The 69790-nt window shown below is 38.9% G+C and overlaps 3 protein-coding genes across 5 annotated transcripts; all 3 read left to right on the forward strand.

Moving 5' to 3' along the window:
* Window positions 1-6350: 6350 nt before the first annotated feature.
* Window positions 6351-19783, forward strand: tmem72 (transmembrane protein 72). The gene is made up of 5 exons (XM_047352150.1): window positions 6351-6606; window positions 14305-14371; window positions 14804-14875; window positions 16410-16549; window positions 19096-19783. The coding sequence occupies exons 1-5, from the start codon at window positions 6531-6533 to the stop codon at window positions 19509-19511; spliced, it is 771 nt and encodes a 256-aa protein (XP_047208106.1). The 5' UTR covers window positions 6351-6530; the 3' UTR covers window positions 19512-19783.
* A 2551-nt stretch (window positions 19784-22334) lies between these two features.
* rassf4a (Ras association domain family member 4a) lies at window positions 22335-57479 on the forward strand. 3 transcript variants are annotated; one of them, XM_047352395.1, is made up of 11 exons: window positions 22335-22455; window positions 34801-34858; window positions 34995-35070; window positions 49465-49571; window positions 51165-51244; window positions 53155-53324; window positions 53733-53834; window positions 53908-53959; window positions 54044-54165; window positions 55305-55402; window positions 57062-57479. In XM_047352395.1, the coding sequence occupies exons 2-11, from the start codon at window positions 34806-34808 to the stop codon at window positions 57129-57131; spliced, it is 930 nt and encodes a 309-aa protein (XP_047208351.1). In that variant the 5' UTR covers window positions 22335-22455; window positions 34801-34805; the 3' UTR covers window positions 57132-57479. The 3 variants fall into 3 exon arrangements, with proteins under 3 accessions (XP_047208351.1, XP_047208350.1, XP_047208349.1); XM_047352394.1 differs by lacking the exon at window positions 34801-34858 and having other exon boundaries at window positions 22347-22455; XM_047352393.1 differs by lacking the exon at window positions 22335-22455 and having other exon boundaries at window positions 34743-34858.
* A 3012-nt stretch (window positions 57480-60491) lies between these two features.
* On the forward strand, window positions 60492-68664 carry LOC124859082 (peroxisomal N(1)-acetyl-spermine/spermidine oxidase-like). Its single transcript, XM_047351582.1, has 10 exons — window positions 60492-60860; window positions 61785-61961; window positions 62064-62194; window positions 62290-62477; window positions 63926-64107; window positions 64427-64596; window positions 64802-64887; window positions 65007-65119; window positions 67565-67716; window positions 67837-68664. The coding sequence occupies exons 1-10, from the start codon at window positions 60707-60709 to the stop codon at window positions 67951-67953; spliced, it is 1470 nt and encodes a 489-aa protein (XP_047207538.1). The 5' UTR covers window positions 60492-60706; the 3' UTR covers window positions 67954-68664.
* Window positions 68665-69790: the final 1126 nt, after the last annotated feature.

The raw sequence follows: 69790 nt of genomic DNA on the forward strand, positions 1-69790 counted from the left end.
ACTTTGCAGCAATCCCTCATACTGAGCATGCATGTAGCGACAGTGGAGAGGAAAAACTCCCTTTTAACAGGAAGAAACCTCCAGCAGAACCAGGCTCAGTGTGAGCGGCCATCTGCCACGACCGACTGGGGGTTTGAGAGAACAGAGCAGAGACACACAAAGAACAAATAAGCACTGATCCAGGAGTACTTTCTATGGGAAGGAAAAGTAAATGTTAATGGATGTAGCTCCTTTAGTCGTTTCATCTAGAAAGAAAGAACAAATAAACTTGGAGCCAGTTTTCAAGGATAGAGTCTGAAAGAGAGCACATATAATTAGTGACAGTAAAAGCTCAGTCAATTACCATGTCTAGGAGAGAGAAAGGGTTAAACACTGAAAGACAGGGCCATGTGGATCATCTGTAGAAGGTGAGCATTAAGTTGTTGCCAGCAGAAGCTTGGACAATTCCCCTCTCCAGAAAGGTGTCACAGGTAGACACAGAGTCAGGCCAGGTGTAGCTTCTAGGAAGAGAAAAGAGAGAGAACATTAAATTAAAAACTGAAATAACTGCAAATAATGCGAAATTGGAGAGTAGTGTGAGAATGTAGCGAAGAGGGTGAAAGTGGTCATTATGTCCTCCGGCAGCCTAAGCCTATAGTAGCATAACAACAGAGATAGTTTCAGTTTCAGTTTATGTATTTATATAGCGCTTATTTACAACAATGTCGTCTCAAGGCACCACACAAAGGGTACGGAACGGAGGGTACTACAAACTGAAAACTTGAAGTCACATTGGACCTCATCACATAGGAGCTATTGGTACATCTCCAGCTATATACACAAAGGAATAATTCATATAAAATAAGCTTATATCTTATAACTTCTCTTCTAGAACATGATCATAAAATGCAAAATAAAACAGATATTCCGTAAATAATGTTTTTCCCAATAAAAAGGCTTCCTGTTAAAGATAAATGATTTCGCTTTGATTAGGAAAGGAACTCTTCATATAATCTCCAGATCTGCATCATTCACCAAAGTCATCTAAACTGGTAAATAAATTAATCAATTAATTAAATAAGCAGGTTAGATTTGATAACAAGAATACAACTTTTTTGATTGTAGCCTTCTCTTTACTGTCTCACAATTAATCAAATTTAATTGAAGAAGTCTGATTAAAGATGAGCTCAACCTTTCCAAATTCATTCAGATTTACTGAATATTTTTACCATACATTATTTCATGTTTCTGATAATGTCTGGTTATTACCACCAAGAATGATTTAAATAGCTCTTTTGAATCTTTAAAATTTGGAAATAAAAGCCTCTAAAAGACATTGACAGAGATCTATTATGTCTGCACTGGCAGCCTTATCTGGAAAGCTGTGGGAGGTTTGATTTCAAGAGCTGTGTGACTAAAACTAGAAGAGCTTTTAACAAACTCTCAATTCTGTAGTAATTGTGTTGCAGCAAATAAAGCAATAAAGTATGTCAGTTTTTCATTCTCACAAAGCCTGCAAAGACAGCAGGCAGCAGTCCAAGATGGTGGATAAGTCTATTAGTTTGACAAAAGACTCCATGGGGAGACTGCTGAGTGGCAACAAGAACCACCACGATGGATCAAAACAGTCCTCAGGTAAAAACTACACTCGGTTTCCCCTAAACAGACATTAATGATGCAAAGAAATTATAGTTCATTTTAAATTGAGAGATTTAATACTTAAATCTTGATTAAAAGAGTAAAAAGAAAACGAAATGTGATCAAACGACCCAAATGTTACTCATACAGTTCTGTGCAGACACTTTGTTTTATTCTGTAAACTGTGAGGAACTCAACCAACATATTCTACCACATGATAATGATTAATATAGTTGGAGATTACAATAAGATGCTCAGGAGAAGGACATGAAATATTGTTTCTGTCTTTACAAAAACCTTGTTCATGATTTGTTTCTATTTCACAACCACATGTTTCCTGCTCCCCCCCCCCAAATCTGCTCTTCATCCCTCTGCAGTTGCCCTTTGTTGCTGTTATTAGAAGCATCTGAGAAATGAGGAAAGAAAACATTTCCTCCTGTTCATTTTTTGTATTTATAGCTGGTCAGTGACCATCATGACAATTTCGGTGTTACAATGTACCAGTACCTCTCAACCACTAGGTGACTCCCTGCATTGGTGTTTCTAGAACAGTTGCTTTATTGCAGCAGGAATCTTGAAAAGAACATAACAAAAATTAAGAACATCATATGAAAGCCATTGTGTCTTTCTAACATGTTACATTATATGGATATTTGATTTTAATTTTAAAAATACAAGAAACACAAGTAACACAAGAAATGTAAAAGATAAAGAAGATGCATTTAATATTTCCTGTATAATGTCATTTTTAAATGAGCCATTAAGTTAGGGCAGCCCCATTTAACCATTTTAATTTTTTGCAGCACTAGTTACCTTTATTTTTCTCAATGTTTTCAAAAATAAGCTGACATAAAATGGGGTGGAGAGAAGGGGAAAGACATTTTGAAGGAGATTTGCCCTATTTAAACCTCAGACATTTAATTTGGTGTGCTCCTGACTGTTGAAGAGACAATTAACACCATGGTAAGATGGTAAGAGCTGCCTGAGGCCTTTAGAAAGAAGAATGTAAGTGGCAAAATATGCCCATATGCCCAAGACTTGTTTTCCAAACAGATTTAACCTGAAAGCAGAAGTCCACAAGATCCTAAAAAAGTCACCAAAAAACCAACCCTCAAATTCCTTTACAGAACCTGTGGCAGGCACCCCTTACTGTTGAAATGAAAGTGCACATCTGTACAATCAGAAGGAAACTGTAAATTTAAAGTTTATAGGTGATGTGCGAGGAAACTTGTTGGAAAACATCAAAGCCAGACTAAAGTTTGCTAGAGATTGTGTAGACAAAGACCAGGCTGTCTGGAATAATGTTCTTTAGACAGATTAATCTAAAACTGAATTATTTAGACATCAGAACAGAAGACATGTGTGGCCCAAACCAAAGACAGCATTCCAGGAAATGACTTCAAGCATAAAGGTGGAAGTGTCATGGTAAATTAAAAAAAAAACATCCTTGTGGCCAATATGCTATTTTGCTGATGAGATGTTTAAAGGTTGATTGTTCCCAATGTGAGATTAATTAGATTAATGTGAGAGGCTTTTACCTCTCCTTTACCAGAGATGTGAAAAGTGTGGAGGGGCTGCAATCTGTTGTGATCATCTTGTGTCTAGAAAACTTGTTTATTGATTTATGAGATCAGGGAACAGGATAATAAAGCTGCTTGCGTAATTAAGATTAGAGCTGTTTTTACTCGCTTCTGACACATACCAGACACCCACGCTGTGCTGAAAGTGACTGAACAGGGGAAAACAAGACAGAGGGCTTGGAGAGCAAAGCCTGGTTAATCTCATGTCTAGTACCCATAGGCACAGTGGAAAAAAAGACAGAATGTAAGACAGAGATGATGAAAAACCTGAGGATGCATAATGCGGAGGTGATTACAGGGTGATGAGGGGTGTGAAGACCAAAGAAGAGGCAGAGATGGCAGGTGGTCGGTGATGCTGAGATTCGAGGGCAGATGTGTCCACATTACTGCAATGCCAAAATGGAAACATAGCATACTTAAGATGTAACATTAGGTTACAATCTCAAAAAATACAGCACACATCTCAAAATGAATTCAACAGCATACCTCAACAATTGCTTAATAAACTCACAATTAAGGCAACAGATTAGTTTCAGGAAGGGAGTATTGGAGACGCCAGGGTTTAAATCTGTCACATTCAGAGTGACAGACAAGGAATGCTTATTCTTACAACGTATAAAAAAATCTATGAATGTTCCCTGCATAATACACAGTGATTGTTTTACACAAAACACAACAAGCTGGCCTCCAAACCCGCAGACACTACGATATGGCTCGGACAATATGCATTCCTGACTTGTCTTTGTTTATTTCATAGGCGTGCAATACTCAACAGTCTAAACATCGATTTGATTTATTCAAGATGTTCTCCTCAGAATTTGACTCTTTTATTCTATGACATCCTGCAGAATCTGTGGTCAAACCATTTATACAGGCAGAAAGTTTGTGGTTCGGTCTCCTGTTCACAGACCAGATATCCTTTAACAGTGACACTAAACCATAGCTGCTCCAAAGATTACATTTTTTACGTTTGCCGCCATCTGCTCACAGTGGCTTGCAAAACTGTTCACACACCTTGAAACTTTTCACTTTTTGTTTGATTCTAACCACAAACTTTCAAACCTTTTGGAATTTATTTGATTCACCAACACAAAGTAATGCATAATTATGAAGTGGAAGGAAGAGAATAGATGGTATTGAACATTTTTTATAAAGAAAATCTCAAAAGTCTGGCGTGCATTTGTATTTAGCCCCCTTAAATCTGATTCCCTTAAATAAGATCCAGTGCAGCCAACTGCCTTCAGAAGGCACCTACTGTATTTAGTAAATGAAGCCCATATTTTTATTCCTTGTACATACATTTTATTTGTCAACATTTTAATAAATATGTTGGTCTATAACAGGGATCTGCAACATGCATCTCCGCAGGCTCTATCGGCCCTCTGCATTAGCCCTAACATTCGCCAAAAATAATACAGAGCTGTTTTTATTTATAAAGACCATGAAAAGGCAAATTTTAGCATTTTTTCCTAGGTACGTTTTCCACAATATATGCATTGCATTTTCACAACAGAAAGACAATGATGTTGTAAGGAATCTTTTTGTTCAGTGTTTTCTTTTTCATTAGACTGCAAACCTAATTTTTTATTAAACTGCCTAAACACTGCATGAGATTTCAGTAGAAAACATTAAAACCTGTGGATATAATCTAGTGCAAAAATTACTAAATCTTGGCTCGGTGATTGCAAATGATGGTGGCCTTCAAGAACCATGCAGGTAGCTGCATCCTTTAATAGATGCAGCTCAGGGTGCAGAAATAAACAGTTAAGCTCTAAAAATATAGCAACTTTGCAACAATTAATATTGCTGTTTACACTTTTGAAAGGTATACCACTTTTTATTGCATTTGAGTTATGCTTTTGTAGACATAAACACTTTAAGGTATACATGGATATACATCAAAAAGCTTCTTGTGTACCTCAAAGAAAACCCAGATAGCAAAATATGTCAGATAAGACCAGTAAATGTTGAAAGACTAGAGTGAAAAACTCATATTTTAGTTTCATGATCCAACCTGTGAATTACTTCAAACTATTTTCTTTTCTTTGCTGCGACTGTCTAAGGAAACTTAGTCAGTCGCAACTTAGCAACTTTTCAAGCCGCTTCGGATTGTGTTGCTTACTGTGATTATTGCTTCACTGCAATAAGGCCAAAAGGTCCACCACCAAGTGTTACCTGAAAATCCAACTCTACAATCATGCAAGATTGCACATTTTGTATCAATAACTGTGAAGAAATTTTATAAGGACCTTAAAGGAACAGCTGACAGGCAGAGGTATAGTATTTAGTATGACATACTGTATTATATTTACATTTCATATTTCTGTTTGCAGTTTTGGCCACACACCTACTCTCAGTGGAAAACCACAAATAACCTGAATCCTAAGCTAGAAACAAGCAGAACTGGTACAAAAACACAAAAGTGTCTTTGTTGGAGATTTGGAAAGATTTAAATAGATTACTTTGGCCTGTTCCAGGAGTCCGTGTGTGTATGCGTTTGTGAACTTTGTGACTGTGTTTTCTTGTTTTTTGTAGACGTCAGCTGTGTCTGAACAAGCTCACACCTCAGTCAAGCCTTACGCCTGCCAGTTTTTTGTTCTTACATTCATGCATAAATATGTCAGAGGCAGTCTGTTTGTCTCTGTGCTGTTTTATTCTTCATCCACTGCACTTCTCCTAATGTGCACGGTGCATTAAAGTGGATTTTGTTTACAAGATCTGCAAAACTGTAGAAATAGCTTTTTGTGTGCTGACGCAAGTTAAGTTTGCATACCGTCAGGGCACACTCTTACTGAAACTGAGCTGCAATCAGTGAACTTGCAGGCACTGATGGATGTGCTTAAGATGGGCTGATTGTACGGGGTGGAAAAGGTTTTGAAACAACAAGAAAGGGGATCGAGGGGTTTTGGTCATTTATTCCTTTGATTATTCAAAGCTTTACTTATGTTATTCGTAATACTGTATATGTGCATATAAGGCAGTTTAATATTAATTCTTCTGAGGTAATTTGTAACCAGCCTAAATGCCAAATGTGAATGGCTGATCAAATGACCCTGAGCTGAACAATTTCACCTTGGGGCAGCCTGAGTAAAACTTGTGGTGTGTGTGCTTGTGTGTGAGTGATTAGCAGTTACTGGAGCAACAGGAGCACTGAGCCACACATTTTCTTGAGGTGAACGTGTCCTCTTCTAAAGGGCTCTGCATCAAGGCACTGATGGATTGCACGACTTTCGTTGTTACTATTCACCCAACTATCAGTCAACTCTCCATGTAGAATGCTTCTTTAGAAATACTGTGAACACCACTAGAGGCTGAATAAAACAGGAAAATAATATGGGGAACTCAGGGAGCATATGGTGGATTGTAGTGGAATGCACTTGCAGGATCCTTGGTGTTTCTACAGCAGCAGGTAAGACTTCTGGGCCTCATTGAAAAGCGTAACAAAAAAGAAATGTCTAAAGAGGTAGTTAGTTAAAATTTAAGAGATGTCTTTACGAAGAAAAGGCTACTAAAAATTCAAAACATGCAGTACAGCAGTGCTTTGTTGAGATCAACCTGTTCTAACTGCTGCTATGATGCTCTTTCACAAAGTGGATCTTATGGACTTTACAAAAGTTTTCATAACCTTAGTTTTTTACATTTTCCTTTGCTACAACCACAAACTTTTATATATTTTACTGGTATTGTATGTGAAAGACTAACAAAAAGTAGTTTCTAATTGTTAAGTGGAAAGAAATGTTAGGACTTGTGCATCGTAGGACCCCGGAATACAGACAAGTAGGCAGCATGACGGTAAGTGAAAAGGTTTAATGAACAAAAAACAAAAACTCACTCACAAGGTAAGGCAGGGACCAAAACAATAAACAGGCAGGCAAGATAAGCAGGCAAGGCATGATCCAAAAAACAAGACATGAGCATAATAGAGACAACAAGACATGACCATGATCCAGAAAACGTTTCCGTGCGGAATAAACAGAATGGAGGTGTATATATGGAGCGTGAACCAGTTGAAGCGAGGAGACAGATTTGCTTAGTGCAGGTGAACCGAATAAAGTTGATTAACAGACAGGAGAGAACAAAACGTGACTGGAGCAAAATAGAGACTCTTGAATACAAGCTAATAGAAACTAGAAAAACATGAAACTAAAGCATAACCAGATCCAAAAATCAAACTTGACAAAACATGAACTAGAAGACAAAAACTAAAGCATGACCAGGAAAATAATAAACAGAAGCATGATTCAAAAACTGTGAGAAACATATAAGAAAAACCAGAAACCAAACAACCCCAAATCATAACAAGAAAAGTTTGGATGGTTTTAAAAAACGTTCGGAAAAAATCTAAAAACTGGGGTCTGCATTTGTATTCAGCCCCTACAACCAACTGCTTCCATAGTTCACACAATTAGCAAATACAGTCCACCTGTGTCTCATTTAATCTCAGTATAAATCAGGCTGTTATGTTAAGATCTTAGATGTTTGTTAGAGAGCATGATTGATCAAACAGCTTTATGAAATAGAACACAGGTCTGGGATAAAGTTGTGGGGAAGTTTAACACAGAGTTAGGTTATAAAGAATTATCCCAATCTTTAAACGTCACACAGAGCAGCGTGTAATCCATAATCTAAAAATGGAAAGAGTATGGCACAATTGCACACCTGCTCTAAACATGGTTGCTCATCTCAACTTCAGAGAGAAGGGCCAAGAGGTCCACAGTAACTATCTGGCAAGAACAAAGTCAATAATCAATCAAAAGTCCAGTTAAAGTTTGCCACAAGCCAGCAGATTTAGCAAGTATGTAGCTGAAGATGCTTTGTTAAGATGAAGCCTTCCTATTTACATGCAAAACCGTATCTGTGGAGGAAAACCAGTACTGCATTTCTCTTCTGAGCACATCTTCCCTATGGTGTCACATGATGGTGGTGGAACCAACATGCTGTGAGGATGATTTTCTTAAGCAGGTCAGGCTGAATTGGAAGAAATACAGGACAATCCTGGAAGAAACCCTATTTGTGGCTGCAAAACATTCAATGTTAGAATGGCCCAGTGAAAGTCCAGACATAAATCCAATTGAGCATCTATTGTGTGACCTGAAAACAGCTGTTCTCAGAGGCTACTTCCAACGTGAGCTATTGAGCTGAAAATTGTTTTGGGCAAAATAGCTTAAGCTCAGTCAGTTTGGAAGGAGTTGTATGTACATATATGTACACTCACCGGCAACTTTATTAGGTACACCTTGCTAATACCAAGGTGGACCCCTTTTGCCTTCAGAACTGCCTTAATCCTTTGTGGCATAGATTCAGCAAGGTACTGGAAACATTCCTCAGAGAGTTTGGTCCGTATTGATATGATAGCATCACACAGATGCTGCAGATTTGTCGGCTGTACATCCATGATGCGAATCTCCAGTTCCACCACATCCCAAAGGTGCTCTATTGGATTGAGATCTGGTGACTGGAGGCCATTTGAGTACAGTGAACTCATTGTCTTGTTCAAGAAACCAGTCTGAGATGATTTGTGCTTTATGACATGGCGCGTTATCCTACTGGAAGTAACCATCAGAAGATGGGTACACTGTGGTCATAAAGGGATGGACATGGTCAGCAACAATACTCAGGTAGGCTGTGGCGTTGACATGATGCTCATTTGGTACTAAGGGGCTCACAGCGTGTTAAGAAAATATCCCCCACACCATTACACCACCAGCCTGAACCGTTGATACAAGGCAGGATGGATCCATGCTTTCATGTTGTTGACGTCAAATTCAAACCCTACCATCTGAATGTCGCAGTAGAAATCTAGACTCATCAGACCAGGCAACGTTTTTTCAATCTTCTATTGTCCAATTTTGGTGAGCCTGTGCGAATTATAGCCTCAGTCTCCTGTTCTTAGCTGACAGGAGTGGCACCTGGTGCGGTCTTCTGCTGCTGTAGCACATCCACCTCAAGGTTCTACATGTTGTGCGTTCAGAAATGCTCTTCTGCATGCCTTGGTTGTAACGAGTGGTTATTTGAGTTACTGTTGCCTTTCTATCAACTCGATCCAGTCTGGCCATTCTCCTCTGACCTCTGGCATCAACAAGGCATTTGCGCCCACAGAACTGCCACTCACTGGATATTCTCTCTTTTTCTGACCATTCTCTGTAAACCCTAGAGATGGTAGCGCGTGAAAATTCAGTAGATCAGCAGTTTCTGACATGCTCAGACCAGGCCGTCTGGCACCAACAACTAGGCCACGTTCAAAGTCACTTAAATCACCTTTCTTCCCCATTCTGATGCTCGGTTTGAACTGCAGCAGATCATCTTGACCATGTCTACATGCCTAAATGCATTGAGTTGCTGCCATGTGATTGGCTGATTAGAAATTTGCGTTAACGAGCAGTTGTACAGGTGTACCTAATAATGTGGGCGGTGAGTGTATATATATATACAATTTTTTGGAGAGCTACTTTTTTACTCTTACTTAGGTAAAAGGTTTTGGCAACTACCCACCTCTGACCGTGTCATCTTCGTTCTGCTTCACAATTGTGCGTAACTTTATGTTCTATAGGAATTTTATCACATAAAATGTATTACATGTGAAAAGTTCAACATGTTAAGCCTAACTTTGCAACACACTGTACTAAAGTAAAAGATTAGATTTCCACAAAGGTCAACTGTATTACTGACCTCAAAAAAACCCAAACCATCTCTTTGCTGATCTATGGCACACACATAAAAGCATATTTGATGGTAAGCTATCATTGTTCCTCCACCTGTGGTTTCCTCAGACACAGATTACCCACAGTACATTAAATCTACATGGAAGGAACAGCTCTCAGGTTCCTGCCTGCTCAAAAATATGGGACCCCTATTCTTAAATTCAGGCAGCTGCAGACACTGAACATTAACTTGGAGACATGCGCCTCACATCATACCAGCTCTAAGTCTCATATCCAGCTGGGTTATTGGGCTCAACTGAACGAGCTGTTGTGCATTGAGGCTTACAACAGGGTTGTGTGCATTGTTTTTTATGTGTATATTTATGTATCTTTATGGTATGTGTGCATATGCCTCTGTCTGAGCGGCTGCCTGTTCACGCGTCTGCACGTCTGGGTCACCCCGTTGGCCTCTGTGTGTGTTCGCCACCGACATTATTGCAGGGAACGCATGCATATTAATATCCAGCTGAGGTATATGCAGCTATAATTCCATTCTCACTCTCCAAACTACCAAAACACGTTCAAGTCACATTCCCACAACTTCCCTCCAGCAAAGATTGAATCTCTGGGTTCTGGAGTACGCCAGTGAGAGAAATTGCTTCCATGTGTTGAACGACGATCACTGCATTACCAAGCTTATCTCATAGGGAAACTACAGGTTATTGCAAAGGGGGTTTCTCAGTCATTTCGAAGATTTCTTTTGTCAGTAATCAAATGCAGGGGAAATCCATTTAGAGTAAGTGAAGAAGCAAAAAGGAAATTCCCCAGTTACATTTAAAAAAATGTCTTTAAGCAGCTACTAAACTAACAAACTAAAAGATGATGCGATTTTTAAAAGGCAAAAAACTAGAATGCAGTATTTCTTGGATATTTTAAGAGCCTATTTTTTATTTTCTAATTAGTAATACCGGTTAGGTCTAATACAAAATCTTAGGCACCATTGTGCATGGTCAGTACTTGGTAGCAACCCTTTCGGCAAGTATCACAGCTTGTAAATACTCCTTTAAGCCACGTAGGAATTTCTCACCTATTCTTTGGGCTTTTTCTAGTTTTGTAACTTTAATGCAATCCTGTTTTCATCTTCCATACTGATATATTCAGTTAAAGCAAGATATTTACATGCACTGCATTCAAAGATACATAAACCTTTGTCTGAGATTAAATTAGACTAAACTTTGTCTGTTTTAGGTTAGTTAGAATTACCAACAGTATTTATTTTTGCAAAATGCCAGAATAATGACACAATTCTTTTTTTTCTTCAAATTCAAAAGTTCACATATACTAAGATGCCTTTAACCAATTTGGGAAAGTCCCACTGGTGATGGCTTTGTAAGCTTCTGATTTCAGTTAAATTGAGCCACACCTGTCAGTGTATTTACAGGCAACACCTAAAAGGCTCTGCTTCCTTGTGATGCATCATTGGAAAATGAAAATGAAATCAGCCAAAATAGCAGTGAGAGAATTGTACTATATCTCCATTGTGTTTTTGTGTGTGTGTGTGTGTGTGTGTGTGTGTGTGTGTGTGTGTGTGTGTGTGTGTGTGTATGTGTGTGTGTGTGTGTTTTGCTGCAGGTGAGGCTAGATATGTGGATACTATTTTTATTTTTTTTAAGAAAAAACAGCCATCATGACTTTGTGGAAGATTTTTCCTAAAAATGCATGACAAATTGTATGAAAAATATTAAAGCAACTCACAAATGAGTTTTCCAAATAGATTATAACTTGCAAATTATTCCTCCTTTCCATTTATGGTTCCAGCACCGCATGGCTCCACTCCACTCATCCTCTACTCCCCACACAAGCTGTTGTGTTTCAGTTGACTCCCCTGATGGCTGCAGTTATGGTCAAAGTAGAACCCATGGGGCAATAGTGGCAAATTTCAATGTGTTTTGCTTTGTTTGAATTGCTAAAAAGCTAAACTGCTTGAGTGCTAGCAGGCTTCTAAGGCTTGAGGCTAGTCTGTTTGTTTTGCGATGTTTTCTAAGGTTAAAGTAAGCTTTTTTCACTTAATGGTTTAATAATGATCCGGTAAATGAGTTTGCTCCGTTTTATCTGTGTTTTCCCTCCATCTCCTTAATCTAACCTGCTAAAATTTTTTTGAATAGTGCTTAAAGACTTACCAAATCGTCTCTCCACTAGCTCAAATGCACATTAATATTTATATTAAAAGGAGTTGCTAAAAAAGGTATTTTCCCTTTGATAACTGAACAATAACATCATTACGCCTGCTGTCAGGGTGACCAAATTTATATGCATCCATCACCATCTTGTGAGAGGCCACAGAATGTTCCTCGCCACCATGTCGTAGTAATCCATCCCTCCATTTTAAAATTATCCACTGTGATGCTAGTTAACAACATTAAGAATCAACTGTCCAAAAGGTTATTAATTTCTAATTAGGCATTTAATACTTTTAAAATATATGTTTGAAATACATTATTTTATTGAAATAATATTTTATTTACCCATCTGAATTGCATTGTGAACTGACTGTTGGACAAACCTTGGTTCATAAGCAAACATATTCACACTGAACTGATACATCATTGCATTATTTTAGTGGTTATGTAGGTTTTTTTTTTACTTGGAGTCCTTTTTGTAGTTAATGATGATAGTCAGATTTTTTCCCCGCTTAAAAAGAAAAACGAAATCTGTGCTAGCTTGCTGCTGAAATGTCTTGAAGATTTAAAGGCCTGGATGGATAGCTCTTAACTTTTTGAGAGTTCAATCAGAGTAAAACTGAAGTCATGGTTTTTGGTGACACAGCTGAGACTCCTCTTATTGAGTTAATCCGCCCAATATAAGAAGTCTGCCATTACAAACCTTGGAGTTAAAGTGGATGCTGATCTTGCATTTGACAGCCAGATTAGGGCAGATAAGAAATCAAGTTTTAATCATTTAAGCCAGTTGGCCAAAATAAAGCCCATTGTTTCTAGAAAACATTTTTAGGCAGATATCCATGCCTTTATTACTACTCAGTTGAATTACTGTAATGCACTTCATGTTTGGGTTAGTGGTTCCCTTATTGAACCAACTTTAGAGAATACAAAATGCTGCGGCATCTCTCTTATCTGGCACATGCAAATATGAGCACATTTCTCCTGTTTTAGTCTCACTCCACTGGCTTCCTATACATTCATTTAAATATTATTTTTTTTGTTTTTAAGGCTCTCCTTGGCCTTGCTCCTTCTTACCTCTCTGAACCTTTGCACAATCATGCAACCTCCGCTCTCTCAGGCCACCTGATCAGCTGCTCCTTAGTGGGCCCAAAACAAAACGTAAGCTTAGGTGGGATTGCCCTTTCGCTGTGGCAGCTCCTAAAATGTGGAATGACTTACGGCACATTAGACAGACTACATCACTGTCTATTTTTAAACATCTTCTTAAAACTAATCTCCTTGCCTTGGTGTTTGACACCACGTTAGATGTTGAATACTCTGATACTTGGTGTTATATGGAATGTTTACTTTTTCTCCTCCAAACAAATTCATCATACAGCAGTTTACCAATGCAAATCTTTCTGAAGGTCTTTTGTGGGTAAATTATGAATTTTCACCTCCTTAGCAATTCAAAAACAACATTCTTCCTTATTTATCTTTCTTTCAAACACCCAGTTTGAATTCTGTTATTCCAGTTAATATGGCTTTGGAATGAACACATGGATTGTTCTAATTGTTGAGGAGCCAACATCTCTAAATTTTTACAAATCAAGATTTTATTAATCATTATGCTTACAAACATTAGAAGTATATGAGGCTTTTTCTAATCATGAGGGTGTACAAGCTGGTTAGAATCTTAAACATCTGGATGTTGTTATGAGAGCTAAAGTCTCATTGAATGCGCAAACATTTGGCATGGTGCTGTATTATTTTCAACCAAATTGTGCAAACTGGCTTGCTGACTCTGGGCCTGTCACAGACTTAAGTGAAGACATTTGTTGACACCAATATTAAATGGTAATTCCAAGCATGAGTAAACTATTATCAAAGTTTTGTGACAATGAGAGAATAAATTGTATTAATTGCAAAAATTACTTGGACTTATCTTAATGGGTGACCTCAAGCTGGCTCTGCTTTAGGCAGTTAAAATTAAAAACATGCTTTCAGGCAAAGCTTAGGTTAGTTTTTCAGTTGTGCTACCGATACATTCACAAAATTAAAAAGAAAAATATAAGAGCCTCAAGAAATACAGAAAAGCAAAGAAAGATGTGTAATAAAAGCCCAAAAACAGAGAACTGCATCAGCTTGTACCACAGTGGAAATATTAGACATATTTATCTTAGTTTCAGGAGTTTATCCAAATCCACCACAGCTTCCAGCGAATAATGATCTAACTCTGACATCTGGTGGACAGAGTCTGCTAATTACTCCAACACTAAGCAGCAAAATTATCCTTCTGTTTTGCAGTGTTATGTGCTGTGGGAGTGGAGACAGTCCAACAGGGAGAGTTCAACAGCCTTGGCATCTACTTGATGTAAGTTCTTACATTTTTAAACTACTTCATGCTTTGCAACATCTACAAAGCCTAATTCTGACCTACTTCTGTGCAACATGTAGCACACCAAAGAGTAAAAATGGTCTGTGAGGTTTTAAAAAAAGGTTACTGCAGCTTTAATGATAACCACAAATGCAGTCTTCTAAATGATTTGGGAAGGGGTCAAAAGTATAATGGGAGGCGTAGAGTGCAGAAATGGGAACAGTCCTCCTACTCCTTTTAATATCACTCTGTGTCAAAGGCAAACTCCCACAGGGCTGGAAAGAAATATCTCTCCAAAGACCAACACTGTTTATTTTGTTCTTCCACATCCAAACATGCATGCAATAATGTAAAAGTGTTATTCATGAAGGGTTCCAAAAATGCGTGTGTCTGTTTTTTATCTAACAAATATCTCCTCCCTCCCTGCAGAACATCATCTGTTGGCATCATGATGTTTGAGTTGTCATACTTCCTGGATGCTCTACTGTCCATGTGTTTACCGTGAGTACACAACCTTCCACAAAATGTTTGTTTGGATCAAGGCCCTCAATGAAAAGTTCTGATGCAGGCAAGGAATTACTGTAAGCATTTTGTTTGTTAAAGAAAATCTAGTGTAACTCATTTGTTATGTAACATCCCTGCAGGCAAAAAATCTGCTTGGGCAGTTTCTTCAAAGTATGAATAATTTTGGATTCAGTAAAACAGTATTAGCAAATAGTGTATTACTTGCAGGCTACAGCAGCCAGGGCGGTTTCATTTTGGAGAATAAGGGATAAATTAAATGTTGGAGTAATGTTCATTTTTATTTGTCTTGTAAGAAGGGGCTTGGATCTTCGGAAGGTAATGCAGCTTACTTAAGCGTGGTCTAGTAGCAAATTTGAAAATTCACGGGAATATGCTAACAGTTGTGATGAATGACCAAGCTGTCTAATGTTAAGAGTGCAAGGCAATAACAATGTATTTCTATCCAATATGTGAACTGAAACACTAAAGGAGCATGTTCCCTGGACTGTACTATGATTGCCTCTGATTTAGTGAGATAAAAACCATCAGAAATGCAAATAAACAGCTCATGCCAGTCACCTTGTTTTACATGCAAGGCAGCCATATTGAATTTGAACTCAGAGTTACTTTGGGACCTCTGACTTTCCAAGTTGGTTACCAACATCAGGGGTGGTTTATTTGTTTGTACAACTTTGAACTTTGACATTTTGACCATTAAGGAAACATCGAATGCCACATAAAGCTCACAGCTGTTCAGAGCAGAGCTTTTTCAGGAGACAAATTCTGCCATGTAACACAACTCTGATTAAAACCTTCTGGCAGTTCAAGTGACCACAGTATTATGTGCTTTTATTTTGTTCTCTTTTTCTTAAGAGTTTTATCATTTTTGCCTCCAATAAAATATTCTAATACTTTTCTGCTCCGCTCACCACAAACAGTTGTTCTGTACGATCTGGCTCCTACAGATATTCATTTGTCAAAACGATTGTCACTTTAACATGTCAGTTTAACCAGGATAGATTTTACTGTGGATTTAGACCACCTGATTTAAAAGACAAGGCTGATTAGGGTTGAAATGTGTCAGCTGCTCTTGTGCAACAGCAAATTACTCATAGCTACCTGGATGTGGCTTCAAAAAGCAAATATGGGAACGTTAACAACTGCAAAAACAAAAGTGGAAAGTTGTTAAAACGCCTGCTAATTAAACATAGCATTTTCAGTTTATTTTCTTTTGCATCAAGAAAATTAGCTCTTAGGATCTGACCTAAGTAGCCGTTAGAACTTCACCCTGATTCTCCAAGCAGACATTGCTACTGTCTATTAATACTACTTCACACAATCCCAGCTAAAAACATCCAAACTGTCCCAGTAACATACATTTTAGTTCCTTATCTGACTTGAATATCCATGAGAGGCTAAAGTTTGCAATCAGGAGCACTCTGCGCTCTGTTTTTCTTTACATTTTCTAAATATCTCAGAATTTTAAGACTGCACTTAGCTGCTTTTCTTATGCTTTCCCCTTTATCTTTAGCTGTCCTCCAAACTGGCAGGTGTTTGGCTTGTGGGGGAAGATGGCTCGCATTGGAGGCTTTCATAAGTTCCTCTATTACACTATCATGTCAGTGGTCTGCTTCTTGCACCCTGTGTTGGTTTGGCATGCGATCATCCCAGGTAAAAATAACAATGGCAAAAAGTACTTATAAACTTAAACCTGAATTTTTTGTATTTAAACAACAGAGTATGTAATACCTTAAACTGATTACATATTTTTAAATATACTGTTTTCATTCATTTTTACAATGAAAACTACCTTGCCTTGCAAAATATTCACTCTTTGAGCTTTCTCACATTATATTACAACCACAAACCTTGGTGTTTTCTCTTGAGATTTTAAGAAAGTAACAATGTTATGAAATATAATGAGAAAAGAAACAAATGAAAGGTCTTGCATTCATTTGTATTCAGCCCCGATGAGTTGGTATTTTGTAGAACTGCCTTTTGTTGCAATTATTGCTGCTGATTTTTAAATATGCATTTCATTCAGGTCAAGATACAGTAATGTTTAGCCTTTGCAAATCCTTCAAGCTCAATAAGATTGGATGTAGAGAGGTGGGACAAACAGGAAAAGGGGAGAGAAGGAGAAAAGAATTGAGGAGAGAAAGAAGGATGAAGAGAATACAAGATAACACCCTGCTTGCTTCTACACCTGCAGAAATATTCATATTAACAGCTTTTTTTTACCAAAAAGTGCACAGTACTTATCAATGCAAGATGTATTTAGTGGTAAATGCGGCTCAATATAGAAACTTTGTGTATCTGTTAACACCTGAATCTAAACACCTGTGGGTCTGAGTGTGAGCGCGCTTGTGTATACAAGGTTTCTCCATAAAAATATGCAATAGCAAGTGTGAGGAGCCACAGACCTGCCCCCCTGGACCCGGAACAGATACGGAGGAGATCCGAGCCGTAGACATCTAAAGGTCCCCCAGAGCAGAGGAACTCCAGGAAAACCATCGCCGGGACTACTGCAACCCCCCAGAGAAGAGAAGGGGAGAGTCCCAGGGGAACCACCCAGCAGCCACAGTGCAGAAGCCCCAGGAAGCTGCAGCAACGAGCCCACAGGCCCTACCGGCAACCGTCTACGCCCAAGCAGATCCAGCCATGGACCCCGACCCCTCGACCCCTGCCCCGACCCCAGTCCCCAACATGGCCCCTCCTCATCCGGAGAGGGGGCCATGTTCAAAAGAGGGGTCTACATGGTCTAAACTAGTCCGCCACAGGATGAAACAGTACCAACCCCAAAAGGAATTCCGATCCTACCCCATGAGCCGCCCACCCCCAATGAACCCCAACCCCAACATGAGTTTCCTCATAGGGCCACCCCCAACCAGGATACAGATATTGAACACATGCCCCTGAACCCAAATGCCATGAATCCCCTCCCTACAGCACAGGGGCACACCCCCACAGGTGAGCTCCATCCCTGAAAGGCCGACAAAGCCACACACACACACAGCCCCACTCCAAGCATCCCCACCACATCCTGCCCCCACCACATGGTGTATCACAATGGCAAGGGAAGGGCCCCGCACAACGCTACCCCAGCCCCCGCCCACAGGTGCAACAGGGCAGACACCACCAAGCATCGCGCCCACAATGGAACCCCTGACCCCACACCAAGATGGGACAAACTCACCCGGCAATAGATCCCCAGCCGGCGGCAAGCACCCGGGGCCGGCGTCCCCCACCACGCCCCCCGCAACCACACAAACACACCACATCACTGCCACTGCAATGATAGCCCAGGGAGAAACACTATCCAGCTCAGCTCTACCATTTCTGCTCAGCCTATCCAAATGCAGGTGACCCCACATCCAAGACCCCACGCTGCAGCCCCTCCAGGCCACCCTCTGGCCCGCTTTCTCGATCCCCCCCGGACACGACAGCCAGCAGAGCAGCACACCGCCAAGCCCGCCCAACCAACCGGCCAGTATCAGCAGCCCCAGCCCGTCAGTTTGTGAGAGGGAAACATGCACCAGCCAGGTAACCGGGCCGTGCAGGCCAACTGCTCCAGGCCAAGCACAACCCAATGCAGGCACAAGACTTAGTTTTCTGCCAAACAAAGCATTTTGTATACAGACCAAAAAGTAGAATTTTGGTCTCATCCGATCGAAGTATTTCTTCCATGTGTTTGCTATGTCTTGTACATGATTAGCTAATAAGAGATTTCTAACGGTGCTCTTAAAACAATGGCTTTCATCTTGCCCCTCCTAAGAAAAGCCAAGATTTGGATTAAATTAGTAATTCTTGACAGATTCTGTGACCTATGTTTGGGATCCCTGTAGCTCCTCCAGAGTTATTGTAGCCATCTTGGTCATGTTATTTTTGGGAAAGAAAGTTGATAGGTTTAAAAGCCAAACATCAAACTCAGTTTGTTAAAAACTGTGCTAGGATTAAGTTACTTGAACAACAGAGCTTACTTCACATTAATTGTTAAGTTGCTATTGTGAATAATGCTTTTCTTGCCCAGCCTCTCAGAGCATGCAAGCCACAGTTTTCAGATTGTTATTTTTAAATAATTTTACTTTAAAATCATGCAGTTCTTTATACTTTATATATGTGAAAAAGTATCAGGGGTATGAATACTTTTGTAAGGCACCATATATTCTGTTTAGAACGAAACCCATAAATAAAAGGCATGTACTTTCTGACTGCAGGATCAATGCTTCTGGTGACTGCCTTTTTCAACTTCATACTAAGCAAGAAAGCAAAGACCAAGTCTCCCAAGAGTCCACTAGAGCACAACAGTGACCAAGGCCAAACAATTGTCTGCAAAACAGACAACGGCACATCCTCATTCTTCCAAGCAGTGACAGGAAGACAGGGAGAGGAAATGGCCCTTGCAGACCCAGCTCACTGCCTTGATCCACAGGAGAGGGGAGAGAGTCTCCAGGCCATGCTGGAGCATGAGCAAACAATAGCACCTGCACACGCAGAAAGCAGGAGGAGGAGGTGGTGGAAAGAGAGGATCTGGTTCAGAGGGGGGGAGGAGCCTGTGGAAAGGGAGATGGAGGAGATGAATGAGCCCGAACCAGACACCACCTCAGACACTGCACCTATGATCACTGAATGAACTGCTGCTCCACACTGAAATAATGCTCCTTTATTGTAAAGTGAAACACATGCATAATGTATTCATACTTGGTGCAAAAGTAGAAAATAGCCAAATAAATGTGTTTTTATGCTTTGGCATTGATATGATCACATTGCTAAAATCCAGATTGTTATCTTTCACAATTATTTACTAATTTGTACATTTTGCACTTCAAAAATGTCTGAAAATATCTAAGAATGAGCATCAAAATCAATAAAAATGAAACAATTTGTCACTGGGAGAGCACGCAGTAGCTGTTAGTATGATTGCCTGTTTTTTGCTAAGCCAGCACTGATTGAAGAGCAAATGTTAAGGTGGGCCAATGCAGTTACTGAAGCATGCATTATTCATAAGATCATAAATTAGATCAGCTGATTTGTTCAATCAGAGGAAAAAGGAAATATGCAGAAGTGTGTAAAAGAGGGGGCAGACGTGTGCGGATACATGTGTTAGACACATTCAAGCCTCCTCATTGTGTGTTTGTCATGTGTGAGCGGTGACCATGGAGACAGAGCGCTGGGAGGGGAGCCCATGTTATTATGGTGATTAGAGAAATGTAAGATATCCTGCACTACCACTTCCACAGGCCTGTGTCTCACCACAGTATGGATTACTAGTAGCTCCTGCTATTAGGGCTAATATCAGGTCTAGAGATTATAACAAAGCTCCATAAATCATGAAATTAGCATATTTTGTGGCTCTGGGTGATAAGAAAAAGATTTGTTTTCTCCTGGTTTTATCAGGGTATGAAAAATGCACGTTCCTCTTTTGTTCAGGTTATAAATCAATATGGCTGTTCTGTCAAAGAATGCACCCCGAACCTCTTGGCCCTTTCTACACTTAGCTGCAGGTATATAAAATGTAAGCCTGAAAACAGCAAATCTCTCAGCAAAGAGAATCAATAACAACAGAGCAACTCATTCATCAAACAGCGCTTCACAGACATATCTGGTGTCAAATACGTGAAAACACACAGAAAGAGCCCAAAGCTTAAACAACTGAAACAATCCCATCCCCTGCATCTATGTCCCTTCATTGCTTGTTTGATTGCTTTGTGTCCTAACATGTGAATCAAGTCAGGCGAGATGAGATGTTCTGGTGCATTATGGAAAAAGACAAAGAGACTCTTTGTCCAGTGCATGCTGAATTCACTGACTGGCCCATATTCTGACAAGGATTTCTGATAAATTAACAAGCACAGTGACCCTATAATAATCTACTTTCATAAGCACTCCATCCTTCCCTCATTTTTTTACAGAGCTGTTCTCTAAAAGGGAAGTTGGTCAGCTGATGGAACAGCTCACTTCCTCTGTGCGTGGTAAATCATAGCTCCCATTCAGACGCAGGGTTAGAGAGACTTCCTACAGTTCTTGTTTCCACTTCCCAAGATGGCAGATCCAGATTCAAAAACAGGATGGCTGAAATAAATCTTCACAGGCAGCAGGATTTTCTTCGTTTTTAGCTGAGCTACACAGAGACCAAATAAAGAAACACTCAGTCTTTTATATATATATATTGTAAAAGGTTTTACTTTATATAGTTGTGGTTATGGGAGGTTTTTTTGTGTTAATTTGTAAGTGTAAGGATTTTCATAAAGAATAACAAAAATCTGTTCTCTGGGACAAATGGAAAACAGATACCTTTATATTATGTAGATTCTTTTCAATAAGTTAGAATATCATAGAGAATTTGATTTGTTTCAGTTGTTCAATTCAAAATGGGAAACTCATGCATCATGTATATTCATTAAACACAGAGTGATATATTTAAAATTTTAAGTTCTGTTAATTTTAATGATTATGGCTTACAGCACTGACTGTGGAAACTTCAGATCGAACCTCTAGCAACTTGGATTTTGAGCATCTCCTCTCCTACTCCTGATTCTTGATTTCCAAATGAAATGCAAATTTTTCTTTCTTATAAAAAGAGGACTTTGGACCACTGAGCAATAGTTCTGTTTTTTGTCATTTTCTGATATTTTCTGTGGTTTATTGTCCAGAAAAATGACACTTATACATCATGTCCGGGATCGATCTGGGTGTGGTGACCCTGACGCACTGACTTAAGTTGCAGTCGACGCCATGTAAATCTCCCCCAAACTCTTGAATGTGCTTTACTTCACAGTCTTCTTTCCATCTAACTTTCCATTATTATCCCTGGATACACCACTCTGTGACCAGTCAACTATTTTCTTTTTTAGCAATGACTTTATGAGGCTTTTTGTCCTTGTGAAGGGTCTCAGTGACTGTCTACTAGACACCTGTCAAGTCAACAAGTTTCTCCATTATTTGTATTATGTAATATTCGAATTTACAGAACAAAACACAAATTTTGTTTTTACTTGCTTTAAGCCATGTTCTTCCAAATTAACAGATATAAATATTCAACATATATCTCTCTGTCTGAGCTGAATCTGTATATGAGTTTTACTTTTTGAAATGAATAACTAGATTAACTTTTCATTGATAATCAAGCTTATTGAGATGCACTTGCTCTTTGGAATTTGCTTCAGACACCAAAACAATGTCAACCACAGTTAACAGTTAATCAGTGCATGCAAATACAATTTACGGCCTTAAATCAGCTTATAAACACTATGTTTGCATACGCTTTAAACACCACTGGATGATGCATCAATTCAAACAAGAGTAGGCTTTTGAGAAACACTATAGTTACTGAAGCTGCTTGGCTTCCAGCTGCACCGTTTTCAAAGGGAGATAAAATACCATAAATAAGATCCCACCCATACTGAACAGCGATTGGCTAAAGAGTGGCAATGATTACTTCTATTGGTTTTGTCCCTTGTCCGTTTTGTCGCTGTCCTCCGAATACCGTTGTGGCAAAAAAGCATGAATACTTGTGAAGATAAGGAGAATACATCGCTGGAAGAGACACGGAAGAGGACGGGGTCCACTCTGTTATGGTAGGAGACAATATCATCAATTTTACTACAGGAGGGGCTTGTATCACACGACAAAGAGGCGGGGAAGTTTACTGAGGTTATAAAACAATAAATACAGTGCTTTAATGATCGGAAGTTGGGTTGTGGTAAAATTCCGCTTTTTCAACTCATAATCATACGTGGGGAGCGGCTTCAATGTAACTTTCGCAGTCATTCGGTTCTCTCATGTTAAGCTTGCAATGATAACTGCAAGACAATAAAAATGACCACACCAAGTAATCAGAAGGTGCATCTCCTCACCTACGTGTTTGCCAAAATGTAGAGATGTGTTGCTCAAATTGTCATTTTGCGTTGTTTTTGGATGCGACCTGGAGGTTTTTGGACGTTTTTTGGCGTCAAGCGAAGCTGCCATGTGTAGGGGCGAAAACTGGATGCGAATCTCGAGATGATCAAACCAATTAGATGCTGCAATGAGGTTTCTTTGTCCACCGGGAGAGCGCACGGAGGGAGAAGAGACGTTTTATGTAGAGCTGAGCATCTCTTTAATACAGAGGGAGAACCACAACACCTTTGCAGAAGAATTAATTCACCTTATGGCACATTACAAACTTTAATACGTTTTATTGAGAATGTGATAGAGCAACACAAAGCAGTGCATAATGTTGAAGTTAATAGAAAATCATATTTTATACACACGTAAAAATATAAGTTACCATGCATTTGTATTCAGTCTCCATTACTCTGATACCCATAAATGAAATTCATACCCAAAATACATAAAGCTCAGTCAGACTGGAAGGAGAGCATTTGTGAACAGAAACTTTAAAGTCAATTGCTCTAGACTCTGAATTTTGGACTTTAACTGGACCATTCTGACACATGCTTTGGTCTAAACCCATAAAACTGTAGTAGAAGTACCACCAGTACTTGTACTAGATATTTCTTATGAACTAGAAGTTCATAAGAAATACTGGCATCAACCATTTTTAAAGGCAGTTACAAGGCCAATTAACGTTGACTTAGAACTAACAAACATCCATACAGACGGGTTGTTCAAGTAAATTCATTTTTCCTTCAAATAGAAACTAACTGAAAGAATTGCAGTGGAGAAAAAAAAAAAAGGATGAAACTCAATTTACTGAGGTGGTATCTGTTATGAAATGTTTGAGAACTGCTGATATGTATGTTTGTTTAGGTTTGCTATCCCGCTGGAAGGTGAAGTACCTCTCAAAGGTTTTCTTCCAGGATTATCTTGTATTTTGCTCCATTCATCTTTGCATCAACTCTGTCCAGCTTCGCTGTACCTGATTTAGAAAAGCCTCCCTACAGCATGATGCTGTCATTTTGTTCAAGATAGATCTGACCCACATACAGAAGAACACTCAGAAGCACAATTGAATTAGTGAAAGGTGTTTTATTTACAAAGTGATACTGGAACAGTAGAGTTGCCAACTGCATGGAAAGAGGGGAAGGAGAACTGGTGAAAACAAGAACTATAATCTTGAGGAATAAATGAGAAGTAATTATGTTAATAGTAGAACGGCTTACTAAGTGAGTGAAGTCAGGTCGCCAGGGGTAGAGGGAATCGGGACCCAGGTGTGTGGAGCAGAGAAAATCCAGATGGTTTACTTGAGCTGTAGAGTGAGTTCTGGTGAGTTCAGGAGTTAATTCAATGTTCAGGTACTTGGGTTGGTGGGTGGATAGGGTACGCTTCTGCCTTGGTTCAGGAGACGGAGGATAACAGGAAGCTGCCAGCTTGGTACTTGGAAACGAAATCCACCAAACATAGGTAATCTTGATCATCCAGAAACTTCTGGAACCAAAGTCAAAGTTCAATGAAGAATGACGAGAAGGTTCAGGTTTCTTCTGGCTGCGAAGGAACATAAACAGCTTAGTAACGAAGCATAGCTTAGAAGTGGCTGAGCTTGTTACCACTGAAGGCAAACACTCTGGCATCATGGCAGCCTCCTGCTTAAATAGTCATCCAATGCAATCAGCAGATCAGTTGCACCTGTCACCCAGCACACCTGAGAAACTCCAGCACCATCTGAAAACTGAAAACAAATTGCAGACAAAAACACAAACACACACACTGAACCCACAACCCCGACAGATGCTGCCACTACCAAGTTACACTGCAGGGACAGTGTGATAAGGGTGATGTGCAGTGTTAGTTTGTTCACCAATATTCTCTAACAAAACTCTGAGGTCTTTAAAAGCACCTTTACATTATGAAAATAAATAGTTTGCATTTAGAGTTTGCTTACTAACTAGTACCTCAACAGTGACCTCATAAAGCAATTGGTTAATCTGAGATTAAAATAAGCACCTGTGGCCACTATTTAATACTTAGTTTTCTTCTGAAGGAAAGCCAGAATAAAGGCTGCTGAATACAAATGCATACCACATATTTTAGACTTTTATTTTCAAAAATGTTTCCAAAATGTTTCTTTTGATTAACAACAATGCACATTTTCTGTTAAACTATCACAATACCTCAATAAAATACATTGATGTCAGTGTTTGTAAAGTGACAAAACATTCAAAATGTTGAAGGTGTTTCAAAAGTATTCAAGGTGCTAATACTTTTGTAAAGCACTGTTTGCCAAGCTACGTCCATCTTCTGTGTGAAGGTTGAATAATTTATTATAATGGTGACATACTGGAATCCTTCCAGTTATGAAAGATGTATGCATCTGTTAGTGTGTATAAATGTGTATTAGAAACAGTCTGGACATCCTTTTATGCATATTTTATCTCAGTTCTCTGGTTGGTTGAAAGGGGAAAGGGGCAGAGGTCATTAGAGTTGCTGATATGGCCTCAGTTACAAACACTACACTCTGGGATTTTTATGAATATTACACAAAATAACCATGGTGCATTTTGTTTTCATAATAGATAAAGCAGCCATGTGAGAGATATCTATAAGAATCTTGCCTCTCCTTTTTTCATGCTATTTATGTTTAGCACATCACTTCCCAAACCCAGACAGCGTTGTCTGTTTCCTGGTTTTTGTGGCAGCTACTACTGCTAATGCAAGCAGTTTTTCTTCTTTTTTGTTTCTCCCCTAACCAATCTCTGTTTTTGCTCATACATTTTTCTCTAGAATCATCACTGCCATTTATTTTGAATGAGGTTTTAATGCCCCACACTAGAAAATATTAAACGTATTCTATATTAGAACTTATATTAAAGAAACTATGCATTCATACATTAACAAAACCTCTTCTTGTGACTTAATACTACACAAAACTTTAAATTAATCCGTTTCAGAACAGGTCTGTGACCTTTTCAGTCAAAGTTGGTAAAGTCAGGCTCTTCCATTCTACTGGTTTTGTATTTTCCAGCTTGGGAGCAGATTGTATTGCCGTTATGAATCTCTGCCCAGTGGATCATTGTGACCAAAGGGTGTAATTCGAGCTGCAAACACTAGGTGACACCGTTGTATCATCAGCATCAGTTTTAAATCTATCAGAACAGTTCTTTTTAAAGTACAAGCTGGCATTTAGAAACTCAATATTAGAAGAGTTCTGATAGTGAAAAATGTCTACCAGAAAATAGACACCAAATACTTTAGATTCCTATATATTCATATGTAACTCTATATAAAGGTGTATATTTTAATTTTTAAAAAGAATTCTTAAAACCAAAAAGTTGCATAAATATATAGAAAGCTGTTCACAAATGAAGTTATAGGCATATAGCTGGAATGCTACGTAGAAGTATTTAATACATAAAGAAAAGGATGTGCAAAAATGCATAGAAATGAAACGAAACGAGCAAAAATCTCTCAATGTTTAAAAATAGTTCATGATGCTATGTACAAATCAGTATCAGTGGGGTTAATATTAACTGATGGCCTAAAAAAGTTCTCCTATTACAAAACTATTGCACAGTGTGGTATGATTGGTAAAAGCAAAAAAAGACCAGAAAATGTGTTACTGAAGAATTACTAATAGCAGCAAGAGTTACAGGTGTATTTCTGAACTTCTTAATGTTTCAGTGAGCTACATTGAAATCTGAAAAGTGAAGAGAACATAATTTCATCATAAACCAGCCATTGACCAGGTGCCCCTCGTAAGATATCTGACAGAGGAATCAAATGAATAATTAAGAGTTGTCCAAGAGCCAAGGAGCAGTCACAGAGAGATTCAGAAAGACCATTAACAAGTACAGTTTCTCCAATAAAAACAATAAGTAATGCACCCAGCCACAATGGCCTCTATGCATGCTCACTGCATAAGACATGTTGAAGTTTGTTTAAAGTTTGCTGCAGAAAATTGGGATAAGCCAGTAAAATACTTGGAGAATATAGCCTGATCTAATGAGGCCAAAGTTGCACACATCATGTTTAGAGTAAGAATGGTTTCAATTACTTAAGCTTATTTTATGAGTAAAATAAATACATAAAAGAGAAAATTCAACTAAACTTCTATTCATTTTCTGTTGAGTTTTATGCCCTAACCCCGACACAAACCTAAGGTCAGGGATATATACCTAACCCTAAACTTAACCTAAATTCAGTTCACACCTTATCTCTAAACCTAAGCATTAGCCCAATTTGCATTGTGAGGACATTTTGCCAGGTCCTCATTCATCCAGACAACGTTGGTCTACTGTCAAGATTTGGTCCTCATAACGATAGCTATGCATGCACACACACACACACACACACACACACAATATATATATATATATATATATATATATGTTGCTGTTCTGCAACAGAATGCTTATCTTCAACAGTTTGTTGCAAGTGGGAGCAAGTTCCTTCGTTGAAAATTTGTCCTTGTCATTATTTTTAAAAAGCTGATTGATTGCGTGTTCTGAGTGTATTTCCTGAAATGGTCCTGAAGTCCTATTCAGCACCACACCCTTTCTCTTTGCTGCAACTCATCAATTGTATAGAAGCACTTCTTTACTACTGATAGGCCCTCAACTTTGACATTGGCTGTGAGGGGGTCTGTCCAAGGACTCTGGTGGGAAAATTTATACAACACGCAAGTGCAGTATTTTATAAATAGGAGAATTTGCTGCACAGGTTTTAAGTTTACTTTGGATTTCCTTGAATCCACTCAGGATAAAGATTATGCAAACAGGCTCAAATATAGACATGCACACCATCTAATTTTGGGTAAATATGCCTTACTAGAAAGCTGAGAAACTGAAGACTTTTTGTTGCCATCCAAAGTAGTTGCGTTCCTGACACTGACCAGATTTTTAAGAATAGATCATAAATTTTTGATAAGGTTATGGTAGAGGCCATTTCTGAAACCTACATTCCCTGGGTCTATCCACCAACTGGAACAGCCAGTGTGAAAGATTAACTTATATGACCTGAACTGTTACCTCTGAGCAGGACTCAACAGGAAGTGAGTTTTGCTTTTCACTGGATTGAGAAGATGCTGCTCAACAATCAAATGCCTGTTCTAAAATCATCAGCTTCAAGTAGAAAGGAAATTTGCAGCTGCTCTCATGGACAAGCCAAATGCTTTTTGGGAAAAAGTTTTATCATCAGGTTAGACCAAAGATTAAGCTGTTTGGCCACAATGACAAGAGTTGTGGTAGTGGCATCAAGCTAAGTGTTAGTTACACTGCCAGTGGTACTGGTGAAATTGCACAAAGTGGATGGAATAATGAACAAGGAGGACTACATTCATATTCCGCAACTCCTCCTCAAATCAACATGTCACTAGCTAAAACTTAAAAACAACAGTTGCATATTTCAACAGCTCAGTGATCCCAAACACACATCAAAACCGGTTTTGAAGTGGACAAAGCAGGGTAACATCAAGCTTCTGGAATGGTTCCGACCTCAACCTAGCAACTATTCTTAAAATCCGGGTCCATAATAGGACCATATGAGAAAATCCAACCAGTTTAAATGAACTCTACAAGTGATCAAATATTCTGCCAGAATTTTGTCAGAAGCATCCTTGTGGCTACAAAAAGCATATTGTTCCTCTGCAACTTGCTATTGGAAAGTTAGCCAAAGGTTAGTGAGCGATGACTATGGGGTGATTTGTTTTTTTTTACATACTCGCAGCCAATATAACGGTTATTCTTCCGTTTTTTGAAAGTTAATATGTAATCTGGTCACATCACAGGATAATATTTGACTTGCACTCAATGCTGTGACTGTGTTGATACCACAGGAGTTACGGAAAATCCCCCCACCTGTAACAAAGCCTACTTTGTTGTAGAATTTACTTTTACTTTCCCTTGCACTCCGATCTGCTTTCAACGGTTTGGTGGGAAAGTGATCACATGATGATTTCGCAAGAGTTTATATGAAAGCCGTTTGGATTTCTTTTTTTTCCAGGATTTGAGCAGTTCAGGTTGGAGCATGTTTTGGTTATTAAATGTTGGGTGGAAGGATAACTGTGTTATTTGCACAGGCATTTTCTTGTGGCAATTATTGGGTGCAACATTAAATAGTTTAATAGACCTCTCAGGCGACATGTTTATGAGCACATTTAAAAGTTTGTAGTTCATGCAAACAGGAATATCTGTTGTACTCTACCAGCAATAAAAATATAAAACATTATTACTGTACTTTGTGATCTGTGCTGTAATAGTCTTGCTTCACATCTTCAGAAAAACCTGGCTGTGTTTTTTTTACTCTAATGTTACTGTGGATTGTCATTATAAACAACCCACAGTTCCTTTTTTATAGCTTAAAGACACATTATTTGTGGAGATATTTTGAGAGAGATTAATTTGTTTTCTAGCCTGCTGTTGACGAACATCCTGCAACTTTTTAACAAAAGCAGAGGTTAGAGTCAAACTGACCTCTCATGTCCTACTAAGGAAGGACCTATCCTCCCCTTCCTTTAATTATGATGAACTATCGGCTTGAGGCTGAAAAATCACAGTCATAGATCTGTTCTTTTACATTTATTTATAAAACAGCTTCAAAAAGTTTATAGATATAAAAATAAATACATGACATCATTTTTCCAGCTGCTTCTACAGAGCTACACATCAACAGTTCATTGAGCATTTTACTATGCTTCAAAACGAAACCTGTCACTACTTGTGTAAAGCCTCCAGGGCTTTGTTTATAGAGTTGAAATAAGTCTTTTTGGGGTGCTAACTAATACAGATTTACCGCTTACATACAAGCTAAAGGGAGCATGATGATGAGCTTTACTATTATAGAGAGAAAAGTTTTTAAACAGGCACTGCTGAACTGCAGTCACAAAAACAGGCCACAATCAGTCCGTACACACTTCTCTCCACTCAGTAGCTTAATGCTGCTTATCAACGTGCAGAACTAGTGTGATTTTGAGGAAGATGTTCTTCTGGTGTGCCTTCTTGCCTTCTGCTGGGGCCTCTGACGGTGACCACCTCTCCGTCTCCGCCTCCGTAGGCACACCTTCACATCACGCCCTAACGTCTGAGCTCTAAAAGGCAAATAAAAACACTCAACTTATTTTTTCAGATCAAGACAGATGGTAAAATTTGATAATGTAAGATTTAAACTTCAACTATTTGTCTTTGATAAACTGTTGGCCATTTCGTGCACTGGTTTAAATATTAGAATTATGATCACAAATTTGGGTGAGAAGATGAACACTTAAGCATCCGTGCTGATGAGCTGTAGAAAAGATCAGCAAAAGTGCTAAACTGGGAACTCTGTAGTTGCAAAAATCAGCTTGGCAATAATCAAAAATGGTTAGGAGTGATTTATGGGAATCAGGAGATGGGTGGACCCTACCTATAGTCAGTTTGTCTCAAAGCTGAAGCATGACATGGTGGTCTTACTGTATTTCAAAGCTGCCTTTCATTCTGATTTCCTTAATAAACCCTTACAGATGTAACATTTTCCGCTATTATTACTGGGAACGCTGAAAATAAGTGTTGTTGGTTGAGATTCTTACCTATTCCAGCATCCAATCAGTTGTTTGCCCAGTGCCGCTTCTGGATTCAGGCACACATTTACGTTGTTACTCTTCAGTGTTACTCTAAAAAACACATGGAAAAAAAAAAACCCATTCAGTATAACTAATTTGTTTTTATGTATTTAGGTGTGCATGATCTGTGAGTTTCTCCAGCACCTAGTACTCACATGACTGTGATATTGCTACAGGTGGCACTTTTGGGGTAAATCTTAAGGTCTGTTAGTTTTCCCCTGACACCTGTTTCTGACTTTGGACACAAACATCTTCCTGGGACATACGTGCTGTCTGTCTTCCTCACTGCACATACACAGAAACAAAATTAAAGGTTAAATCAATACAGCACAGCAAAAGTGAGTCCATGCTCACCCAGGTTTTTACGGAGAAAACAACAATGTACTGTGTTTAAGCCTAGGACCATAAATAGATTCCTACCTGCAGTGAGCAGACAGCAGAGGCTTAGGAGAGTGAACTGATAGACAGTCTGAAGATTAAGCGGCATGCTGAAGACAAGATGAGCGTCTACACTGCGCTTCCGAGCCACATGTTGCCGTTTTATACCAGTGCACCTCCCCCACCCATCAGGAGTTGGGCTTTCCAAACTAGGAAATTCCCTTGTTTGCCTCCTAAAAGTAGGATGCATTCCTCTGGATATGACAGAGAACATGTGGTCTTATGAACAAATCAGAGATTAATGTGAATCCTTTTTTTTCTGTGGTGCAACAGAAGGAAACTTAAACTCTCAAATTCTCTAAAAACGTATTTTTGTGTTAAACTCCAGAGAAGTGAAGAATACTTCACATTTCATTATTGTTATTCGGTCGCAGTGGCAGATTGTCTTAGAATGAGACAAAGTGGTTCCTCTCCGGGCTGTCCTCAATGTTGGCACAATATTTCTTACCCTCTGTTGGCTCAGTGCCAACATTCCCCTATGATTTCTCCTAATTCATTGTCCCTGACTGTAACCCTAAAGCAAGAGCCTGCGTAGGTTGTTTTTTTTTAAAATTGTGACACTCAGATTGCAGAAAGAAAATTAATACATGTTAAAAAGTTTATGGGGTATGAATTTTTTATAAGACGCATATATATATATATATATATATATATGTATATATGTATGTATATACACACACACACACACACACACACACACACACACACACTGGCCACTTTATTATGTACACCTTGGTAGTACCGGGTTGGACCCCTTTTGCCTTCAGAACTGCCTTAATCCTTTGTGGCATAGATTCAACAAGGTACTGGAAACATTCCTCAGAGGGTTTGGTTCGTATTGACATGATAGCATTTCCTGTTCTTAGCTGACAGGAGTGGCACCTGGTGTGGTCTTCTGCTGCTGTAACCCATCCGCCTCAAGGTTCGACTTGTTGTGCGTTCAGAGATGCTGTTCTGCATGCCTTGGTTGAAACGAATGGTTATTTGAGTTACTGTTGCCTTTCTATCAGCTTGAACCAGTCTGGCCATTCTCCTTTGACCTCTGGCATCAACAAGGCATTTGCACCCACAGAACTGCCGCTCACTGGATATTTTCTGTTTTTCAGACCATTCTCTGTAAACCCTAGTGATGGTAGTGCGTGAAAATCCCAGTAGATCAGCAATTTCTGAAATACTCAGACCAGCCCGTCTGTCACCAACAATCATGCCATGTTCAAAGTCACTTAAATCACCTTTCTTCCCCATTCTGATGCTCGGTTTAAACTGCAGCAGATCGTCTTGACCATGTCTACATGCATAAATGCATTGAGTTGCTGCCATGTGATTGGCTGATTAGTAATTTGCGTTAACGAGCAGTTGGACAGGTGTACCTAATAAAGTGGCGGTGAGTGTGTGTGTGTGTGTGTGTGTGTGTGTGTGTGTGTATATATATATATATATATATATATATATATATATATAGTTTAGGTGGGATATATATATATAGGTGGGATATATATATATATATATATACAGGTCCTTCTCAAAAAATTAGCATATTGTGATAAAGTTCATTATTTTCCATAATGTCATGATGAAAATTTAACATTCATGTATTTTAGATTCATTGCACACTAACTGAAATATTTCAGGTCTTTTATTGTCTTAATACAGATGATTTTGGCATACAGCTCATGAAAACCCAAAATTCCTATCTCACAAAATTAGCATATCATTAAAAGGGTCTCTAAACGAGCTATGAACCTAATCATCTGAATCAACGAGTTAACTCTAAACACCTGCAAAAGATTCCTGAGGCCTTTAAAACTCCCAGCCTGGTTCATCACTCAAAACCCCAATCATGGGTAAGACTGCCGACCTGACTGCTGTCCAGAAGGCCACTATTGACACCCTCAAGCAAGAGGGTAAGACACAGAAAGAAATTTCTGAACGAATAGGCTGTTCCCAGAGTGCTGTATCAAGGCACCTCAGTGGGAAGTCTGTGGGAAGGAAAAAGTGTGGCAGAAAACGCTGCACAACGAGAAGAGGTGACCGGACCCTGAGGAAGATTGTGGAGAAGGGCCGATTCCAGACCCTGGGGGACCTGCGGAAGCAGTGGACTGAGTCTGGAGTAGAAACATCCAGAGCCACCGTGCACAGGCGTGTGCAGGAAATGGGCTACAGGTGCCGCATTCCCCAGGTCAAGTCACTTTTGAACCAGAAACAGCGGCAGAAGCGCCTGACCTGGGCTACAGAGAAGCAGTACTGGACTGTTGCTCAGTGGTCCAAAGTACTTTTTTCGGATGAAAGCAAATTCTGCATGTCATTCGGAAATCAAGGTGCCAGAGTCTGGAGGAAGACTGGGGAGAAGGAAATGCCAAAATGCCAGAAGTCCAGTGTCAAGTACCCACAGTCAGTGATGGTCTGGGGTGCCGTGTCAGCTGCTGGTGTTGGTCCACTGTGTTTTATCAAGGGCAGGGTCAATGCAGCTAGCTATCAGGAGATTTTGGAGCACTTCATGTTTCCATCTGCTGAAAAGCTTTATGGAGATGAAGATTTCATTTTTCAGCACGACCTGGCACCTGCTCACAGTGCCAAAACCACTGGTAAATGGTTTACTGACCATGGTATCACTGTGCTCAATTGGCCTGCCAACTCTCCTGACCTGACCCCCATAGAGAATCTGTGGGATATTGTGAAGAGAACGTTGAGAGACTCAAGACCCAACACTCTGGATGAGCTAAAGGCCGCTATCGAAGCATCCTGGGCCTCCATAAGACCTCAGCAGTGCCACAGGCTGATTGCCTCCATGCCACGCCGCATTGAAGCAGTCATTTCTGCCAAAGGATTCCCGACCAAGTATTGAGTGCATAACTGTACATGATTATTTGAAGGTTGACGTTTTTTGTATTAAAAACACTTTTCTTTTATTGGTCGGATGAAATATGCTAATGTTGTGAGATAGGAATTTTGGGTTTTCATGAGCTGTATGCCACAATCATCCGTATTAAGACAATAAAAGACCTGAAATATTTCAGTTAGTGTGCAATGAATCTAAAATATATGAATGTTAAATTTTCATCATGACATTATGGAAAATAATAAACTTTATCACAATATGCTAATTTTTTGAGAAGGACCTGTATATATATATATATATATATATATATATATATATAAAGATTTTATGTGATTGACCAAAGTGGAAAGTCTTATAGCTTTATTTCTTGGCTTGGCTTGCATTTGTATTCATCACCTTGAGTCAATATAGAACTACTTCTAACTGCCCTTATGTCTCTACCAGGTTCTTACATCAACAGCTGGAAATTTTAAGGCAGTCTGGACTTGGCCATTCAAACAGATACATGTGCTTTGATCTAAACCAGTGCATTGCAGCTCTGGCTGAATAGAGTCGTCGTTCTGCTTTAAGGTGAACCACCATCTCAGTTAAAAACTTTACATAGCATGAGGCTGCCACTACTGTGCTTCACAGTGGGATTATGGATTCAGGGTGATGAGCTGTTCTACATTTTCATCACAAATAGCATTTTGCATGTAAACCAAAAAAACAAAAACAATTTGAGTCCCATCTGAGTAAACTGACTTTCGGTTTACTTTCAATATTGGCTTTTTGCTTGTCTTTCTTCCGTAAATGCCAGATTTGTTCAGCATACAACGTATAGCTGTCCTGTCAACAGATTATCCCACCTAAACTATGGATCTCTGCAGCTCCTCCAGAGTTACAATGAGCTTCTTGGTTGCCACTCTGAGTAATCCTCTTTTCCCGGGCGATGAGTTTAGGTGAACGGCCATGTCTCGGTAGGTTTGCAGTTGTGCTGCAATCTTCCGTTTTTAGAAAAGGGATTTAACAAATCTGCTTGAAATGCTCAAAGCTTGTAATATTACTTTAAACTTCTCCACATTATCCTTGATCTCTCTGCTGTGTTCCTTTGTGTTCAAAATGCTTTGAACCTGTTATTATTTAGGGTTATGAACAGAGATTACATACATTTTCTTGTCTCATTTTCTCCAGTGAGAATGTGTGAACATCAGACCTTTGTGAAGCTCAATGACGAGAAACTCATACCAAAGTAAGTGCTTAGTGAACACGGACAATGAAGCAGCAGCAAGGTGTTGATTAGACGTAATACGTTTCATTTATCGCCACCAATGCCTGCATTCTGGGTGAATGGTTAGCTCTAATCCAGCCTTTGTGTTCATATTCAGGTCTGACATCCTGTCACTGCTGAGAACCTACAACTGCTATCATGAAGGAAAAAACTTCCAGCTGCGGACTCGCGAGGTAAGAGTCACATGACGCGGTGCTGTTGGAAATAAAAGGATAAACAGGAAAGGTGCTGCAAGCTGATGTGCCTTATTGCAAAATGCCTTGCTCTCATGTAGAAGCATAGCAATTTTATTTACAGACAGATACAAAAACCAAAAAAGCCTCACACTACATTTTTTTTTTGTTTGTTGAAACAAAGCCTTTCAAGATTTCTGTCTTAGATTTCTGTATTTCCATACATTGCAAGTGGCTAAGAAACCACAAAAAGCCCCCACTGACCACAAAATTAAGACAAAAGGAGAGGGAGAGTCTCCCATTTCAGTCAGAAAACTCGCCTTTAGAAAAATTATTTCCACAGTAAGTACTTTTTCTTTTACGTGGGTTGGCTATTTATTTAATAATCATCATATGGGTTTTATGGTTTGGAGTTCCCCTTTGTGTTCACCAGCAGGTTTTTCAGTGAGAGCATGCATATTTGTGTGTCTGTACAGTATAATGGCAGGGTGGTCAACATTTGTCCCTGTTTTATCAGTTCAGTCAGACCCACAGCCTTACAAAAAAATTGCATCATCACCTTTTGGGGAAATCCCACACAGTTCCATACAATGTGCAGAGGATAACCACTCATGTTAAAATATTGTTGTGGTAAGAGCCAGAAAGGAAACAACGTAACCACCTTCAAAGCTTTAAGATCTTGTAAGATAAAACATAACCAAAACTCTGCTAATTTGATAGAAAATGATTCAGCACAGGTTGACTCAACACTGTAAATTAGATTATATAATATAGGGTAAAAACGCTGTCAAAAACAATATGTATGTAAAGACGGAAATGTGTGCATATTAGTAAGTAGTTGTGCATAAGTAAAATCCAAAAGAGGTTTTGTATATTTTCTCTATAAAAATACAAAATAAAATGTTACAGCTTCAAGAAATTGCAAACACAAAGTTCAAGTTTACAATTGTGGTTTATTCTTTATGAAAACAATATGCTATAACAGTTTGTGAATACGATTTATTTTCTTTGAGAATACAAATTTACATCAGCGACTTGGCGTCACGTGATCTCAGGCCGAAGTTGTTCTCGGGGTGGTCTCAGATTCTTGGTGGGTTTTGGCTTTGGCCATGTGAATTTCCTGCCTTTTAGGCGTCGGAGTGGATTTTCTCGCAGGGCGGCTTCTGGCTGCTGTATGGGTGTCGGGCATGTGTTCTTGGGTTTGGATGTTGTGGGTCTTTTTTTCGTACTTGCACAGTGTAGGCTTTGTGCACAGCTTTTACTTTGGGTGCTCTTTGCTGGGTTCTGTCCTCTGCTGGTGTGGTGGGATGGTGGTGCTGTGCAGTGCAGCTCCGGCCTTCGTGTGTGGGTGCTGTGGGGTGGACGTTCCTGAGCTAAGCAGTTGCATCAGGCTTCTCGGCCTTGTACTGGGTTGGGAATTGCTTGTCTGCTGGGTGGTTAGTGGTGAGTGTTGTTTGCTTGTGGTCGGTGGCCTTCTCCGTGTACCTAAGGCCTTATGGAAGGATGTGTGGTGTGGCCGTCACAGTGGTGTTGTGTTGGGCGGAGCAGCTTGGCTTGGCTATATCGTTTTTGTTTCTTAGTGCAGCATTCGACACTGTTGATCACTCCGTTTTATTAGAGCGCCTGGAAAACTGGGTCGGCCTTTCTGGTACAGCATTCAACTGGTTTAAATCCTACTTGAAGGACAGGGACTTTTTTGTATCAGTAGGTAACTTTACATCAGAGAGCACAAAAATCACATATGGCGTTCCCCAAGGGTCCGTCTTAGGGCCCCTACTATTCAATATCTACATGCTCCCCCTAACTCAGATTTTAATAAACAACAACGTAAGTTATCATAACTATGCAGACGACACACAGCAATACGTTACGATGTCACCGGGTGACCATGAACCCATTCAAGCGCTGGGTAAATGCTTAGAAGAAATCAATGCATGGATGGGCCTAAATATTCTTCAGCTGAATCAAAACAAAACTAAAGTAATAATCTTTGGACCAAAGGAACAGCGTTTAGAAGTTCACACAGCTTCAGTTAATACAGCTAGGAACCACCAGTCCTGGGTGTAGTGATGGACTCAGACCTGAACCTTCAGAGGCACATAAAGGTAGTAACTAGGTTGGCCTTCTATCACCTAAAGAACATCTCCAGGATTAAAAGACTAATGTCTCAGCAGGACCTTGAAAAACTAATTCATGCGTTCATCTTTAGTAGAATTGATTACTGCAACGGTGTCTTCACAGGACTGCCTAAAAAGTGGATCAGACATCAGCAGTTGATCCAGAACGCTGCTGCCCGCGTCCTCATTAGAACTAAGAAAGTGGAGCACATCACCCCGGTTCTAAAGTGCCTACACTGGCTCCCTGTAGCTCAGAGAATAGACTTTAAAATACTTCTGTTAGTCTATAAATCACTGAATGGCTTAGCACCAAAATACATTACAGACTTGTTGTCAGTGTATCAACCATCCAGACCTCTCAGGTCATCTCGCTCAAATCTACTCTGCGTACCCAAAACCAGAACCAAATATGGAGAAGCAGCTTTTAGTTCTTATGCTCCACTAATCTGGAAAACTGTAAAAGTGCCGAAACCCTAAGTTGCTTTAAATCAAGATTAAAAACGTATTTCTTTAGAGTGGCCTTTGACTGTACCATTTAGGCATGATTAGTTGCGTTTTCAGTCCAATTTTCCTTTCATTTTCTTGTCCATCATTCTATTCTCTTTATTTTATTTTATTTAACTTTTTTAAATTACCTCTGTTGTTTGATTTTATCATTTGATTTGTTTTTCTGTGTCTGTATCTGTGTTTATTTGCTTTGTGATTGTATTGTAATTGTATGTACAGCGCTTTGAGTGTCTCGTTGCTGAAAAGCACTATATAAATAAACTTACCTTACCTTACCTTACCTTGCAGTATAGCCAACATAAAAATCACACGGAGGGAGATGTCAGTCAAAGGGCCGTTACCCTCATAAAAAATGAGGGTATCGGCCTAAATTTCAGCGTTGTGGTGACCATCTCGGTGCCTGTACCTTGGGGTTCACCCCGGTCAATGAGAGGGTAGCCTCCCTCCACCTACGTGTGGGGGAAAGGTTCTGACTGTTGTTTGTTCTTGTGCACCAAACAGCAGTTCAGACTACCCACCCTTTTTGGAGTACTTGGAGGGTGTGTTGGAGAGCGCCCCTCCGGGGACTCTCTTGTTCTGCTGGAGGACTTCAACGCTCACGTTGGCGATGACAGTGAGACCTGGAGGGGTGTGGTTGGGAGTAATGGCTCTCCCGTTCTGAGCCCTAGTGGTGTTTTGTTATCAAACCTCTGTGCTCATCATGGATTGTCCATAACTAACACCATGTTCAAGCATAAGGGTGTCCATATGTGCTCTTGGCACCAGGACACCCTAGGTCGCAGTTTGATGATCGTCTTTGTTGTTGTGTCATCTGATTTGCGGCCACATGTCTTGGACACTCGGGTGAAGAGGGGAGCGGAGCTGTCAACTGATCACCACCTGGTGGTGAGTTGGCTCCGATGGTGGGGGAGGATGCCGGTTAGACCTGGCAGGCCCAAACGAACCTTGAGGGACTGCTGGGAATGCCTGGTGGAGTCGGAGCTTCAACTCCCACCTCCGGGAGAGCTTCAAACACGATCCGGGGGAGGTGGGGGACATTGAGTCCGAGTGGGCCATGTTCCGCACCTCCATTGCCAAAGCGGCTTACCGAAGCTGTGGTTGCAAGGTTCTTGGTGATTGTCGCGGCGGCAATCCTCGAACCCGCTGGTGGACACTGGCGGTGAAGGATGCTGTCAGGCTGAAGATAGAGTCCTATCGGGTCTTTTTGGCCTGCCTCAAGTGGAGGAGTTCAAGTATCTTGGGGTCTTGTTCATGAATGAGGGAGAAATGGAGCGGGAGATTGATAGACGGATTGGTGCTGAGTCAGCAGTGATGCAGGCCCTGTACCGGTCTGTCGTGGTGAAGAGAGAGCTGAGTCAAAAAGTGAAGCTCTCGATTTACCGGTCGATCTATGTTCCTACCCTCATCTATGGTCATGAGATTTCGGTTGTGACCGAAAGAACGAGAGCACGGATACAAGCAGCCGAAATGAGTTTCCTACGCAGGGATTCTGGGCTCTCCCTTAGAGATAGGGGGAGAAGCTCGGTCATCCCAAAGGGACTCAGAGTAGAGTCACTGCTTCTCCACGTCGAGAGGAGCCAGTTGGCTCGGGCATTTGGTTAGGATGCCTCTTGGACGCCTCCCTGGTGAGGTGTTCCAGGCACGTCCCACCAGGAGGACAGCCTGGGAACACATTGGCATACCCCCGGATGAGCTGGCCCAAGTGGCTGGGGAGAGGGAGGTTTGGATCTCTCTGCTTAGGCTGCTGCCCCCGTGACCCGACCACGGATAACGGAAGACAATGGATGGATGGATGGATGGATAGCACCGTGCAATTTTTCAGTAACGTTGCTATTGTTAAATATGATTCTGCAGATGCAGATGCAGAAACAGTCTTCTAGGGTGTTACCTTGTATTCTCTTCATCCTTCTTTCTCTTCTCTATTCTTTTCTCCTCTCTCTTTTTCCTTGTTGCCCAACCTCTCTCTTGTTTCTTTTTTTTCTTTTCCTTTTCGTATCTGTCTCTGTGTCCATTGCAATTGAAATAATCCCAAATCAGTTTCTAGTAAAGTTTTTTTATATATATATATCAACCGGAGCATTATAGCGTTAGCTGTAATGCTCTACTGAAAGTAAATTTGTTAGGCTTCTTCTTGGCACTGATTGCTACTCTGCTGAACAGGACATGTTAAAATAAAAAGAAAACCTTTTTAAATAAGCATGTGGTAACATGGGGAGAGGAGTGACACCGTTTCAACAGGAAAAAACTTCCATCAGGGCTGATTAAAAAAACAATTTCTAGAGAAGGGAATCAGAAACAAAATCACAGAGGTGCTGGTCCTTTTTATATATTTTATATGGAAAGGGAAAGGGCATTCAAAGCAACAAACGTTCTGCCGGTGACTTTGTCTAAGTGAAAAGTTAAACAGAGAGTTACAAGTACACTGTAAATACTCACAGCCCCCTTAGGTTAACTTCAACTTTTTATCTCTTTAACTCCACTTGTTATAATGAGAGTTTTTGTTTTCAGAATGTAAGTTTGTGTTTTCCAATGTTTAACTTGTGACAACTTGATAGTTGTAAATTGTCCTGACTGTTACACTGTTAGTTTAGACCATGCAAATCTGAAACCTGACTTTACTCATAGTTTTAAGGGGGCTTTTGAACTTTCATTTCTAAGTTAAGAGACATGAAATTGATTATCTATAAGAGGGGAAACAAATGGGTTAACATAGTCAATGGTATGTTTTGACCAAGGTTTTGAAGGATTTCATCGCTATTTTAGACAGTAACTGCTGTAACAAAAACAAACAAACATCATGGCTGTAGAATACAGTTTTAATCTTATCCCATCATCTCTTATCTGCCACATCTCTGCTCCAGTGGAGATGGACGTCTACATTTTGCAATACATTTCAAGGTATTATAGTCACATCATTTAAGTGACTTTACATATATTTAGGCGTACAATTTAGCAGACTGGCAGATTTAGATTTAAAGTTATTTTTATCCAACCAAGTTTTTATTTACATTTTAATAAAAAAAAAAAATGGCATGTTGAATAGTAGTTAAACCCTCATTAATCACCCGAAAAATCTCAATTTGTATTGCAGCCATCAAACCCTTTGAATAGTTGCTGACCAGTCTTTTGCATTCTTCCACTAGCATTTTGACAATATATCTTTAGATATGAGCTCCAAGTCTTTGAGGTTGTAAGGCTCCCTTGCCATCACACAAATTTTTAGCTACCGCCACACATGCTTTATCTGATTCAAGTCGGGACTCTGACCGAGATACTCCCAAATGTTATTATTACAGAGTTGACTAAACATAAACCGTTGAAAAGAGCATACAAAAATATGAGCCAAGGTTTCAGATTAAAGGATAAAGGTTCAAATTATTGCATTGGACAAACACATATTGCTTGGGAATAATTACTTAAATAGCTCATCATACTATGATCCATACATCAACTTCTTCTGCATCACAGTTCCAGTATTTGTATTATTCATACTATCTTACATTTTCTATCAATATTTTTTGGTGTTAATCAAAATAAATAGGCCACAAATGAACTGAGGCTCTGGGCTATAGTTGGTTGTATCAAGGTGATCTGTTAATATGCATGAGTCAAATCATCAGTCATTAGATTCCTGAATTTGTACCTCTTTGTTGTGCCTGTACAAACTTGTCCACCCCGATTCTAAGGGTTATGTTTATTTAAGGAGTAGCTCTTTCTGACAGTACTGACCTACTTGGTGTGTACAGCCCTGCTAGTAATATGTGACAAGGACAGTAAGATCTTGTCTTTGGTGTCCACAAAAGTGTTTGCGGTCAAATAAACAGTTGGTGAAATAATTTTAAACCACCCTAATTTGCATTGGCTTTGCTTCCAAGGAGCCAAATCTTCTTAAAAACCTTTAAAGTGGTCTTGATCAGCGGCTCAGTTTTTACAATATTTCCCTTGGAATATTTCACTTGCTGTCTGTCCAGTTTTTTGTGGCAAATCATCGCATTGAATAATTTGAAATGATTGCATAAAAAGACTAGGAACTTTCATAAAATCTACGTGGAAGTCATGTCCTTAAAAAAATCGTTAACAGCTTCAGCATCATCATAGCTGATCATCTGCTGTGTTAAAGTTTCAGCGAATAACTTTTTAGTGGTAAAGTACTATTTTGTGTTTTTTAAAAAGCTATCTATCTTTTCTAAAGAGTTTTAACTATAGAGGTTTAAACAATTTGTGACAGCCTGCTGCCTAAGGATTCAGTGTAGAGGAGGTTAATTGCTTGTTAGTTATGAGTCGACACAAAACTGATTCATCCTTTCAGTTTAGGAGCCTTTTCATAACTTAATGAGTCATAAGTCGAGTTATGAAGCTTCACAGACTGGACAAATTGCTCTGTTAGTGAATGAAAATGAGTGGAAAAGGCAGTCAATGTCCAAAGAAAAACTTTGGAACTTCTTCACAAAACCTTATGAAGAACCTTCTCACTACTAAGGCCGCATATATATTGCGAATCAATCGTCATCAAATTATCATTGTGTGCAATATTCACATCCCAAAGAACAGTTTGGAGTACAACAATTGTTGGCTAGTTTATTCCAGTTGTTATGAACCTGCATTTTACATACTAATAATATTTAACCCGTTGGACAGAGTCTCACAGCAGCAGATGTTCTCACCAGACACAGGTAAGATTGCCCAAAATACCAAAGGTTACAGAGTGATGGAAGCGCAGATGAGGAAGAAAGGAAAGAAGAAAATAGCCACATATTGCAACTGATATCAGCATCACTAGATTTTTTTAATATTGTGCAGCCCTGCTCACAACTACTCTAACTACTATTAGAAGAAAGCCTGGCTGCTCGGACAACAAATGAAGAAAGGAAGGATGACTCAGGAATTCTGTTCCACACTGAAGCTGACAAGCATTTAGGGTTAATCCTGAGTAAACTTCCAGTGTACAGAACAATTTGTGTATGTAACATATTACCTGGCCAATCCAGTATGGCAAAACCCCAGAAAATACTAAACTAAGATCATCTAATTGGATTAGGATTCTGATGTATATTATAAAAACAAAAGAGCAAGTTTGTTATTGTTTTATTATTCAGAAAGTAAAGCAAATGCTTTAAAAATATTACTGATGAAGAAACCGTAGAAGCTACTGTATTTCTTGTTTCTTATTTATCTTATTTTGTCACCATCTAAAATTTAACCTCTTTACCTTGCTCCCATGTTCTGCTTTCATTAACAACTGTAGCTCTTTCTAAGTTATTAGTTTATCTAGTTTATTTTATCAAAGGTCTTTGGGTTTATTTTTGGTTTGAGATTAAGGTACTTGACTGCTTACATACTGGTACAGTAATGAATTAGAATTAGAATGTTAACTTGTTAACTTATGTCAGTAATTTTATTCAAAAGATAAAACTCATGTTTGTTTTAGATTCCTTAAATATTTAGTGATATATCCAAAGTGTTTATTTCTGGTAATTTTGATGATAATGAATTACAGCTATTTAAAACCCAAAAATTAGTTTCTTAAAGAAATTTAATAATACAATCAATAAAAAGGGAAATCTAATAAAGAACTGTTGTGCTACTGAAAAGTATTTCCATGCACTATAAAGTATTTACACTTAATACTTCATTGAGGCTCATTTTGCATGAATTACTTCATTAATTAGGTGTGGCATGGAAGCAATCACCCTGTGGCTCTGCTGAGGTGTAAAGGAGTTTGCTTTAATAGCATAAATTTCCAGATTCATTTTCTGGTAGATGACTGTGGACCATGTCATTCTGGTGATGCCATGGCTCCTCAAATCTTCACTGACTGTCACACTGGACCTCTGGCAAATTGGATTCTGTGTCTCTACACTCTTCCTCCAGATTCTGGGACCTTGATTTCAAGTGAAATGCACAATGTACTTTCATAAGAGGACTTTGGACCACTGAGGCTGTAGTTATCCCTGTGGTCTGTGCAACTTTTTCAACCACACATTTTCCTTCCACTCAACTTTCCAATTATATGCTTAGATACAGCAATGTGTGAACAGCCAGCTTCTTTAGCAATGACCTTTTGTGGCTAACCCTCCAGGTGAAGGGTGTCAATGGTAAATGGCCTGCACTTGTATAGTGTTTTATCAAGTCCCAGGAGACCCCAAAGCGCTTTACATTACAATCAATCATCTACCCATCCATACAGACATTCACAGTCTGTAAATGTGTGTATGAATGCAGACAGTCAATGGTCAACACTTCATATAATTGCGAACTCCACAACACAACATTTAAGTAACTAAAATCCTTTTCTTTTGTATTTTATGTAATTGTCACATTTTCAAATTTTGGCTTTTCATTAGCTGCAAGGTACAAACATCAGTCAAACTTGGAATATAATAATTCTATGTAATTACTTTATAAAGTGTATGAGTTAGAATTGGTTATTTAAATTACTGAAATACACAACTTTGGTTCTATAATTTATCACATTGTGTTATATGCTTTCATAAAAACATCACACATATGTACTATATAATTTGCTTGTATCTAAGCCAGTTATTTAAACCAGATTCTCTGTATTTATCTGGGGGATCTCAGATCCAGCTGATTCAAGGCTACTGAGGACTTAGTCACTGGATATTTTGTGGATATAAGGGCCAAACCATGGCTCAGCAGTATGTTCACCATGCAGACCCACAGAATGTGGTTGTGCATGTATGCTGCCCAAAAGCCAAAGTTTGGAAAATTGTTCAGAAATTTCTAGCAAATAGGTAGACCACATGAATGGGTTTAGATGTAACAAACATGTACCATCATTCCCAGACAGAGTGGAATAAGGTAAACAGGTTGTGTGTGAAAAGAAGACGCGGGTTGACAGAAGAGAAGTTGCATGTTATTGAGAAGATTAGATCACTATCAGGTCAGGTGATGTGCGTTAGTCATTTTAGGGGGGGCTTGTCAGGAGGACTGACTTTGCGGCTGTCAGTTAAAGCAAATGAACCAAACCTCTTCGAGAAGGGAGCGAGCACTAACATGTGCGACTGCTCAGAATGTACTTGTATTAGCTGTAATAATGTGTAAGTGTTTCTGGGTGCTTAAGGCACTATTTGATCCATTGGCATTCAAAACTACACAATCAGGATTCATCACAGATTCACTCTTTTGAAGAATTTTAAGAAGACAACAACATTCTTTTGATTCAATTTCTCCTACCTAGAGATCAATTTTACACAGAATTTGTCCCCAAATTATTTGATCTTCCAAAAAGAAGCTACAAGTTTAGTCGAAGGGTATTAGGTTTTTAATTTTAAGGTGCAAAGATGTGCTGAAGCTCTATAACCCTTTAAACCATTTTAGCTGACATAGAGCAGTGTTAACATATTGAATGTGTTATAACACATGTAGATTATGGCCTTCCTTCCTTTGTATCTTGTGTTATGTTGATGTTTGGAACTTCTTTGAATACTGAATGGAGATAACTTACCTCTGCTCCCACTCACCACTGAGTAAAACACAGACGTTATTGTTTGCTTTGGACTCCCTTCGGTATTGACCCAAATCCAAATTATGCAGCGCACAACCATGAAGCGCCCCCTTCTGGCTATGTGTGGTATGTATCAATTTTTTACACGGCCAACAGATGCTAGTAAAATCATTGCTAAAATTTTAGTTTGGTTGGATTTGTATTTGTTGCACAACAGAAACAGTAGTTACAGTAATCAAACTTGTTATTTGAGTAGGAGTAGAAGCAGATGTCATGAATACAACTATCAGCGGTTATTAAAGAGGGCTTATGTTTAGAGAATGTATTTTATTGTCACTTCTGATGCTGGTGGATTATAACTTCTGTTTTTTGAATGTGAAGATACATTAAATATCAGCTGTATGTCTTGATATATGTAGAGTTTTGCTCTTTAACTACAATTAGCCGGTCTGTTACAATGGTTTAGCCATCTAATGCATCTGTTGGACCAAGTGTTAAACACTTTTAGTTAAAGTCCTAAAGTCTTTCATTTAAAAAGTATCACCATCAAAATACAATTTAAATACTTAATGTAAGCAAAACTATTTTTTTGCACAGATATTTTTCAGTTGAGTGAATTTTTCTATCATTGACATTTAATCCTAATTTACTACATTTTGCTACAGTTAACTAAATGATTAAGAGTAGAAACCCACAGAAAACCCTGCTTGAAAACCTGTTTTCTAATAATATTGAAATAGAATAAGATAACAAATGATGGGAAACAATTTCCCTCTAATAATATTTTTCACAACGATATATTTAAATGTTTAGTTTTTGCTCCCCCTCGCAATTAATTCATTTGTACAGGATCATTGAAATGATCACTAGTGCTTAAAGGAAAAAAAACTGTCAAAATGTAAAAGGAATTCTGATATTTTAGGATTTTATTAAAAACCACATCTTACGTCCTAACAAAATGTTGAACTCTGTAAACACATAGACCACATAAAATCTTTAGTAAATACAAATAAATAAGTTTCCTTTGCACTATTATCATGAGCCATGGTGGAGCAGTTCATCCTGAGGTTCCTCTGCACTTATTTTTTCACTCCATCAAAGTACCCACATGATGTCCAACAACAACAGTGACTCTCTTCAAGTCCTTATCTGTCCAAAGAGCCAGTCCACAGGGTCTTTGCCCCTGCAATCTCGTTCTCTGCTCATCCTGAGAGAAAACTCCTCTGTGCTGTGTGGGCTCATATTGAAGGCTCTGGAAGTCCTTGGTGTGCGTGAAGATGCACGGGCAACTTTTGAGAGCTGACGCTGCCTGGGGGACCTCTGGAGTCTGACAGGGCCATAACTTGGGTCCTCGACAGGCCGTGCAAGGGCCTGAATGCTGGACATGTAGTCCTCCAGAGAGTGGGAGCCCTGGGATTGCTGCAAGGAGGAGGGATGGACAGGCAGGTCCTCGAGTGTCTCAGTAATTGTGGGTAATAGAGGCAGAGACAACAGCATCCTCCTGCTTTTCATGCTGTAGGAAAAAGAGGAAAAAGAAAACAGATTTTTTCCTAATTATTAAAATAGTGGTTATGGTTATTCTAATTTCTAGTCCAAAACTAAAATATTATTCTGATGAAATACTGGATTTCTGTTTTTCAAATGACAATGTAAAAAATCTAAAAAAGCTAAAATCTTAGATCACGTGTTTACATAGTATGTCACAGAGCAAAGAAAAAAAAAGAAGAAGAATCCTGCTCACCTTCAATGTCTGAGTTTGGGCTCTTTGAACACAGCGATAAACTAAGCGTCGTCTAATCCGTGGTGCAGACTATGAGTAGACTGGAGAATGGGTCCAGGCTTTATAGGCAGGCTGCGACACAGTGATTAACCGCCTTATCCAAAAATAGTCTCACAGACCTTACTCTATGCGATTCGGTGTGAACGTGTAGATTCGAGGGTGTGTCCGTGGTTGCTCAGGAAACTCAGGAGTGGCACGTTAGCAGAGTCCAGTGGTGCAGCTGTGCTCAGTGTTTACATAGCAGAAACAATGAAGCCCTGTAGTAACCACACATACACACAGAAAAATGTTTCTGTCCTATGTTTAATCTGGAAGTGACTCTTCATTCTGTTCAGTCTAAAAATAAAGTGAAAAACAATAATACTTAATGAATTGGATATTTTCCATTATTTTATCTTTTTGTTATAAAACCATGACAGAGCAATTGGATTGGAGGAGTGGAAAAATATGTCAATTGTGAGCCATTCATGCAAATCAAGCATTTTTTGATTGTAAAATTATAAAAAGCACACATTTATAGACTTGGGCTGAATATTTAAAAAATCTACACTTTTTCTGTGTCCGGTAAAAATCTGCTGGCTCGTAAACAGAAATCTTTATAAGCGTTATCAACATTTTCTTTTATTGTCACATGACATTCCAATACAATACACTGACATTTGTGGTTGTCACATGACAACATGTAAAAAGTTCGAGAGAATAGGAAAAGTTTGCAAGACTACCTAAAATAAATTATTTTAAAATTATTTTCTATTGCTTTTCCACAGAGCTTTTCTAACATTTCTTGAATTTGTGCTCCTCTTTGCTGTTTTCTCCCTCTATGTTTTATTTTTCTTCAGAGTATAATTTAGCCAAAAGGCTAAACATAAAGTCTAATCCTGCATCACCTGATCAGCCTGACTTTTTAACTTATAAAAACAAATTTCTATTTTATCTGTTTTACTTTGGTGTTAAGATCTCTGTGATGAACTGATTGAAACCTGCATTGAAAGACCTGCATTGTATTGTGGGTAATGACTTAGATACAGTGGTTATATAACAAATATTTTCAAACTGGGGGAACAGATAGCCTTCTCAGGCTGTAATTACAACATTCATAGCTGAGGTTTTATTTTTGTCCTATTTTGGTGAAAGACAAGCATGAAAAGTTTGACTGGCTGCTGACAAACTATTCAGATCAAAAGATAATTCCTTCTTCCTCTTTCTAAGTTACATCTCTACATGGAAATTATAACAGTTTACCCTAATTTCATTCCGAATTCTGGCAGTGCTTCTGGCGTGGTGGGGTGTGGGTACTGGTACTGCTGCTGCCGCCTTGTGTAGTCGAATACAGGCCTGGGACCCCGTGCGGCTTGGGGCTTGCTGTGGCTCCAGTTGGGGTGGCTGCCAGTGCGCCGGGTGAGGCAGTGCCTTCCTGGCATCCCTGGACCGGTGGGTAGCCAGCTTAATAATGCCCATGTTTTGTTTGCTGTCCACCATGTTGACAGAAAATCCTCTTCTACTGAGGCCGTGGTGGGTGGGGCTTGGTGGAGTGAGGGAGTGGCGGCATGTTTGGGACAAAATAGGGTCTGGGGTTAGGAGGGGGTTTTAAGGAATTTGGGTTATGCCGAGGTGAACAGTGGGGGTTTGGAGGCTGGGTGCACCTCCTGGGGCCTGCCTATTGCCGGGTTCCGGCTAGCCGGGCGGGTCTCTAGGCCATGGGATGCTGGTGGTGGGCTTGCATCACATGGCTGGTCCGGGTTCTCCTAGACTGCTTCTCTCCAGGGGGGTGGACACTGTATAGGGACTTCCCTTTGGAGTTTTGGGGAGGTGACACCTGGGAGGATTTAGCCCCTTCTTCCTAAAATGTGCAACACCAAACATCAGTAGGGTCTTGATGTGTGGGTCGATGGACCTTGCAGGCTTGGGGATTTGGGGCACCATGCAATGTCTCCCCCTCACCCTGTGTCTCTTTGACCTGGGGAGCTGTGGCTCCTGTGCTTCACAGATGATCTACCTCTGTGTGATGCATATGGCTACCCTGCTGTAATGCCTTGTGTCTGCCTGCCTGAGACAGTTGCGGCCTTCGGGAGCCAGGTCCACCTGTCCTTTGCTGCCCTTGGGTTGCAGACCTTTTTATCGCCACTCCAGCAACAGTGGACCCCCAACTAACAAACTTGCTCATATACACCCACTCAACACTAACACACTTATTTCTACAACTGTGATTTTTTTTTTCTAAATTAAGACTTACATTTATGTCAAATAAAATGTCTCCACCTGCGTCTACGTGACCTATAACAGTCATAGTGTTGTTCTTTTCTGGTGCCGCCTCAGACATGACTTCCCCCTGCACTGTGGAAAAAAGGGAGGGTCCAGCCCGAATGACTTTCTCCAGTATTCCAGGCTTCACTGTGGAGCTGTATGCAACTGTTTCAGCACGTACATCTGAAATTGAGCTTCTGTGGCAGTCAGCAAGGCAGGATATCCTCTCTGAACATTGCTCCTGATTGTTATTATTTGGTGTGCTTCTCTTTGTGCAGGAGGATGGAGAGCTCATCCTAGAGGGGTTGCTAAATATTTACTGGGGTCTTCGCCGGCCAATAAGACTGCAGATGTTCGATGACAATGAAAGATTTCGGCTCAACAGGTTAAGCAGTCTGATTTATTTTTAAACAGGGCAACTTGCATAATAATAGAAAAAGTCATTGCAGCATTAACAAGCCAGTTTTTCGGCCTCAAAAGACAGAAATGTGTTGTGAATTGGCGCTATATAAATAAAACTGAATTGAATTGAATTGAATTGAATTGAATTGAATTGAATTGAATTGAATTGAATTGAATTGAATTGAATTGAATTGAATTGAAAAAGACGTAATCATACAATAAAAGCTGACGGGGCTGACTACTCCCTTTCAAGATGTGAAACAGAGTAGAAATCCCTGATATTTGTACTGGGCGATTAACTCAATCTTTGAACCCTTAAAAGTATTGATTGACAGCAGATTATGTTATTTATATTTTGAATTCCAGCACAAAATTTGTTTTGTTTTTTAAAAGTTTAAAATCAGTTTTAAGTCACAAAAAAGGTTTTTTGTATGGGATTAAAAGCCAACTTCTGCTGAAAAGAGGTAGGTTGTGTATGGATCCTGAGCTACACATGATGGTATCATCAGCCTCATAATTTTAATTTGCATTGATGGCTTTAACGTTATTGATATAGAGGATGAAAAGTAGTCGTCATAAGACTGATCCTTGAGGGTCACAATTGGCTAAAGTTAGTGAGTTGGAAGGGAAACTATTTACTTATTTCTTACATTAGCAATCTATTTAAATTAGTTATGTATTTGAAAAAAGAAACTGATTTTATGTTGTAATAGTAAGAATAGCAAATAAATACAGGTACAAATAAATATTAACATAGGTGCTTTCAAATGACTGGACACTTCCTGTCATTTGGAAGGTGACAGAAGGTGTTAGGGGGACAGGTAGGAGAGTACTTGGTAGGGCTTTTGGAAGAAAAGTTGATAAGAAGACTTAGGTTGTGGAATGTAGAAGTACAGGAGTGTGGAAGGAGAAAGAGATCAGCAAAGGAGAAATGGGACACTGTGAGGGCTGAACTGAGTCACCAGAAGTACAGGGAGACTCAGCGTGAAGTGAAGGTAGGGGTAGAGGTGGCTAACTAAGGGCATATAGTGACTTGTGTGATAGATAGGACAGTGAGAAGGGAGAGAAGGTTGACCAAAGAGGAGATGTATAGATAGAGTGAAAGAGGTCATGAAGGTAGTGGGTGTGAAAGAAGAAGATGCAGAAGGTGGGGTTGGATGGAGACAAACGCCAACCCCTGAAAGGGAAAAGCTGAAAGAAAAAGAAAAAGAAACAAAATCTTAACATGCCATATTAACATTTTTGGTCTATTAAACAACATTGTAAAAAGATTTAAATATATAGTTGGATTTTTAGTTGGACATAATAAAATGAGTTTTCTTACATGGTTTAGACTTAATGAACAACTATATAAATGCCAGGCTAATAAAAGCTTTTTAGAATTAGGGTTGACACTGGCATTTTCTTTCAGTCTTCACTCAGGAAAATAAGCAAATAATTTTAAGCACCAAACAATGTATTAATTCAACATTCTAGAAAGGACTTCTCTTTCAGTGTCATTTGTCCACTCCAGAAAAAAGATAAATGGACATAGGATTAAAATAAAATAATAATAAAAAACGTTTTCTTTTTTCAGGAATGAAATATCTACTGTGGCAAAGCAGGCATCTGCAGAGTCCAATAATAACTCCCTGAGCACAGAATCTAGACCAGCTGGTGAGCTTAAACACATGCATTCATTTGTTCATCCCTCCCAACACACACACACACACACACACACACACAGAGGGAGAGACCTGTTGGATTAATGTAGATTACACGCTGCAAGAAATTAAAACCTCACAGGTGCTGCATTCAGCAGATCTTGGGGAAAGCTTGGCTCACGTGTTACAGTTTCTTTATATACTAGCTACAGCAGATCAGATCAGCACACTATAAATAAACAGAGTTGGACTACTTATGTCCATCACATGGCTTCTATTAGCGGTTTGGTCAGTTGCTCCTTTATGACAGATAAACAACAAAGTAAGCTTTCTTTTTGCATATTTTATTTACACGTATTGATACAAAGTACTTGAAATGTGACACCTTTTATAAGCTTTATTTAGTCCACATTTAAAATGCAGCTCAACACAACTCTGCAATAACAACTCTTCTAGTCCCTATTTTGTCATGCTACAGAGCACGGAAGTTGCAAAGAAGTTGTGGAATTTGAAACAGAACCACAAGTCCGTCGTTGAAATGGGCCTAGAGTTTTGTACTCTGGTGGCAGAGTCAGGTTGAAACCCACCAGCTCTTAAAGGGACATTCAGAAACCCTCGTAGCGAGAGGCTAAAAGATTAATTAGCCTGTCGTGACGAACCAGAGACAGGCGATGAACTAATCAACCTGGCCATTTGCATAGATAACCGTGTTAGGGAAAGAAGTTCTAAAAAGAAACGGTAACCATCTAACCAATCCAGGTACAAATTCAGACTGAATCACAATAATAAAGCAAACTAGGTACGTGTTTTGGTTGCTTTTTGTGCCACAACAGAATATGGGTAGAAGAAAGTACTATTTAAAGCACTTCACAGCAAAGCAATGCAAGACTAGCAGGTAATGATGAAATACTAGACTTTTAGAACCCTCCTGCTTGTTTTTATTGGGCAGTGTAGAAACATTTTGGGTTTCAGGAGATCTACTGAAGCCCTCAATATTTCTGTGAGCTAAACTGTTTGGCACTGTTTAGTTAAAGTTATTCATTGACAAATCCTGCTTTTAGGTCCAGCTTAATACCTCAGAGCTCTGTTTTTGTAAACATTGTCCTTTTGTTTAAACTAAGGGAACAAACCATTTGTTTGTTTGCTAAATTTGTATTGTACAGTGACCCCAAAACCAAGACATGCATTGAACTGCACCAATTCACCAGTGATGTAAAACGTAATGAAAAGGCTTTTTTATTCATATTATCGACAACATATAATCTAGCCAACATGCGAACAACTTAGAGCAAGCAAATCTTTCTAATAATAAATAATAGAGCTAATTTCTACCTCCATATTAGCGACCACAGTTTGAGTAACCCCCTCTTAAATTTGTAAAGTCAAGTCTAAGAATAAAACTTGCCAATTGCTGTATTTTTTCAAATGATCTTAATTACAAACCAATTCTATATTTGTTTTTCTTTCTTTGTAACAGAAAGAGACAAACCTGCAAACATGCTAGGAAGTTTAACTTTGCCATTAGTGCTGTATTTAAGCAAGTAAAAGCTTGAAACAAACTCTTTCTCCAACAGAAACTTTCTCAACCATAAACCTCATGGCAGCTTTTAACTATTACAAAACTGATACAATTATGCTCAAAATTAATAATCCCTCTGATAGATTTAGGTTTAAAAATATTGTATGAAATATTGTTTCTGAAAGAAAATGAGACAGGGATTTGATATGTTGATATCATTTAACCATTATTCAATATTATACACACTTCATTTAAACTTTTATTCATTTTGATGGCTAATATTTATTTAATAAACTCCAAAATTAATTCAGAGCTCTGTCAGACTTGTTTTGAAGGAATGTATAGGAGCAACATTTTATGTGTGTAAACCGAGCTTTATTTTCTTGTTTATATGCAACCTTAAGATGCTGATATGGGTGGTCAAGAGGAAGAGGACTCCCCTCAGCTGCTGAGGACCAGGAGTGATGCTTCCTTCATGCGAGTTCAGAGGAGGTCAAACACACACACTGCCAGAGACCTGCAGCGCCTTCGCGCACACAGGTTCTCAATCAACGGTCACTTCTACAACCACAAGGTACAATAAACAGAACACACTTAATCAGCCATGCGCTCACATTAATGTATCCCCTTGTTGACATATCCCCAGGTGCACAGGGGCGGTGGTTTCCTTTGACTGTACTTCTGTTAAGTTTCGTAATGACCTTCTGTGGGCTGATTTCATTATGTGTCGCAGAAAACAAGGTTAAGGCAATGTAACCCACATTAGTTTCTCTTTGATTAGTATGAGTTAATGTTGATGTTGAACAAAGTCCAGCTGCAGATGATGAAGGGATTTCCTTTCTCTCGTTGCTTTCCTGGCCACAATGTCCAAGGTGCTCATGTTCAGGAACACACACTCAACTTCACAATGGTACTAAAGGTTCTGTACTAAAACAAAGTGTACTTCCCTGAGACTTTCTGATTCATCTTTTTCTACATTTAGACGTCTGTTTTCACTCCAGCTTACGGTTCAGTCACTAATGTTCGCGTAAACAGCTCCATGAGGACCGGACAAGTGCTCAACCTGCTGCTACACAAGTTTAGGGTGAGAAAAGACCCTGGCTTTAGTTGTTTCTAATCATCTCAACCTTAAATAATGTATATTTATTTTATTTAAGGTTGAGAACAATTCTGAAGAGTTTGTCCTTTACATGGTTCATGAGTCTGGGGGTAAGTCTGGTTTTACTGTGGTTTGTTAGCTACAAGTATTTTTGTTGTTAATAAGCAGTTTTTTATTCCTTTTCTCTCTTGTAGAAAGGACACGACTGAAGGATGATGAACACCCTCTGGTCACTCGTGTGCTTTACGGACCCTGTGAGAAAATCTCAAAGATCTTCATCACGGAGGCCGACCTGGGAGAGGAAGTCACATACGATGTGAGTCTGGGCCTCTTTCACCATTTGGCCCTGTTCTCTTATCCTGTTCAACTTAAGTGATGCTTTTTATAATATTTTGATAGTTCTCAGCAAATGTACACAATGCTGCAGTGCTACAGTGGGCCAATGATGGATAGTTGGGTTAAATTTAGGAAGCTGATGAATGATATCCTGTTTTGGGACAAATTTAACAATAGACTAAGATGACTGAGTATCTCTTGTGATCCTGCTGAATATATTCAATGTGTTGCAAAAGCTTTCTAACCCCTTGAACTTTCCCCAAACCTGTCCTTCTATCTAATAGACAAACACAAAGTAGCTCATAATTATTAAGTAAAGGAACAGTGATGCACGTCTTCAATATTTTTTACTAATAAACATCTAAAGTATGGCATCCATTTGTATTCAGCTCCCTTTACTCTGATACGCCTAAATGTGCCTAAATGTATGCATGTGTAATTCAATCTGAAAAGGTTTAACATGATAGACCAATATAAAGTGTCTCATAATTGTGAAGTGGTAGGAAAATCATTAATGGTTTTCAGGGTTCATTTTACATATACGTCTGTATTTAGCTTTTTGTACATTCACAACTTTCAACAAAATGCAATGCAACCAGTTACTTTAGATGTCACCTGATTTGTAAGCAGACTCCACCTGTGTAATGTAATGTCAGTTTAAATCCAGCTGTTGATGCTTCAGAGGTTTGTTGAAGAACATTAGTGAACAAACAGCCTCATGAAGACCAATGAGCCCAGCAGACAGGTCTGGGAGAAAGTTGTGGAAAGTTTAAAGCAGAGGTAGATTTTCAAACAATATTCCCAGCTTTCAACCTTCGAACATCTCACAGAGTTCATTTCATCATTGAACAATGAAAATAGTATATGACAACTGTTAACCTGCCAAGACATGGCCTTCCACATCCACTGACAGGCTTGGCAAGAGGAGCATTAATCACAGAAGAAGTCAATGTTAATAAAACCTGTAAGAAGCTGCAACAGATCTGGGACTGGGGTTGTGGTCCTACAAAATGTGTTCAAAATGTGTTTTAATGTGAGAGAAGTATGGGTTGCATCTTATGGTAAGATAGGGATGTGAGTATCTCATTTACATTGTCTTTGATTTTTTTTCCCCTACAGGTTGCTCAGTACATCAAATTTGAGATCCCTGTTTTAGACAGCTTTGTAGAGAAACTCAAAGAGGAAGAGGAACGTGAAATAATCAAACTGACAAAGAAGTAAGTAAACAGTTGCTGTAGTTAGCAAAAAAGTATCTAATTTCAGTTTTACATTTTATTATATGACACTAATATCTGGTTAAAAAACAAAACTGACTTTTACAAAAAGATTTTTTTTAAATTGTCAAATTTGTCAATTTCGGAAAGAGGTGTAATTGTTCCATTTGAATGGTCCCCTTGAATCTGTGTGTTTACATCTGCCACTCTTCTTCTGGTTACATAATGTAAATACGTGTTTTTTTTATTTTTACAAATGAATAAGAAAGCAGAATCTAAAATAAAAAAGTTAGTGCAAGACTTCATTCAATCTTATTTGAATGTAAGAAATCAGTGTTTCCTACATGTCATACTTCAGTAATGTGCGCAGGGTTGAATAAAAAGTCACTGCATTTTTAAAAGTTATACATAAAACATTGAAGGTTTGAAAGTCGTCTCAAATGGCCGAATGTCTGGCATGGGCCCATGAGGGAATGGAGAGAAAAACTTAATTTGATTTTTTCTTTCTGAATGGATTTTATTAACAATAGCCATGATCTTTAAAGAGGCAATTTTGATCATGTACAGATTTTTAAAGGTATGCAGGAAGTCTGTAGGTTCATAAACCCTGATATTTAAAGAACGTGTGTTTTGCTTGTTTGATTTACTAAGTATTTGTCAGTTCACCCCTTCACCATGTTGCACTTCAGCAGTTTTGCTTGTTTTGGGTCTGACAATAAAAAGTAGCCTCTTGCCTTGGGACGTTTCATACCGAAACATATGCACCTTCCTTGGAGACATTTCTTACCGCTTTCACAATCTATGATTTCATGTATTTTCCTAATATCTCCATGTGGTCTACTGTAAGGAAATATGGTTTGTGACTCTAGCAAATTGTATTTTCTACCAGAAGGAGGGTGGAAGGAGTAACATTGGTTTGATCAGCATTTATAATCTCCCATAATTCAGCAGATGAGAAGACGGCTGGCCCAAATGGGGTTCAGAACCACAATAAATGAAAACCGACTATAACATTTTCCTGAAAGATTTATGTAATAAATTAAATCATAGGTGAGACTTAATCCTATGACTATATATCAGTATAATTTATTACAAATGCCTAATTAGCAAGAGAATAAACTGAAAGTCAGTAGTTAAGCTGCCTACATACTGTAGGTATTAAATGGTTTGTTTGCAATCAATTAAAATTGAAGTGGTTATAAAATGGGGATAGGAACTGGCAGTAGGACGAACTGACCTGCAGTCTGATTGGTTGTTTAGCCATTTTAAAATTATTTTCCTGTAGAGGAGAATATTTCCTTCAGAATATGCAGTTGACATTTTAAATATTGTATAGGCACAAAAACGCTCTAATTTACAGAGGAAATGGCATTATAAGACAACTGGAATTCTTTACACTTCTAATTATATTTATTGTTTAAAGTGGCCAGGAATGCATTTATATGCATTTAAAATTTGCTTGAAAACCTCAGAACCATTTAATTTCACTGATGACAGTCATACTTCAGAATCTGTATAGACAAAAACAAAACTCCGTTCTGTTAATGGTGTTTAGTTACTCTTGACTTTTAAAAACATGAAATTAAAACAATTGAATGTGTGTGTTCATTTGCTGCTGTATGTCTTAGCGTGTGACATAAATTTTGTTTTTCCCTCCTGCAGGTACAGTGCTCTGAGATCTATGATAATGCATCAGCTCGAAGGCAGAGGTCACGGCAGTGACAGAGTATGACTGTTTCTGTTTGTATGACCTAATGTGTGTGGGTGGGTTGTGTGGGTGTGTGTATAAAAGGAAGGGAAGGGTGGGCAATACACTAATGACTGTTGATTTACTAGGGGAGCATTTCCCACTACTTTATAATGAATGTGAAGCTGAAGAAGTGCTTTTATTGAAAATGTGATTTTAAAGCCACACATCTTGCCATTTTGTTTGATCCATTTTGTATCATTTATTCTTGATGTATTATCACATTTTGAATATGTACTTTTAATATTGACACATTTTGGATAAAAAGTCCCTCTGCACATATTTATACCCAATGTTTTTTGTAACAATTAAAAATGGAAAAACTCCTCCTAACTTTTGTGCTGATGTTGGATCTCTACTGACACCAAACATAAAAACCAGAGCAAGTGTTTATCCAAAAGAATGTATAAACAAAAAGCAAACCCTTTTTTATTATTTCCTTGACTTCCACTAACAGATTAGCATTGTTTTTCTGCGCAACCTTGCCTGCCAACCAGTTCCCATGGGATGTATATGTGTATCTATCAGTATTACACAATGGAGGTATTCTGAGAGGAGGTCAGCTCCTTTTTCCCACAGTTTCACTTGTGGGAAAAAGGCTATTTTATTATTCAATGAGGCCACAATCAGGTGACTTTTGTTGATGTTAGATCATTGTTATACTGACCTTAACACACATTAAATTCACTAATTGTGAAAAAAGACTCCTTTAGGAAAAACTAAAATTAGTTCTGTTTTTTGAATGGCAGAATAATAAAAAAAATTTAATACTTTCTTCAAATTCACAAGTTTACATACATTAAGATGACCAAGCATTTAAACAATTTGACAATGGCTCTGTGAGCTTCTGATAGGTTAATTCACAACATTTGAGGTAAATGGAGTCTCGCTCATGGATGTATTCAAACACATTGCTTTTTTTGTGACAGCACTGAAATATCTAAAGAAAACAGATTGGTTATTAAGAAGAAATTGTTTTATCCTGAGGTGCCACGCTCATCTGTTCATTCAATTATAGGAGATGGGTTCTGTGTCCCAGCAGTGAACATGTTGTGGTGTGAATTGTGTATCAACCTCAGAATGAAACAAATGACTTTATGAAGATGTTGGTTGAAGCCTGTGGAAGATTGGCATTTTCAACACTGAAACCAGTCATGTCTGATGAACGAGGGGTAGAAGCATCATGTTGCTTGGGTGCTTTGCTGCAGAAGGGACTGGTGCACTTCACAAAATATATGGCAAGAACATTATGTGGAAATATTGAAGCTACATCCTAATACACTAGTCAGGTTGTTAAAGCTTTGGCACAAATGGGTCTTCCAGATGGACGATGAGCCTTAAGTATTGCCAAAATAGATACTTCAGTGGCTTAAGAACAACATAGTCAATGTTTTAGGGCGGCCATCTCAACGCTGTGATCTCAGTCCTTTAGAAAATTGGTGGGCAGAGTAGAAAACGTGTCAGAAACCTGACTCTGTTACACCAGTTCTGTCAGGAGGAATGGGCTAAAATTCCAGCAAACAAAGATATTAAAGTCTACCCAAAGTGTTTGATACAAGTAATAACGGTTGAAAGGTAGTTCTACCAAACACTAAGAAATAAAAAAACAGATTTTTCTCATTTTCTGGATATTTCGCAAGTAAAAATATTTTTTGTAATCTTAACTGGCCTACAACAGGAAAGGTTTAGTCAGATATAATGGCAGATGGTGAAAGCCTTCTGTTTTTTATGCGCTCTATGTAAATATCTGCTTTCGGTTTGGTTCATAAACCTAAAGACAACCAACTGTAAGGTGTAGAAAATTTCAGAAGTGACCAAAAGCATTTCAAATCAATGCAAGAACAGCCAAGAAGCAAATGAACTGGAGTTTTGTGTTCATGTGCCAGTCAGAAGACAAGCTGCAGCATTCTGGGTAGTTTGCTTGATCTTGAACAAAGTACAGAGCCTTACATCAAGTAGTCATGGAGCCTTACTTATGCTCCTGTGGAGAGCATTTTTGGTGGGCACATTTTCTAAAATCCAAAATTTTACTGCACATAAAAATGAAAAACCTGTTTCAAGGGTTAGAAATAAAAATCGTTGGTTAAAATGCAGCTGCATAAATTAATCAGGTAGTTTTGTATTTAGAAACAGCGCAGTTTGTTTTAATGTCAGATGAGTAGGTATGGTTTATTTGTGCTGAAGACCTACAAAAAGAAACTTTTTAAGCAAACAAAATCATTTTATACCTTAGGTCCATATTGTCTATTATTTAGTTGCAGTCTGAATATTGATCACTTTATGCATCAGTTTATATGTCCACAGACATTTAAAGCCAAAGATTTGGATGGTCATATGATTTGATGGATCCCAGAAGAGACAGCTGTGAGAGACAGGTAGGGATAACTGTCCATGAGTGATTATAGGATGAGCTGGTATAGTTTTCACAGGCTTCATATTCTGATGAAGATGCTGAATGAGCTAAGCTTTTCATCTTCTTTCATCCAGATGTATTATTCCAGCTTCAGAAAAAAGCCCAACTCTTTAAATAATGCAGAGGGTGCAGTCAGGACTATGTCTTAGCATGTGACATAAATTGTGTTTTTCCCTCCTTTGGGTTTGAGTCTGCTGGAACTTTTTTTTTACATTAAGTTTTCTTTTTCTCTTCGCTGTCTTGCTCAGGATAGGAGATTAAGTTGATGCATTGAAACAATCAACTGACTGCTTTAGATAAAAAATAGAAATTTCTTGAATTGCAGTTGAATGATATGTCTCCCGGCTCATTATAATCTAAAATTTGTGAACACTTATTGTGAAGAATGCTTGGAATAATCTAGAAAGTAATTTACATTATTTCACTTGGTACAACAGCCTGTTCTCTTGGGTGGCGTCCACTAGGTGCCAGTGTAATTCAGACGATGAAACAGGATCGCTGGTAGGGAAGAATAACTTGACAGGAAACAAGAAGCAACACTTTCAGTTTGTTGATTTAAGATGACATTAGCCTTTTACTTCCTAATTTTTTAGCACAACCTTGTGCCAGCATTGTTTGACATCCTGAATAATTACAAATATATATTTTTTCCTTTGTTTTATTTATATATTCTACATGCACTTTCAAGATATAAATACCGGTACCCTGTTGGAATTACATTTTCATAAAGAGGTTCTGCTGAGAATATTAGAAAAATAAAAATCAGTAATTCTGGGTTCTATTGAGGCGTTGTGTTTTGCAATCTCCAGGGTTTGGGGATTCAAGAACTTGTGATCATTTTCTTTCATGTTCGCAAACCAGACCTTTGTGAATTCAGGGTGTTTTCTATTGAAAATACAGGCGTTTTGTGGACAAAAGTCATTTTAACAACCAGTTCATCCTCTGCTGAGATATATAAAGAACAGGTGCGGCTCAGGTGTGTTCTTTATTTCTTCACCTCTGGATCCATTTCCAGGAAACGTAGACTGTAGCTCATAAAGCTGAGAACTTAAACTCTGGGTCTTTCAGAACAGCGACACGGAAGGGCGCAAAGTGAAGAAAAGGAGAAAACTCTTTACAGCAGTTAATCTGACGCACAGAAGCAGCTATGGCTGAAAATATGGACGCAAAAATAGTGATAATAGGCTGTGGGATAGCGGGGATAGCAGCGGCTCAGAGGCTCATTGAATCTGGGTTCACTAATGTCCGGATTCTAGAAGCGACTGGAAGAAGCGGAGGACGAATTAAATCAAGCAGACTTGGTGAGCAGCCAAATACAAGACCTTGAGTTGATTTATAGGCGACAATCCAGACAGATCTAATGGGGCATTAGTTTAGAGATCTGGAAAGATCTTGTTCAGCTTTACATTCATGACAGTACTAGGAAGGATCGGGGAAGATTTAAAGCCACGCCTCAGTGTTTCCTAATTTTTGTTACATTCAACAACCAATGAAAAAGCCTAATAGCCTATTTAGTCTTCTATCTTAAATACGCTTCCCCAGGTTTCACCTTACAGAAAATAAGTAAGGTGAAACGTACATGTAATCAGTATGTCTTACAGAAAGAAAAAAAAATTTATTATCCTTATTACGTGTTATTATTGCCACAGATCTTTTATTGGTTTGATTTTTGGATTAAAATATAGGTTAATATTATCATTATACTTTATATTAAATGCTTTATTTAAGGATGATTTTTTTATTGAGTGGTCTGTGTTTGATATTATTAGTATTTTGCTTGCTGTTGGTGTTATTAGTTTATTTTATATGATGTATTATCTTAATTTTCATCACACATAGGAAAGACATTATGTATCCATATTGAATCTATTTAAAGAATTTTCTTTTGTTTGCTTTCTTTCTTGAATTTGTTTTATGTAAAGATAGTAGCCACATGCTATTCTGCATAAATGTGTTGCATTGTTGTGTTTGGTTTACAGTGCATAGATTTTGTCTTTATGTCTTATGTCCTAGATGCTCGCAATAACAAAAAAGGGAAAAAACTAAAATAAAAAGAATGAACACAAATCAAAATTTGACAAAACCAATTCAACGTCACAAAGTAACTGCTATCTGATGTCTGTGTATGGTCTAATGTTTTCTGTGATATTGACAGCTTTTGGTTTTTGAATAAACAAACTTCCTATGTTGTGCTGTTATTTTAACTGTTTAAATATAATACACAGGTAATGCTGTTATAGAAATTGGTGCAGCTTTTATCCACGGTCCATCTGAAGAGAACCCGGTGTTTTGTCTGGCCCGTGACTATGACCTCCTGGACCCTAAAGCCCTCACTCCAGAGAATCAAGCTGTGGATGTTGAGGAATATCCTCCTCTGGTTCCTAACTGGTTCACCAGTTCAGGTGAGAGGATCTGAAAACACATCACATTCCCAGTCCAAATCACACAAAATCTTTTAGGCCTCTGGGGAAAACTATTATTTTGATGAATTTTATGGATCTCAGGTCAGAAGGTGAGTCCTGAAACCATGGAGCCTGCGCTGGAGCTGTTTCATGAGCTTGTGGGTAATACTCCACAATCCAAGACTCACAAAAAAAGATCCTGGCCAACTGTTGGAGATTTCATAAAATCTGAGGTACATTTTCATTCACATATAAAAGATGTTTGTTTTCCAAAGCAGGCAAAAAAAGAAGTTTTAATGTGTTTTTTGTGTGTTTGTCCTTCACGCAGGTACGGAGGCGAACAGCAAAGAGGTGGAAAAATAAAGATAAGGTCTCCCGACGGCTACTGCTGGGCGCCATCAGTACCATGATGAAGGAGGAATGCTGTTCAAGTGCTACTCACTCAATGGAGGAGTTAGATTTAGTTGGATTTTCTATGTACCAGAGTATAAAAGGAGTGGACTGCACATTCCCAAGGTTTGTGCTCCCTGTGCACATGCATACATGTGAAACCAGTAAAGGTTGTCACCAGAGCGAGGGAGGGACCGTCTTTGGATTTACTTTGCAGTCATTGCTAATCCAGGACGTTTAACTGAAATATAGTAGTTAAAGATTAACAATACAAATCATGTTATAATCCAAGTAAAAAAAAGTCGTATAATACCTGTGATGCAACTGCATTCTCTATTTCACTGTGCTATCTTTTCACTCGTTTTTCAAATGTATTTGAGATTACCATAAGGCTCACAAAAGAAAAAGGAAAGAGCTAGAATATTAAGCAAACACCTTCATACAATCTTTTCAGCTGCTTGAATCCAGGATCTCGTTCTTCTGGTCATGATTCAGATAACCACAGGGGAGGGTCACAATGTAGATGGACTGGGATAAACCAAGAGCTTAACCTTTTGACTTATCTGCTTATTTTCCAAAACGGAACAAAACAATGCCTGCATTAGAGCAGACAAAACCAAAATCCATCTCTCTGTCCCCTCCTCCATCTTACTATCACTCCGGAAGAAGAAACCAAAATACTTCGATTCCTCTGCTTGAGGCACAGACTGACCACCCATCTTTTTCCTGTTTTGAACCCTGGACTTTGGAAAATATGTTTTTTTTATCTTATCTGGGGTTTTTATAGACATGATTATGTATCAGCCATGTTTCTCTCTATAGTTTCTCTGACAATCGTAAGATATGTCTTGATTCAAGCAGCATGTCCTGGAAATCATCAATTAATTTACTCATTATACTTTTTACATTAAAGGAAGGAGTTAAAGTTCGCTTAATCTCATGCAGCTCATGAGGTTTCCCTCTTCATAAAATTTTTGTCACTTCTTGCTCTGTCTCATCTACAAAATTCAGTTCAGTACAGAATTCTTGGAGCCAATTCCCAACAAAGGTCATCTCAAAGCCCTTTACGAGAAAAACATGTCCGTCCAATTCATAGTAAACATATGACAAAGTCAGTCTAATACATACCAATACAAGCAAATCCTGTAGAAAAATTCTTATACATATTGTTTAGTTTGATCACAATTATAATACAAGAGTCAAATTCAATTGATCATATTTTGTCAGTTTGAGAAAACTTGTCCATCTAAACCCTGATTGCTTTACGCACCGACGTATCAGCAATTGCCCCTCAGCATACATAGCAGGATGTACTGCTTGTCTTTCAGTCTAACAATTTTAACTTCATACATTTTGTTTATGATCAGATTCTAATTAATCTCAAAAGATGCACTATATAAAGATCGGTCACAAAGACATTTCTAAGGTAGTAATTACAACATGTGTGATCCGTGACAGTTACACAAGCTCAGTGCAATCTCTGTATACTTACTGCTAAAGTATAGTTTTTATGTGTCATTTTTCTCTACTTGTGAAGAAGCCTGACTTATTGCATCCTTGCTCTCATCTTGCAGTGGGACTGAGAGCCTAATCAGTAGCTTGATGTCAGAGCTCCCCGCTGACTTGGTATCCTACAGTCGGCCTGTGCGCTGCATTCACTGGAGCAACAGTGAGAGTGGAGTGAATGCTGTGACCGTGGAGTGCGAGGATGGGCAGAGGATCTCTGCTGATCATGTCATTGTCACTGTGTCTCTAGGTGGGCTTGTTCTCATACATTTTACTGTTATTTCACTACATGGTTGTAATTTCTGGAGAATAATGACTTAGCGGTTTAGAGACTTTACCTGCAAGAACATTTTTAGGCGCTTGTTACAAATCCAGCTAAGTGAAAATATGATGCTACATGTTGTTATTATTATTACCCATTGCAAATAGGGAAAGTGGGTTTACCAGAGTCAACTTCATTTAAGTGTTTTTGACCTGTATTAACCAGACATTTTTTCCATATAACCAAAAAACTTGTTGGATCAAATCATAGCTTATAAAAGCATTAACTTTATTTTGTTTTCCTGCAGGATACCTGAAGAAGCACCACTCCACACTGTTCTCACCTGCTCTTCCCGATCAAAAGCTGCAGTCCATTCAGAAAATAGGATTTGGAACATGTGACAAAATCCATGTTGAGTTTGAATCCCCCTGGTGGGATGCTGACTGTGAGATCATCTATTTAGTTTGGGATGATGAGGTTTGTAAAACTGCTTTGCACAAAGATGGAGATTTTTCTATAATTATTTGGAGCACAAATCTTGACTATTTCTTGAGCATAAAATGCTGTTGCCAAGATTGTTCTCACATGCACATATGAACCCAAACCAGGACTTGAGTCAGTTCTGTTGATAACATTCCATTTTATAACAAATATGTATGCATATATATATTTTTGTCTTCAGGAAGATATTTCTGACCATGTGTCAGATATAAGCAAAACCTGGATCAGGAAGATCTCATCGTTCACTGTGGTGACACCCTCTGAAAGGTCAGAGATGTCACCTGAAAGAGACAGTACTTTTCTCTGAAAGATTTTATTTGAAATTTAATGAGTCGGAATGCAAAGCAGTAACATAACCAGCCTTATGTTGACTATGAACCCTACAGGGGCAACCATGTTCTCTGCGGTTGGATTTCTGGACATGAGGCGGAGCACATGGAAACACTTCCTGAGGAGGAAGTCAGGCGCTGTATCACAGAGCTCATACATACATTCACAGGTGATCCTTCCATCTAATCAGAGAAAAATGAAAACGGATGCTGTGTTATTGTTTCTATAGTAGGAATTTATAGAACTTTCTACAGTAAAGTTACTTAGAGAGTCAAATTATGATTGCCTTAGGAATTTATACATTATTGTACCTATTTATACACAAGGCCTATGACCAGTTAACATGATAACTCCTTGTGATGCTTTCTGTAACTCTACATTCTCGTGAGGCAGATGGAGCTATTTATGGGGCAATACAGGAAGTAAACCTGTTAGAGGCTGCAACAGTCTTAGGACTGGCGTTGAAGTTCACCTTCACACAGGTGCAACCCTTTTTTTTTTTTTTAACCATGTCCTATCCAGTAGACTAGCATTCAGAATTGTTGCCTGAGTGTCAAGAAGAAGCCCAACAGATTTACTTTCACAAATGGAGCATTACAACTAACGCTTTAAAGCTCTACTTGATATTTATAAAAAGAAACTTTATTAGAAACTGCTTTCGGAGTGTTTCAATTGCTACAGATACGGAGACAAAAATGAAAAGGAAAAATATAAGAAGCACAAAAGAGAGAGAGTTGGGGTCAAAAAGGAAAAGGGGAGAGAAGTAGAAAACTATGGAGGAAAGAAAGAAGGATGAAGAGAATACAAGATAACACCCTGCTTGCTTCTACACCTGCAGAAACGTTCATATTAAGAGCTTATTTAACCAAAAGTGCACAGTACTTATCAATGTATTTAGTGGTAAATGTGACTCAATATAGAACATTTGTGTATCTGTTAACACTTGAATCTAAACACCTATGGGTCTGAGTGTGAGCACGCTTGTGTATACAAGGTTTCTCCATAAAAAATATGCAATAGTGAGTGTGAGGAGCCACAGACCTGCCCCCCGGGACCCGGGACAGATATGGAGGAGATCCGAGCCACAGACATCCAAAGGCCCCCCAGAACACAGGAACCCCAGGAGAACCACAGCCGGGACTACCACAACCCCCCCAGGGAAGAGCAGGGGAGAGTCCCAGGGGAACCACCCAGCAGCCACAGTGCAGAAGCCCCAGGGAGCTGCAGCAACGAGCCCATAGGCCCTGCCGGCAGCCGTTTACACCAGAGCAGATCGAGCCATGGACCCAGAGATCCGAGACCCCGGGACACATCACTCCCCAAGCAGAGGCCCGGCAGAGTCCAGGGGCCCAGGTCTCGGCAAGCAGCCACCGGGAGTGAGCCGGCACACACCAAACCACCCAGCCCCGGACACTGAGAACCACAAATACACCAACAAGGACACCAATCACTGGCAGGTAGTGTGGCGGGCCCCATATTTGATGGGGGGGCCTAAACTGATCCAGGAGAGGGAGCAGTCAAAGACCCAACCTGACACAAACACAGTCACAATCACACATTCCCACGCTCATGTGTACACATAAAAACGCTCACACCCACACCCAACGTGAAGACAAACAACAATGGACATTGTACACTCACTCACACTCCCCACACATGCTCTATACTCCCAGGTCCAGGTGCCAATACCACATAGGGACAACCAGCCCCCGGACCCAGGAGGTGGTCCCCTTCCCTCCGGGGGTGTAGACAGGCAGACCGCCCCAGCACCTGAACCCGGTCAAGGCCAGCAGGGCAACCCTAAAGACACAACCAGAGATGCAGTGGAGTGGTTTAGATTAAATACTTTTCATGCATTAGAAATGCCTAGACCTAAATCAAAGTGAGAATCTGCAGCTAAACTTGAAAATGAATGTACAGAGTGTGAACTATTTTGCAGAGAACGGGTATAAATTTTAGTCTCTAGATGTGCAAAGCAGGTAGAGAAAAACATTTTCCACTATAATTGCTTTGAAAGACGGTTCTGCAAACTTTTTACCCAGAGGGGAATGAGTACAAATGTAAGTCACCCTTTTTATATTTTTATGGATTTACTGATAAATGAGTAAATCAAAGTCAGTCAACTCAAAGTTTTTGGAGTGCTTCATGGGTCTTTAAATTATGTTGATCCTCTCTTCTCTACGGTATATCCACTTGCCCACCAATTAAAACAATGACAAACAACTTTAAGTCCTGTGTGAGCCAGAGCTGACATTCATGTGTTTTCCAGGACTACCTCCTGTTATCAGTTAAATGGAAACCTTTAGCCACACTTTTCAGAATGCAATACTCAAAACTAAAAACATTATTGGAAAACATGTAGCTGTACTTTTCGTCCACTTTACTGTTATGACTCACTTTGTGTTTTTCTATTTAATAAGATTCCAATAATATACATTAAGATCTCTGGTTTCAATATGACACAATGTGAAAAGTTCAATAAGGATCAATAGGCACTGTTGGTGTAAAACATAAATCAGCCATGTTTTCCTTGGTGGACTGTAAAGTCTTAAATGTATAAATCTATGTTTTGTTGTGTGAGTGGACTGTTTTTAGCATAATTGTCTGTGTTTAGGAGACCATACCATCACACCAAAGACAATCGTGTGTACCCGGTGGTTTCATGATCCCTGGACGTTAGGATCCTATTGCCACCCAGTAATCAGTTGTTCAGCACAAGATTTTAAAAACATGATGGAGCCATTGCCTAAGAGAGGAAAGAAACAGGTTCACAGATGAACAATTTCTATTTAAATACACACTAATATTTGGCTAGAAACTGCATGCCAGGACAAAGATTGTATGTTAAACTGTTGTTATTTATGGATGTCTATGGGTTTGTTTCAGCCCCTGCAGGTGTTGTTTGCCGGAGAAGCGACTCATCCCTTCTACTACTCCAGCCTCCATGGAGCACTCCTCTCTGGACAGAGGGAAGCTGACAGACTCATCGCTCACTACTCTTAGACCAGTCTTCTTCATTCAGACCAGAAAAGTTAAAGATTGAAAACCCCTTAGTATAAAAGGATCTTTCATGTCCTTTTAATCAAGTGACACAGAGATGGAAACATATTGTCATAAAAGTATGCTGTCATAAGTCGTCAGTAAATACCTACAGTATTTACTGTAGGCACATAAAGAGGATCAGCCGGGGCAAAGTTCAGCAACAGGCAGTTAATTAACCTGGAAATATGCAGCAAGTAGCAAACACTCTGTAATTAATCTGACAGGGACTGGATGCAACTGGGTCAATGGTTCAACTTAAATTCTTTAATGTTATTTGGAAACAAGTTTGTGGATGGGAATGAATAGCAAGGTAATGGGAACAGATAGAAAGAGGTTCCTGTTCAGCAGACAGGGCTAGCAGAAACTGTGAGAAATGTACTAGAAATAAAATATTATAGATAAAATAGCATGTGAATAAGTGAAGCAGGATAACTGAAGAAATGTCTGTGAGCCTTAGTTTATTTTTCATCAATTTTTCATCTCCTACAATATTGTTCTGGAAGATGTTAATTTTGAAAGGGCTGTAAAAGTGGCATTGATTACAAAGAAGTAATAATTATATAAATGACATATTCATATTCCAGCAGTTGTCTTTGTGTGTGTGTGCGTGTGTGTGTGTGTATTTGTATTATATAAATACATACATAAATACATATCATACAACTATGTGAACATGTTGTGTTGTGAATTATGTATCAACCTCAGAACCAACACTGGTGAAACTGATGAAAGAGCAGCCAAACTGTGCAATATGAGGGGTAAAGGCATCAAGTAGCTTGGGTGTTTAGCTGCAGGAGAGACTGGTGCACTTTACAAAATAAATGGCAAGATGAAGAAAGAACATTATGTGGAAATATCTTAATATATTAATCTGAAATATATTAGTCAGACATAATTGTGTCATGGAGCCTTACTTATGCTTCTGGGGAGAGAATTTTGTTGTGGACACGTTTTCTAAAATCCAACAGCATGTAAAAATGAAAAACCTGTTTCAAGGGTTAGAAATAAAAACTGTTAGTTAAAATACAGCTACATAAATTAATCAGGTAGTTTTTTATTTAGAAACAGCAGTTTGTTTTAATGTCAGATGAGTAGGTTCGGATTATTTGTGCTGAAGACCTACAAACAAACCAAATCATTTTATACCTCAGGTCTATAATGTATACTGCTGTCGGTCTATTATGCAATTTGAGTATTGAACACTTTATATTATTGAAAACTGATAGATCTCAGAAGGGACAGCTGTCCATGAATGAATATTGGATGAGCTGGTATTGATTTCACAGGCTTCATATTCTGTTGAAGATGCTGAATAAACTAAGGATGCTTACTCAGGATGGGAGACTAAGTGGAAAAATCAAAACAATCGGCTGACTGCTTTAAATAAGTACATTGAATTTCTTGAATTGCAATTGAGCGGTGTGTCTGTTGGTTCATTATAAGGCATGTTGTGAAAAATTCTGCTCCTCTGAAGTAATCTGCCCCCCTTCTATTTGTGAATCCAGAGGCGTTGTTGCTTCACATGGGCTGTTTGCTTGCCTCACATCAGCAGATTATCTTCACCAGTCTGCTACCACTAACCCTAACCTCACAGGACTCATACCTCAACCTAAAGAACTCTGTGGAAACTTTATATGGTGACATACATGTAGTGCCTATGGTGTAACATTGGTCCTGTTTGACCAGGGGAACAGATTATTTCAGGGGAACATCATTTCACACTAGTTCTGTAATCAATGCAAGGTTTGAGTGCAGCTATTGCCAGTATCTGGCTCCATCAAAAGGTCCTAAATGGTGA

The sequence above is a fragment of the Girardinichthys multiradiatus genome, chromosome 22 (genome assembly GCF_021462225.1).
Source record: "Girardinichthys multiradiatus isolate DD_20200921_A chromosome 22, DD_fGirMul_XY1, whole genome shotgun sequence".
Classification (NCBI taxonomy): Eukaryota; Metazoa; Chordata; class Actinopteri; order Cyprinodontiformes; family Goodeidae; genus Girardinichthys; species Girardinichthys multiradiatus.

Excerpts from the sequence above, each read along its gene's own strand:
- tmem72 (XM_047352150.1), top strand. The coding sequence starts at position 6,531 with ATGGGGAACTCAGGGAGCATATGGTGGATTGTAGTGGAATGCACTTGC. Across the intron at positions 14,372-14,803 it reads AGCCTTGGCATCTACTTGAT|AACATCATCTGTTGGCATCA; the intron begins GTAAGTTCTTAC and ends CCCTCCCTGCAG. Across the intron at positions 16,550-19,095 it reads TTGGCATGCGATCATCCCAG|GATCAATGCTTCTGGTGACT; the intron begins GTAAAAATAACA and ends TTCTGACTGCAG.
- rassf4a (XM_047352393.1), top strand. The coding sequence starts at position 34,758 with ATGAACAGAGATTACATACATTTTCTTGTCTCATTTTCTCCAGTGAGA. Across the intron at positions 34,859-34,994 it reads GACGAGAAACTCATACCAAA|GTCTGACATCCTGTCACTGC; the intron begins GTAAGTGCTTAG and ends GTTCATATTCAG. Across the intron at positions 49,572-51,164 it reads GAAAGATTTCGGCTCAACAG|GAATGAAATATCTACTGTGG; the intron begins GTTAAGCAGTCT and ends TTCTTTTTTCAG.
- LOC124859082 (XM_047351582.1), top strand. The coding sequence starts at position 60,707 with ATGGCTGAAAATATGGACGCAAAAATAGTGATAATAGGCTGTGGGATA. Across the intron at positions 64,597-64,801 it reads ATTTAGTTTGGGATGATGAG|GAAGATATTTCTGACCATGT; the intron begins GTTTGTAAAACT and ends TTTTGTCTTCAG. Across the intron at positions 67,717-67,836 it reads CTAAGAGAGGAAAGAAACAG|CCCCTGCAGGTGTTGTTTGC; the intron begins GTTCACAGATGA and ends GGTTTGTTTCAG.